The following is a 72,089-nucleotide window of genomic DNA, read 5'->3' on the forward strand; positions in this document are numbered from 1 at the left end:
CTTACATATATGGTGGTTAATGGCTTAATGCAACGGTTTCATGATTTGTTTATCATTCTTTGTGTTTTCTATTTAATGTAGGGACTAAAAGCGATAAGATTGAAAGTGTGACTAAAGATAACTCTACACGAATACATGTATAATTATTATTTTTGCCTAATTAACTGTGAGAAATAGAATGTTATTGTATATATCGATCAAACATTACATCGGTATTTATACTAGATTACAATAATATGGAAACTAGAATCCTATATGATATACAAGGCTTGGAGGTTAAGTTAATGATAATTCTAAGAATATACATTAGGAATATAATAGACAATAATATAAAATCTATGTACTATCCTTAATACGCCCCTGCAAGATGGACGATCCAAAGGAGAGACCAATCTTGAGTAGTAAGGAGTAGAAACGCGGTCTAGGGAGCGGTTTAGTGAGCAAGTCAGCTAGTTGGTCGGAACCAGAAATATGAGTAACACGAAGTAACCCTTTGGCAACTTGTTCCTTGACAAAATGAAAGGCAAGAGCGACATGCTTCATACGTGAATGAAAGACCGGATTAACCGAGTAATGCGTAGCTCCGAGATTATCACAATAAATAACAGGAGTGGAAAGTGAAGTAACACCCAACTCACGGAGTAAGGACTGGACCCAAAGGAGTTCGACAGAGGCATCAGATATTTCCCGAAACTCCGCTTCAGTAGTAGAACGAGCTAGAGTTCTTTGTTTGCGAGATACCCAGGAGATCGGATTTTTGCCAAAATAAACAATGTACCCGGAAGTAGACACATAGTTAGTTGTATCACGAGCAAAGTCCGCATCACAGTAAGAGTGGAGAACAAGAGGAGAGTCACGAAATAAACGAAGACCAACATGTAAGGTTCCCTTGAGGTAACGAAGGACACGCTTGAGAGCTTGCCAGTGAGCTGTGCATGGAGCCTGCATAAATTGAGCAAGTTTGTTGACTGAGAATGCAATATCAGGGCGGGTAAGGGATAATGATGTGTGGGAATTGGCGTTTGAAATCATTACACTTCTCGAGAAAGTGTCCCTGGTGGTGACCCCATTGACACTTTCCTTTGAAGGGCGTTTGGGGGGATGTATTTGTGGTGTTAGATTGGTGAGAGGGGGGGGGGGGGGTAGGCAGTATGCCAGCCGAGGTGTTGGGTTTGGGGGAGGAACGGTTGTAGGGTTTGTAAGAGGCAGTGAGGGCAGTGGTGGGTAGAGGGGACGCAGCTGGGTTGGTGGGAGGATTAAGGAGGTCGTGTTGTAAGAGTTTTTCGTGCAAAGCTTCAAAGGTGATAAGGGTATCACGAGCACGCACAACTTCAATGACATGTTGATAAGTAGCGAAGTCGAGACCGTCAAGGACTTGAGCAATGATATCTTCATTATCCATGGGTTTCCCCATATGTGCAAGTTCATCAGTAGCAGCTTTGATGGACTGCATATAATCCGTGATATCTTGGGTCGTCTTAGTAATGCTTTTAAGACGATTCTTGACTTGTAAGTAGTGGCCACGAGAAGGATTGACATATGTGGAGGCTAGGGATGCCCAGATTTCTCTAGAGGAGGTGGCTTGGAGGAGAAGAGGGGTGATACTTTTCGAGATGGTGCCACGAAGTGCACCACTGATAAACTTGTCTTGACGGAACCATGTAGAATAGGCTGGATTCACTACAACGAAAACGCGGGAAACTGACGGAAAAATTAAGGCCATACTGACGGCATTTCCGTCAGTATTTCATTTTCCTGACGGAAATTCCGTCGGAATCGTGGTCGATTCATTTCGTCGAAAATACATCATCGATCGACGGAATTTCCGTCAGCTTTCCAAAATACTGACGGATCTTTGACGGAAAATCCGTCTTTATTTTTAGGTCAAAAGTGACAGAAAATCCGTCAGTTTTTTTAATTACTGACGGAAAATCCGTCAGTGTTGTCTGACACGTGGCATTCCACGTAATTTTCTGAAATCACATTAAAAGAGGGTAGTGACGGAATTTCCGTCAGGATTTTCTTTTTACTGACGGAAATTCCGTCAGTTGCTAGACACGTGGCACGTTTCTGTTAATTCTGGGAAAATGATGGGGAAAAACAGTGACGGAAATTCCGTCAATTTTTCGAAATTAATGACGGAATTTCCTTCAGATGTATTAAAAAACAGGAAAGGATACAGCAGCCTGCTGCCCAGCCACGATGCGTTTTTTGCATCGTTTCAAATACAGCCTGCTGCCCAGCCACGATGCGTATTTGCATCGTTTCCAATATAAACAAAACCTGCAAAACACATCCAATCGTCGACCGCCAAGCGGGAATCCATTTTCACGTCGACCGCTAATGCGGGAATCAATAGACAACAAAAGAGAAGGGGACGCAAATTGTTTTACATAAAAACACAGTCAAATTTGTACATTGTCTTACAAATTAAACACGAAAGAGAATTATCTTACCATGTCTTTCATACTCCCTACTAGACGACAATACTAACTAAACTAAAGTTCTAACCTAAAGGCTCTAACTTAAAGGCTCTAAGTTATTATAGGCTCAATAAAACTACCACCAGTACCTCCAAACCCGTCATCACCACCCCCAAAGTCATCCCGTCTATGTGGAGTAAATTGTGAACACGTGTTTGGGGGTTGAGATGCTTGCATATCAGCCCAAGCCTTTCTCATTACCGCCATTTCTTCAGCCTGTTCACGAACCTGTCTTTCAAGAGAAACTCGAGCGGCTCGCTCATCATTCATTTGGGTGGAAAGCTGTGAAATCATGCTAGGAGCATAAGAGAAAGACCGTCGGCCAGCTTTGTTAGGAGGAAGATCATACCATATTTGGGCCCCTGTATCTCCGGTCCCAAACATCCGGTTCTTCTCGTCAAAGCCTCCTACAGCCTTGTAGTAGGCCTGAATCTCGTCGGGAGACTGTCCAGGTGGCAATGGCTGACTCATCTCCGCTTGGAAATCACGCTGAAAAAATAGAAAGTCGTCAGAAATGATATATATATACCTATCTTTATAAGAAAGAGATTATCGTTCTTTGTAATAAAAATAAATATTAAATTAAATACAAGAATTTACCTCAATATCAGCCGCTCGAGGGTTAACCCACTCGCCCTTCTTATTTTTCTTCGTCTTCATGAACATCTTGTGGGGGGTGGCCTCTTGACCCTGAAATTATTATGGAAACAAGTAAAATCAAGTATATATTTGTCAATCATATATATTAACCACTTTTTAAAAGCAATATAAACAATACTTACCAATTCCTTGAAAGCATCGGAGCAACTCTTCCGACCAAGAGTGTGGGTGCCTAATGCTTTCCCATCTTTCCCACCCGACTTCCTATTTGCCGTGTTGATTTTCGAATGTTGGCAAAAGTAGGATCATTTGGCCTATTCCTAAGGTTCTCCAACCAACTAGCAGGCACCCACTTTGGCGGTTTCTTGTTATATTTTAGTCCATTAATAAGAGTGGTAATCCGCCTCGTTACCCTCGCCTGCCACTCAGGAATAGGATCATACCCAGGATCGATGGATCTTACATGAGTCTGTTTCAAAAACAAGTGTGAAATTAGTTATATAAAACTTTGGAAAATTCTTATAAACTTAAGAAAATTATTATAAACTTAAGAAAATTATTATTGAAAAACATAATTACCGCAAAGTAATTCCACATCTTCTGACGCTGTGCGTTACTCGCTTCACCCCACCTAGTGAAGTACTCATCTCCTGTGTTACAGATGAACGACCAAGTAACATATTTCTTGATTGGTTCGTCATCCCACCTGAAAAACACATAAATATTTGAAATTAAAACTGTAAATGTTAAGTTTTTTAAAAATTAAAAAATTAACATAAACTTACCAAAAATTATCTGGCCGAGCACGGGCCGCTGAGAGAGTCACCTGCATGTTCTCTTGTCTTTGTGATGGAGGTTCAGGATCTTCCTCATTCTCAACCTCGCCGTCCTCCCGATTCTGTTGAGATGCATTTGCCTTACTAGTGCTCCCAATCATACGGCGAAAAATGTTCGGCATAATCACTGCATGTAAACAATTCAAATTGTTAGTTCAAAAAAAAAATCGTTAGTTCAAAACAACCATTTCTGCAGGGTATATATAAACAATTGAAAAAAACACTATGGAAAACTGTGAACTAATTACCACTTGCCTCTTCCTTAATGCATTTTATTGGGTGAATTGAGAGGTTTCTTATAACCAAACCTTGGAAATTAAAATACACTATTGATGTTAAGCTCAAACGACATGTATAAAACAAAAAACCAAATAGCCTAGAACGACAAGTAATAAAAAACGGAGGGCAAATTTTATTGAATGTTTAATAATTGTACAATTACAACTAGTCCTCCTCACTATCACTATCACTACAAATCAAAACAGGTTCATCTTCTGAAAAAAGCACTCCTACTTCTTCCTCTGATTCCTCATTTTCGTATCTAATAAGTTCTTCAACTTCATCTTCATCCCCTTGTTCTTCGACGTCTCTGTCATATTCCCCTTAACCTCTTTCCACTGTCACTTCGTATACATCTTCATCCTCTATATCTTCCAACAAAATCGGTGAAATTGAGTGATCATTCACAACCACATCTTCTTGAAAGACACTTTCTTCAATAGGAGCATCAACTTGTGATCTTGCCTTGGTTTTAAAAACCGCGGACCACTGAATACCTTGATTACCTTTCTTAATGGTTGGATAAGGAGCATAACAAACTTGATCGACTTGAAAAGCTGCCACAAATGGGTTATGTCCACGAAGTTTCTTTTTCTCGTTTACATCTACAAGTCTATAAACCTTATGGATACTAAGTCCTTGTGGGGAATTATCAAGCCAATCACATTTAAACAATATAACCCTATAAGCCCTTTGCTCGGCATAATAAGAAAGCTCAATTACTTCATTTAGGGTTCCATAGTAGTCCAACCCTTCTGTTGAATTCACAGAAACCCCATTGCTTAACGTAGACTTCGAAACATCAACTCCCTCCTTATAAGCTCGAAACTTATAGCCGTTGATGGAATACCATCTCCAAGACTTCACCATGTTACTAGGACCCAATGCTAAAGCTATTATTTGACGATCCTTCAATCTATGAACCTATGAATAAAAAAATGTTAATTAAGTTGTTATATTTTTTTCAATATCTAATAAGAAATCTAAATGTATAGTTCAATTTCAAAGAAAATGTATCATCACTTACTTGGTTTTGGAACCATTTCGGAAAACTTTTCTCATGTGATGCCCAAACATCATCAGAGGATGTGACATCAGGAAAATTGATTTTGATATGTGCCTCAAATTCCCTATAAGTAGGGAAAGCATGTTTTAGTTATGTATTAATTACCTATAAATTCGATCTAATTTGATAATTAAAAAACAATTGAGTAATGATGAAGTATTAACTTACTTTTCATAAGTATCTAAAAAATCTCCACAGTTCCTTAGCACATAAAAATGAGCTTCTTCATACTCTTTCTCGCTTAAGTACCTCTCAGTATACATTTTCCGGTTGTAGTTCCCATGTCATCATTGAATAACTCAGGTAACTTAGATTTCAACTGGTCATCGGAATTTACACCAACATCTAAGTCTTTTGCTTTTGTGTCAATGTGATCTTCGAAATAAAAAGAACAGAAATTTGAAATTTCCTCTAACAAAAAAGCGTTGCATATTGAACCCTCCACCCGAGCTTTGTTGCCAATCTTTTTTTTTATATGATTAAGAAATCTCTCAAATGGATACATCCATCGATATTGAACAGGTCCTCCAACTTTCGCTTCATAAGGTAGGTGAAGAGGCAAATGCTCAATGGAATTGAAAAAAGACGGGGGAAATATCTTCTCTAACTTGCATATTATCTCCGCAATGTTTGACTCTAGACGTTCCATAGAATGAACTCTAATCGTAAAAGTACACAGGTCTCTAAAAAATTGGCTTATCTCAGTTATTGCATTCCAAGGACCTGTCGGGAGCAACTCTTTCAAGGCAACGGGGAGTAGTCGTTCCATAAAGACATGACAATCATGACTTTTCATGGAATGTAACACCATCTTTTTATGGTCAACACACCGACTCAAATCTGAAGCATAACCATCCGAGAATTTTAAGTTAGCAACCCAGTCACATAGAGCCTTTTTCTCCGCGGTTGATAAAACAAACCTAGATGATGTGGGCCGTTTATAGCAACGTTCATTAAAGTCTTCTTTACCCTTAGTGTCAAATTTAGTTTTACCTGGTACATCCATGATGGTGTTGATAAGTTGTTCAAAAAATTTTTTCTCAATGTGCATAACATCCAAGTTGTGTCGAATCAGCAACGTTTTCCAGTAGGAAAGTTCCCAGAATATGCTTTGTTTCAACCAACCTTCATTCTGATCTTTCAATCTTTTCAATTCTTTATCAGAAGCATCAACTATTTTAGGCAAGTCTTTTACGGATTCCCACACTTCATCACCCGTTAGTTTCGATGCGGCTATGCGATTCTCAGTTTTTCTGTTTTAAGAAAATGCTTACAATTGTCGCGGAAAGGATGATCAGGTGTTAAGAACTCACGGTGACAATCAAACCAACAAACCTTTTTGCTATTTTTAAGCCAAAAAGATCTATAATCATTTTCTGGACAATAAGGACAGGCACGATATCCACTTGTGGACCAATCAGAAAGCATGCCATATGCCGGGAAATCGTTGATCGTCCACATTAATGCAGCCTTTAATTGAAAATTTTGTTTCTTAGAGACATCATAGGTGTCCACGCCGGTTTCCCAAAGTTGTTTCAACTCTTTGATCAACGGTTGGAGGAAAACATCTAAATTTGACTTGATTCTTAGGACCGGAACTAGTACAGATAAGAACATAAATTGTCTCTTCATGCATAACCAAGGAGGTAAGTTGTACGGAGTCACAATCACGGGCCAACAAGAGTATTTCGTCCCAAACTGCCCAAAAGGTTGAAATTCATCCGTACACAAACCTAGCCTAACATTCCGGGGTTCACTTGCAAAATCTGGATGCTCTCTATCGAAATGCTTCCACGCTTCTCCATCACTTGGATGTGCCATTGTCCCCCTTTCTCTTAATCGAGAGTTTTTGTAGTGCCAACTCATCTCACCTGCTACGTGCTTGGTTGCATATAGTCGTTGTAACCTTGGCGCAAGCGGGAAATAAGTTATTGGTTTACATGGAATTCGCCTCCCACTTGAATTCTTTTTACCTTTATACCGAGATGCACGACACTTTGTACATTCTTCAAGATTAGAATTTTCCTCCCAGAAAAGCATGCATCCATTGATACATGCATCAATCTTTTCATGGGGAAGTTGGAGTCCCTTCAGAACTTTTTTAATCTCATTAAAATTGCGCGCCATTTGATTTTCCTTTGGAATTATGTCACCAACGAACGACACAAAACCATTAGCGCATCTAAGAGATATGTTGTTCTCCCATTTGAGTGATAACAACCTAGCAAACTTTGCAACAAAACTCATATCACTTCCCTCAAACACCGGTTGTTCAACTTGCTCTAACATTTTAAAGAACGAAGAAACTTGGGGGTTCGGGGTTTCATAACGCACTTCTTCATCGTCAAGGTCATCAGGATTAAGTCGATCCTCCAAAATTTGGTCAACAGTATCACGCAATGCATTTTCCACGAACTCACGATAAGGATTCTCACTAGCATTTGTACTAGGTAGTTTCTCACTGTGATACGTCCATACATAATAATTATCGGCGAAACCATACGACCAAAGATGAATTTGAACATCTGCTTTCCTTTTAAAACCTAGGTTTTTGCATTTCTTACACGGACACCTCATTTCACCTAAATTCTTGTACTCACTACTTCCTTCCGCGAATTTAATAAACTCTTTCACCCCCTCTGCATATGCTTTCTTGGGTTTCTTTTTTCGTCTAATCTTTCATACATCCATTGCCGTTCTAATCTTTTCATGTTATTATATATCTACACATTTATATATGTCATTAAAAAAGATAATAACCTAACAACAATCAAAATCAAGCATAATAAACAATAATTTAACATTTTAACAAATATAAATATTGTATTTCTTTGAATTGGGTCCTTATCACTCCAACCTAAACCCATCAATGTACGTTTTAAGTCACTAGCAAACATGTACTTGTGATTTATTAATGAGAAAAAAAATTCGGCAGCAATTCCCATCCGTTCTCCAAATACACAATATAGAATAAATAATTACTCTACATATGCATTTAGAGAACATTAAAGGAATTGTCACCAAACTCTTTTCTCATTAACAAATCACAAGCACATGTTTACTACCTAAGTGACTTAAAACGTACAAAGACAGTCCCAAAACGGGGACTATTCAAAAATTACTCCTAGTGAGTAATTTTTGAACGGGTACTAGGTCAATATGAACAATAATTTTAACAATATTAAAAACAAAACATACAACAATGACTACTTTTTCAATTAACATAAACTAACATGATTTACTTTTCATTTCACATATCTAGTCTAATTATCATTTTAAAAACTAACATCAATAATTTTTCAATTTACATATCTAGTCCAATTATCATTTTAAAAACATTAACATTTAACAAAATTTAACAATAATCTAATTAACAAAAAAATTAGATGCATACAATAAAACCGTCACAACATACATTTAAACAAAATTGGCTTCTATCCTAAGTCAACATGCATCAACATCAACAATAATTCAACAGTAATTAAAACAATAACTAATATTCTAATTCAATTAAGATAATTAAACAAAAAAAAAATTAAAAGAGAAAATACCTAATTAGTTCAACAAAGAAAAAAATGAAAAAGAAGGATGAGAAAGAGGGAAGCGGCGGTAGGGGCTGGCGGCAGGGGCTGGTGGCAGGGGGCGGCGGCAGGAGGCGGCGGCAAGGGCGGCAGTAGTGGCGGTGGGAGGCTATGGAGAAAAAAAAAATTAAAAACAATTAAAGAATAAGGAAAAAGAGAAAGGAGAAAGGAGAAAGGAGAAAAGAAGAAAAACAAATAAAATTACCTTATAGTGATGGCGACGGCGTGGTGGTGTTGTTGGTGGTGGTGGCGGCGCCGGAAGTGGAGGAGGGTGGTGGTGGTATCGGGTTTTAAGGTGGTGGAGGAGGGTTTGGCGATTTTTAATTTGGGGGAAAAATTGGTAAAGTGATACGGGATGCTCCCGTGGTTGAGATAAAAGGACCCACTGACGGATTATCCGTCAGTATATTAAAAAACCTGACGGAATATCCGTCAGTATATTAAAAACACTGACGGAATATCCGTCACTGGCACATTTATCAGGACAATAATGCAGAAACTTTACACGTCACAATTATTGGCCCCACTGACGGATATTCCGTCAGTTTCTACAAAATCCTGACGGAATTTCCGTCAGTGGTGCCAATAATTGTGACAGCCTGTCATCAACACAAAGATTCAAATATCTCGCCCACCCGCGACGGATATTCCGTCGAGATTTTGTAAAACCGACGGATATTCCGTTAGTGGGCTAAAATGATTTCCGGTATTTGTACTCCAATTTAACGTGTGAAGCCCACGACGGATATTCCGTCGGGATTAAGGTATTATTCGACGGAATTTCCGTCACGACTTTTTTTTGGCGCCTTTGACTTGGTCAACGCGCCAATAGATACGACGGGATATCCGTCGGAAACGTCTATCGACGGAATTTCCGTCACACATCCGTCAGTAACCCGTGTTTTCTGACGGCCTCTTTTTTCCGTCGGTAGGGCCATCAGTAACCCGCGTTTTTCTCGTAGTGGTTAGCCGTCTCCTTCATGTCCGTGACAATCGTTTTGGGAGGTGGAGGGTGACTGCCATCGACAAATTTTAGCAAGTCATAACCAATGAGCATATCGTGAACTTGAGTAGACCAAGCTCGATAAATATGGGGGGTAAGTTCAAGACATTGAGAGAGATTGACGATGATGAAAGGTGAATTGGTGTCCGCAGAATTGGGGATGATGACACTGCTAGACGACATTATGAGAGGAGGGTGAAGAAGAGAAAAAAAAATTGAGGGATGTGAGGATCGTTTAATAGCTCGATACCATGTGAGAAATAGAATGTTATTGTATATATCGATCAAACATTACATCGGTATTTATACTAGAATACATTGCTAGGGTTTACAATAATATGGAAACTAGAATCCTAGATGATATACAATGCTTGAAGGTTAAGTTAATGATAATTCTAAGAATATACTTTAGGAATATAATAGACAATAATATAAAATCTATGTACTATCCTTAATATTAATCACCTTGAAAGCGATAAGATTGAAAGTGTGACTAAAGATAACTCTACACGAATACATGTATAATTATTATTTTTGCCTAATTAACCACCTTGAATTTCTATTTACAGGAGTTCCTAAACAGTATGAGTATGTACTTTTTTTTTTTATTCTATTTTGTTACGTTCATCATCCTATTCAAGAACTATTGACCAAAAAAACGATGACTGACTTAGAGGGATTCCATTATAAAAAAGATGAGTAAGTTTATTTATTAATTACTCCATATTCAAATATCTAGAGAATAAGGAACCACCAATTACTAGCATAAATTTCATTGTCATTCCTTATTTTCTACATGTATGATGGCAAAGACAACTGATTATTTTCATACGCATGTGTTTATGTTTTTGCGTTCTTTTCATCATGCTTTGTGTTTTTTCTTTGACAGGGTTTTGAAGAAATAAGATGGAAAGCGAGAGTACTAGACATTTTAACCTTTCTTACCCTATTATTAACCTTTGATTCTTACCTCCATTTTCTTCCTAAAACTTAATCATATTGTTTAACGACTTCGGCCTTAGATCTTAGTTCACTAATTGATTACTTTATTTGTTTTTGTCTATTATTAGTTAAATTATAATTTGTTAATTAAATTTGTGATATTAGACTTTACGGATTGGGTGGTGGTTGTTGGGTCATAAGGGAGGTGGGAGGGTGGTGTGAGGCAGTGGGTTATGAGGGAGGGCGCGAGAGAGTGGTGATGGGTGCGTGGGGGGCGAAGGGCACATGGGCGATGTGGTGGTGCAAGGGGGGAAAGGGACATGGCGGTGGTGGGCTGGGTCGAGTAGAATAGGAGGTTGACGAGAAAGTAAGGTGCAATAAGGACATGGGGTGACATGGATTGAAGAGGACGCGAACGAAATAGTGGGATGAAAAATTACAAAGGTAGTGTTGGAAAATAAAATTGTATATGAAAAATCAATGACCATTTTTATATTAAAGAGATTAATTCAATAAAATGACATTCGATTAAATGCACACTAATGAGTTTTGTAATATAATAAATTATGGCAATTAAAATTACGTTATCATATATACAAATATATATAAATATTATTTATAATGCAATTTCGAAGATCGCCCGTGCTGACACGGGTTCAAAAGCTAGTATGATATATTCAAGTGATGTTTATAATTTTTATTTATATTATGGTAAAAAATTGTTATCATTAGAGTCTAAGTTTCTTTGCACACATATTTTAATTATGCTAAAAAGAAAAGAAAAGAAATGTACGAATACTAATAAATAGTATAGTATTTGCTTATTAGTAAGCCATGTTTGATGTCGAAGTAGGTGCGAAAAATACGGTGTACTTCTAAGTATATTATTGTCCCATATTGAAAAATTATGCAATTGTGATGAATATACAACATCTAAATAGTTAAATTGTCCCCCATCAAAAGATTATTATAAGGTGGGATGATCTCATGATTATAAATAAGAGTATCATTGAATTTAAGCATCAATCCAAAATATTTTGAATCTTCCAATTATTGTACCAGTTGCAACGCACAAGTTTTACATTATAATTAAGTTAATTACCCCGTTGCACTGCACGAGTGTAAAACTAGTAAATATATTATATATGTTATGTAAAAAAGGGAGACTACTAGATAGAAAAATAAAAGATAATATCATGAATTTAAGAGTAAATAAAAAGATACAAAAAAAATCTCGAAAAAAGAGATTGAAATATAATAATTTATACAATTATTTAAAAATAAGTCACTAAGATCCGTTTTGACCCTAACCCGACCCGAAACCCGTATAAACCCGACCGCCTGAGCCCGTATTTTACAAACCCGAAATTGACCCTAACCCGACCCGTATAAACCTGTATTTTACAAACCCGAAGCTGACCCGACCCGTATTTTACCTGAACCTGTAACCCGTCCGTCCGACCCGTTTGACAGGTTTACAAACAATAGATAAACATAGAGAAAAGAGAGACGAGTTTCATACTCGAGTTCACAAGTAACGCATCGAATGTCCCTTACCATCTGGGGCCGAAGATCGATCAGTAGTGTGGTCAGGATGTATTGTAGATCGTCAGCAAAGCAAACAAGAGTTTCATACTCGAGTTCAGATGGATATTCCGAGGTTACATTCAGGGCTACGGTGTTCCTAATGTACCGCGAGTAGCACACACAACTTTTTATCAACGTTGGCGAATCGTGGCATAAAGATGCGCATAGCTCTTAGGGGAAAATCTTTCATACCCAAAACATATCATGTGTCAGTGGCCTAATTTCATCCCAATTTTCAAAGTCGCAATTTGCCATCGACTTGTGATATTTATTCTGGAACAGACTTCACTATGGTTATCTCGGGAGGACCCACTGATTCAAGCAACTTTCCGAAACAAATACGGAGTTCCGTTCTTTGACCCGGTAAGCTCTTACAACAAATCGGACACTGTCACGTCATGAACCAAAACTCTTTTTTAAACCAAATACATTATGGGTTCTGACTTCAAATTCTTCAAGGTGATATATGCTTCAAATGTATATTGCGATAAAACAATGGTCGAAGTTTACAATACAAAAACATAATTTAATCTGAAAACAAGTTGAAAATCTGTTGACATGAATCACTCATGTGAAAGTAAAACGCTGAGTCATACAATAAGGGAAAAAATGACAGACGCTACCAATGGAAAACTTACAACAATATATAATACTCGTAAACCAGAATCGCACCAAGTTCCTGCTCGGAATCCTTCAACTCATCAGCTTGATTGTAATGTTTGTTTCTTTAATGTTACTCTGATTCCTTCGGAAAACGGGGTACCAGGGAGTTATCTACTCACTGAGCTCTTCATCATCGCTAAGGTCGAGCACAGTGGGATATATTGTGGCCTCGAACTTCCTGTTTCCATCATCAATCTGCTTCCTCTTGATCTTGAGAACCGACTTCACCAGCGAGGTATCACACCAGTGTGCTTCAATTCCCATAAGATATTCTAGGTTTCCGACTTCTTCCGGAATTTTATCAAGCGACCTGCATCTACGCACAACTAATCGCTCTAGCATAGGAAAGTTATCATCTGATGCTACCCATTCTCTAATATTAAGCCCCTCCATTCTCAAGTATTTCAGGTTTTTGAAGGTCGCGGTTGTGCTCCATTGTTCCCCTTCAAAGGCTCTGAACAGTAACTTGAGGATCTCAAGCCGAGGCAACATAACAGCAATCTTTTCCATGTCCAACCAGGGTAACTGAAATCTAGAAAGTGTCAGTTTGTAAAGGTTCGAGGGAAAGCTAAGCTTGCCACAAAATGGATCCAAGCTTTGATAGAACACTTTCAAAGATTCAAGGTGACAAAGGCGATCAAGAATAGATAAGTCAAATGACTTTTCCAATATTATGCATCTTAGCTTTCGAAGAATTGGCAACCTTGCAATTATCTGATCAGCAGCGCTCCCTGAAAGAACTGGGGTAGAGAAGGTTTGGAGACTACTTAAAGAGTTGTCGTTACTCGGATGCACATCAACTCTTGCACGTTTATCCACCAGGAGTTCTCTTAATTTGCTCAGGCTGAAAATTGTGTGAGGAACCTCAACTTCACCGCGGGTTCCTCTCACAATGAGCGTTTCAAGGTTCAAGAGACGACTTATTGAGGATGGGATACTTGTCATCCAACCCCTCATGGACAAGTATCTCAACAATGTCAGTTCTCCTATATTTGCAGAAAAGTTATCATCCATTTCATGTTTTTCCAAATCCAGCAAAGTAAGTGATTTGAAATTCTCAAACTCAAACGTGAAGGTTTCCCATGGGCTATACTTGTAATGAAACCCCAAAGAGCAAATCAAGGAACGCGGTTTTAGCTGTGTTGCTCCAAGCAGACAGTCAAATGAGCAAAAGCATAGGCGACCACGATGTTGCCGACTCTCAGGATCATCCGACCTGGAATGTAAAACACATAAGCAATGCAAAGACTATCTATATCTCTATCTATCTATCTATCCCTAATCTCTGAGTTCGGCATAAATAAAATTTCTAAATTGGACTTTTTAGGAAACATAATTATTTCGGAAATTTCCCATGGTACCCTCAGAACTTTGGCAGATTACACATGGTACCCCTCATTTTAAGTTTCTACATATGGTACCCCTATATTTACGTTTTTCTTTCCTAAAATACCCTTGGCAGACTTCCGTCATAACACCGTTACTATTATTGATTTATGTCTCGTTTTTTTTGTTGTCTAAAATTCTAAATCCTTATTTAATCTAACAAAACACACCTCAAGCAGCCTAAATGCCTAATCTCACTCATCCCCTCTACCACTACCACCACACCACCACCAACACTAGATTCCGACGACCACCACCCCCCACCCTTATTCCTGCCCTAGTTCAAACCCATTCTAGCCTTATACCTCACCCTAATCAGCCCCATACACAGCCACCAAACACCCTATATACCCTGAACCCGCCAACTTCAAAGCCCGAAAAAGGGTGAAAAATGTGGGGTTATTTTAGGCGTGTGGTAAGGGGTGTTTAAGGCTGGTTGTGGGCAGATGGTGAGGCAGATCTAGTGGTTGTATGAGAGCAGAAAGGGAGGCGGTTGTGCCGGTGGTTTGAAGGGTTGTATGAGGCGTGTTGAAGGGGGCCAATGCGGGTTTGGAACACGGTGGTTTTGCGGCTGAAATGTGTGTGTGAAGGCTCTTTTTTGGGCTTTGAAGTTGGTGGGTTCAGGACATATTTATGGTGTTTGGTGGCTGTGTATGGGGTTGATTTGGGCGAGGTATATGGCTGGAATGGGGTTGAACTAGGGCGGAAATAAGGGTGGGGGAGTGGTGGTCGTCAGAGTTTGGTGGTGATGGTGTGGTGGTAGTGGTAGGGGTGGTGGTGGTAGAGGGGATAAGTGAGATTAGGCTTGAGATGTGTTTGTTAGATAAAAATAAGGATTTAAATTACAAAAAAAGGAGTCATAAGTCAATAATAGTAACGGCATGATGACGGAATTCTGTCAAGGGTATTTCGGGAAAGAAAAATGTAAATACAGGGGTACCATATGTAGAAACTTAAAATGACGGGTACCATGTGTAATCTGCCAAAATTCGAGGGCACCATGGGAAATTTCTGTAATTATTTCATTTCAGCAAATATGGGTGAGATTGCATGGAGAATCCACTACCTACTAAAAATCTAAAATAATAGGTGAATTCATGAATTTCCCTCCAAAAAAGCATCTTTTTAAATAAGGAAGCTATTTATTTAATTGTTTTTACTAAATAAAGAAATTAATAATTATAATGCATTTCATTAAAATTAATCTTTTTATCAAATTATGTAATCTTCGTTAAACACTAAACTATAATATTTTAATTAAAATATAAATAATATAAATAATACAAAACTATAAAATATTAAATCTTTTATTGATGCTACTTCATGCATTCAACTCCACTCTACCAATTTCATTTTTGTACACTATTCACAAGTGAGTATTCAATTTCAATTTTCTCTCGATACATGACTATATTTTGTCTTATAGATTAAGAATAATATCAAAGATTTCCTACGACCATGAATAGTGGCAAAACGGTCAATGTTACCATTGGTCTGGTATGGAGAGAGTAGTTTTTAGCTGCAAAATTTTATCATAAAAAGTCAATGAATTTTAACAAATATTTACTAATACCATATTTTTTACCCGCAACTTCTTATAATAAAAAAGTCAATAAATTTTTATCAATAAGTTCATTAAAAAAAAAGTCCTTATCCTCAAAAGATCGGAGATAAATTTGTACAAAATGTGAAATATTAAATGTTATAAATATATAAATACAAAAGATTATGTCCAATTATAACTTATCATGTCCACACCTATAGTACATGCTAAAAATATCAAACACTTTTCTAGGAAATATGTTTTAGGCGGGAAAAGTTGAGTTTCGCTTATTCATTTAGTAAATAGGGGATTTCTTATACATGCCCGTGCACTTTTGCCTAAACTAGTGAACAATATATTTGAAGATAAACTATAATTCATGTTGGTACATTTCAGATAGAACCGGCTTTGTTATTGTTAGAGGGAAATTTGTGTAATTTTGTAAAGTAATGAAAACATACCTGTCTAATGCGTACAGAAACTTCTCTGTTTCTGCTTTTTGTATGCAAAAATCTAGCAGCAAATCATGAACCCTGCACGCCTGAATCCGATGATCAGAACCTCTTTTTGCAACCATTAGCAAATTTCTGTCCACTAGGTCACACAAGTACTTCTCTGCAACGCATTCCAAGCTTTCCTGCTCATACGAAGTCTCTACGAATCTTTCTGCAAGCCATAGTAGTATCAGTTTCGACCTAGGGATTTCTGTACCTTTAGAGAATGCTGCGCAATATAGAAAACATTGCTTCATGCGAACTGGTAGATGTCTGTAACTTAGTTCTAGGGTACTAGAACCAGCATTTAAGAGGTGATCGTCCAGGCTCCGTTCAATTTCCTTCCATCCATCTTCCGTCTCACTTTTATTTTTAAGAACTCCAGCTATCACAACAATTGAAAGCGGCAGCCCTCCACATTTGTCTGCGATTCCTTGCCCAATTTCACATAATTTTTTAGGACAACTCCTCGTGCCAAATATTTTCTTCTTCAACAGATGCCAACTTTTGTCGGGAGTTAAGAGGTTGAGTTTTATAACATTTATATCACCACAAATTTTCTCTCCGACGATGTTGGACCTGCTTGTTATTAGTATTTTACCTCCATTGCCGCTGGTTGGAAAACATCTCCAAAGAGCATCCCAAGCATCAACCTCCCATACATCATCCAAGACTATGAGATAGTTCCTTTTTTGAAGAAGGCACTGCTTCAAGAGTTTAGCTAAATCTTCGTCCTTCATGGCATTGATTTCACTGCTAGGTCGCTCACTAATCTGGCCTATGATATTTTGGAGCAGCTCTTTCCGTCGAAACTCTTGCCCAACATAACACCAAGCAAGAGCATGGAAAGACTTGGCACAATTTTTATATAGACTCATGGCTAAGGTTGTCTTTCCTAAACCAGGCATACCAATTATCGATATTTTCTCCAAACTCGACCCTGTGGTAAGTTGCACCCTTAGTCTATCTTCCTCCTCAAAACGGACTTCATCTTTGAAATGCTCTGTCGCGTGGCCTTTTCCCATTTGGTTTTCAGCATATATACCCGAGCCCTCGCCTTCAGTCGTGGATAACCCCCTGCTGGAAATTTTCGACAAATCTTCTTTGACAAGCTTAACCTCTTCTGAGACATAAAAAACTCGTAATTTGTTATACCATGGAGGAAACTCCTCAAATGTGTCTATCATATTGTCCACTTTGCGACCGAGTTTCATAATTTGAGTCCATAGCTGTTTGACTTCCTCCGGTTTTTCGTGCCTCATCGTATAAGGTTGAAGAAAAGAAAAGCAAGTAGATAAATCATCATGGAGTACTCCAATATGATCTGAATTACAAGTATCATTTTCCTTGCACTCTGTCAGATTCAGTAGCATATCAAAGAACTCTAACTCAGACATGGACAGCTCCATGCTTGGCAAATTGACATATTCATCATAAGCGTGTCTGAGAGATGCGTTGAAGCCCTCGACTCCTTCCTTCAAACCAGAGCGAGCATCATTTTTAAATTCCCTGAAAAATAAGATATAATTGTGTGCTGCTTCAATGACCCCAACCTCAACATCTTCAACCACATCGTCTACTCCCGCTGTCGTGAGAGTTTTCATTAGATTTTTCTCAAGGGAGTAAACTAACTTTACAAATAGGTTGTTAGCTTCCGCTGTGACAAGAGATCCGCGAAGATCATGCAAAAGCTCATTAGCTCTAGGCATTTGGACTAAATATACGATCAAGTCTGGTAATAGATCACCCTGTTGCAGCATGTTTGCCGGGATATCGTTGAAGATGTCAAGAGATAGAGTAAGAAATTCCTTTCTACTCTTTGCTTCACTTAAGCAGAGTGACCAGAGTTGATGCCAAGCGGTATAGATGATTAGTCGAATTTCGCGACACTTATCCCAGAGTTCTATACGTTTGTGCAACAAATTTTCGGGGTCCTTGATAAATGTGTGGAGTACGCTGAGCTCCGTTACATAACTGGTAGCTGGAGTATTATTTAACACGACTTCCTCCAATATCAGCCTCGCACATCTGAAGAAATCGTCGATTAAACTGTTAGGCTCAGTGTATTCCATGTATATATTCTCGGCAACATCTTTAATGTGAGCAATCTTCTGTTGATTATGAAGTACACTATCATTTGTGATGAGATTCGAAATTACATGACTCGCCATTTTCGCCGAACTATATATATCTCTTGCAATGAATTTGGATATGCCACTCTCCACAAATATTTTCATCCATGTAGGACTAATTGCACACTGAATAGCGTCCAATTCATCTACAATGCGTCTAATGTCCGATACCCTCTGGGAAGGAAGATTCTCCAGTAGTGTGTTCAGAAGGTATTGCAGATCATCAGTGAGGCAAACAAGAATCTCATACTCGGGTTCACATTGGTCTTCCAAGGTTATATTGAGGGGTTTGCAGTTCCTAATGTTCCGCCAGTAACTTACATAATTTGATATCAACTCCGCCAATCTAGAAATGTAGCTCTTTGCATCTACATTGGTCAATGGCAGTAGCTTAAAGATTTGCATAGCTCTCTCAGCATAATGTTTCATATGCTTTGACAAATCATGTGTCTGTGGCCTAATTTTTTCGCACTTTTCTAAGTTCCAATTCGCCACCGACTTGTGAAAACATAGCAAGAGTCCAAGTCCTTGTTTAATGGTTCTAAACTCATCTGACATTGAAAGAGTTACTTCCTCAACATGCTCAACAGATTCCAGTACTCCCTCTACGAATTTCACCCAATCATTTTCCCCATTCTCAGGGTAGCTAGATGAGTAAAAGTAATCGGCTGTGTGCCAGAGACTCACACCTCTTTCACAGGAGGACTCGGAGCTACAGTCCACTTTTCGCAACCAATAATCAATGAATTCATTCCCATCCTTAAAATCGTCTAGTTGTCTAAGAGAGTATGTCTCCCCTAGACGTGAATCCCAATATGGTATGATGTACATCAACCCACGCCTGAGTGACTCGATTCTACTTTCGAGTTCTTGGGTTGAAGATCCACAAAATCTCTCGACATCTGTTTCTATTAAGTCTAAGTCCTGCAATATTCTTCTGTATAAGCTCATTTTATCTTAACGCATTATGTCAGACAGCACCAACTACTACATCCCCGGCTATCACCTGCATATGGATAAGAAAACATAGTTACCTCCAGCAAATATGGAATATTATCTATCTTACGGATAAATGTGTAAAGTTTTGACACGTTTAATTTGTCGAAATATATAGTTTCGTATTTTATTTGTACAAAACTGTTGTTTTAAGTGTAAATTATGGATAAATATTGGTTAAAAGATGAAGTTATCAACAAACCAAGTTACGTTGAGTCAATACAAGTATGTAAGTACTTTGTATGATGAAGGGAGAGACAGGGTTATGTGGTGTGGTTCCGGAAGATATTGTTGATGCTAATCTCAGGTCAAGGAATTTGTATATAACACACTATTGTATATTAAGTTAAGGGTTTATCTACGTGGTAGTTGGTACCCCTGTCGTTTTCCGAATTCTATGTGGTACCCCTGCATTTTTTAAAACATCCGTGTTACCCTTAATCTTAGTAAAATGTTCCTCAAATACCCAAACCACTAAAAGTTACGTTTTTAATCAGTTAAATTTTCTAATGAAACCAGGTTTACGTTAATGGCATGACAAATTATCGAAAAATCAATCAAAAATGTATAAACTAAACATTTAAAAGAGGGGAATTAGAGAAGTTTGGGTTTTTAAGATGTTTTCATTAAGTTTATGGTACCCCAGATATTTTTTAAAAGGGATGAGTACCACATAATTCCAAGAAATACAAAGGCAACACGTAGAAAAACCCTATAATAAGTTAGTAAGGATAAATTCAATATTGCAATGATATACTCCGCACAAAGTATTAGATTTACCGGTTGTTGCAGGGATGTGAAAAAAGTGACTATATTATTATATATGATTGATTGAAGGGCTCAGGAAGCCAGCAGCTAGGGTCCAACACACCTGGTGGGAAAGAGGTTGACACAGGAGTGAAGTGCATTCAGAGTTTCACCGGAGTCCAATGGCATTGAGGTTTTACTAATTGCTGCTGACATGATGGTTACTAATGCTGAGACTGAACCTCCTGATAAGGACCCCATTACCACATGAAAATCTCTACATGGAATATTAGGGGATTTAATGATTCCCTAAAGCACCAGGAGGTGAGGAGCCTCTTGGGTAGATATAAGCTTGACATTTTTGGCCTATTGGAAACTCATGTTAAAGAGCATAATGCTCATCCTATTTTCAAAAAAAATTCCAATTATAAAATCATAACTAATTATAAGAATCATAACTAACTATGGTTAGTAGTGATACTCATTCTCAGGTTATTCACTGTGGTATCCTCCACAATGCTACCAACCAAAGACTAGATGTTTCGTTTATTTATGGGTGCAACACTGCTCAAGGTAGAGAGTCCCTATGGAATGAGCTTCTTAGGATCTCTACTCTTAGCAGCAACTGGATGCTTTCTGGAGACTTTAATATAGTTAGGAATGCTTCTGAGAGAACTGGGCCCAATCCTCCCAAATTCTCTGAGGTAATGACTTTTAATGATTGCTTAAGGAATTGTCAATTGGATGATCTTTCTTCCACTGGGTGTGAATTCTCTTGGACCAATAAGCGCCATGATGGTACTAGAGTCTGGTCCAGATTGGACAGAGCTCTGGTCAATGCTCAATGGCTTCAGACTTTCCCCAGTTCTAATGCTGTTGTCTTACTTCCTGGACTTTCTAATCATTCTCCTATACTTGTCAATGTATTTGAGGACCAGAAATTTAGGAAGCAATTCAGTTTCTTAGACTGTTGGATAGAGCATCCTCAATATCAAACATGTGTTACTACTGGATGGGCTGCTCAGTGTAAAGGCTCCCCTATTTACCAGTTCTTTAAGAAATTGGCTGCTGTGAGGGAGCACCTTACCCTCCTTCACAAACACGATTATAATGGTCTATCTCAAAGAGTTATAGCTGCTGCACAACATTTAGCATCCTGCCAGCAGGCTCTAAGTACTGATCCCACCAATAGTGCACTTCAAGCTGATAAGGCTCATCTCATTCAGGTGTATGCTTCTTTGCAAAAAGCTGAATTGAGAATGCTGCATCAGCGTGCTAAGATCCATGGGATAAAAATGAATGATTGTTCCTCAAAATTTTTCTTTGCTAAGATTGCAAAAAGGAAGCAACAGAGTATAGTGGGGCAGATATGCAATCAGAATGGGCTCATTGTTCATGGAGTGGATAGGGTTAACTCTGCTTTTGTGGATTATTATCAGGATCTCTTGGGGGCTCAGCACCCTATTCTGAATCTTGACCAAGATTTTGTGGCCAAAGGAGCTTGTCTGGATCCTGCTGATCGGGCTCCCCTTTGCTTACGAGTTACTGTTTTAGAAATTAAGAATGCTCTCTTTTCCATTGGGAATCAGAAAAGTCCTGGGTATGATGGCTTCTCTGCTGGGTTCTATAAGTCTGCCTGGTCTGTGGTGGGTGATGATTTTATCAAAGCTGTTCAATCCTTTTTCAAGACTGGCAAGTTGGCTAAGCAGGCTAATGTGACTGTACTAACACTCATCCCTAAAAAAGATGTAGTTACTTCAGTTAAAGACTTTAGGCCTATTGCGTGTTGCACTGTCTTATATAAAACTATAAGTAAGATCCTGGTTGCTAGGCTGAAACCCATCCTAAAGAAGCTCATTGGCCCTGAACAAGGAGCTTTTATTGATAAGAGGAGCATTTTTGAGAATATCATGCTCTCTCAGGCTCTAATCAAAGGTTACAATCATAGCACTTGCTCCCCTCGCACTCTGGTCAAAGTTGACATTAAAAAAGCATTTGATTCTGTTCAATGGCAGTTTGTGGAAAGCATGCTTAAGAGCTTGAACTTCCCTGATCAATTTGTTAAATGGATTATGGGATGCATCAGTAGTACCTGGTTTACTCTAAAGATTAATGGCAGTAATGTGGGTTTCTTTAAAGGAGCTGGTGGCTTAAGACAGGGAGACCCCATGTCTCCTTACTTGTTTGTCCTTGGAATGGAAATACTCTCTCGATACCTAAGACAAATTTGCTCTCTCCCACATGTTACTTATCATCCAAAATGTGCAAAGATCAAGCTTAATCATCTTATCTTTGCTGATGACCTCATGATATTTGTGAGAGGAGATGTCCCATCTGTACAAGCAGTTGCACAAACCCTTGGCTTGTTTGGCTCTGTCTCTGGGTTGGTGGGTTGGTGGCTAATCCTGATAAAACTGAGATTTATTTTGGTGGGGTTAACACTGATGTTAAAGCTCTGATTCAGAAGGCTACTGGATATTCTGAAGGCACCTTCCCTTTCAGGTATGTAGGACTGCCCTTAAATGACAGTAAACTCAGCATGTCTATGTATAATGCTCTACTTGAAAAAGTTCAACATGCTGTTAATCACTAGACTACTCATTTGCTTTCTTATACTGGACGATTACAACTCCTCAGCTCTATCTTATTTGGTCTTGAGAACTATTGGTGCAATATCTTAATAATTCCCAAAGCACTCATTAAGATTATTAACAAGTTATGTAGGAATTATCTGTGGCAATCTACTACGGGCAAGCAGAAACTTTTTATGAAGAGCTGGCAGTCTTGCTGTTGCCCTTGGGATGATGATGGTTTCCATATTAAGGAGATCCTTTCTTGGAATAGTGCAAATATTTGTAAGTGGATATGGAAAATGCAAACACACTCTGAGTCTCTATGGGTTCAATGGAATAATGCTTATAATGTGAAGAGTGGTACCATATGGAACACTGCTCTAAAACCTTGCCACTCTGAAAGTTGGAGAAGTATCCTGCACAACAGGGACCTCCTCCTGCAACTCTATGGTAAAGTTGCTTCTGCTGAAAATGCTCTTCAAACTTGTGTTTCTGCTAAGGGGCAATTCATGGTCAGTAAAGCATATGAACTTATAAGACCTCACTACCCTAAGATTAGATGGGCTAAGGCTGTTTGGAATCCTAATGTAATCCCTAAACATAGCTTTATTACTGCACTAGCTGCTCAAGGGAAGCTCCCAACTGTGGACAACTTATGCAGAAGGGGGCTCTACTTGGTTAATTGGTGTGTGCTATGTAAGGGGGCAGCTCAAACCCACTCCCATTTATTCTTTGCCTGTCTTTTTGCTGGAGGAATGTACTGTGTTGGATGCGTGTTTATGGAAGGACTGCCAATCTGAGACAGGAGCTGTTTTGGTGTAGGCACAGAAACAGTCGTAAGCATTGGAAAACTGGCTGGCAGCGTCTTACTGCTTGTGTCTATACGATTTAGCAGGAACGCAATACTCGGATTTTTTCTGGCAAGGAATCTGGCATTCATGGCTTGCTTAGGCAGGTGCAATTCCATGTTAGTGTCAAGATCCTTGCTAGGAATGTTAAACATAGTAACATGGTTATTGATCATTTAAACTCTATTTATGCTTAGATAATTTGGATGCTCCTTTGTAAGAAAACCATTCCTATTTTCTACCCTTTATGGAAGAATAAGAATAGGATGTACCCTTTCTTGCAAAAAAGATAAATCATTTGATTAATCCCCTATTTACTAAATGAATAGGCTAATCTCCGTTTTTTCCCGCCTAAAATATTATCTTCTAATTGGGTTTTTAATATTTGCATTCTACTATGGGCAAGTCTAATGTAAAAAATGATTCCAAAAAAAATATGTATAACGTCCTTCTATTCTACTATGTGCTAAATCTTGATCATATCAATGATCTCGCCCAAAAATAACGTAAAAATTGATTGCCAAAAAATAAGTATAAAATCCTCAATCATTGCCCTAAAAAAAAAAAAATATACCGTCAATCATTGCTATATTGCTACAAGTAAAAAAATCCTCAATCATTGCCAAAAATTTGTGTTCATATATTACAAAACTCGAAATATATCTTTCACTAATCAAAATATAGAAAATCATTGCCAAAAAAAATATATCATCAATCATTGCTATATTGCACGTCAGATAATATATCTTCGAATTACCAGATCTCATAAGACATCTTTTTAATAAAGTTAACTATTGATACTTTAATTATATTCACTAAATAAGAAAATTAATTATTATAATGTATATTTCATTATATAATTATTTTCATTAAAATTAATCTTTTTATCAAACCATATAATTATTAAATTACTAAATCTTTTGTTGATGCTATTATTTGAAAATGACTTGACTCATACTATGTATAAACAAAACTATAAATTATTTTGATTACTTTCATAACAAAAAAAAACTGAGAGAATTTCTAAATTGGAATCATTGGCTTTGTGGTATAAAAAATACTTTTTATAAAAAGATATTTCAGCATATTACACAATTCTCTTGGATTAATTTTCAATTTTAGATTTTTTTCTCGAAACAAAATACAATAATGATAAAAACGAGCATTTAATGAGATACCACTGTTATTTTACAGCTTAATTTATTCAGTTGAATAACTTTATATTTCAATTTTTTTTTCACATATCATAATATAATGACGTGAAATATGAAAAATTAATGAGTTGTTAATTTAGCATGATTAGTAATACAAAAATAAAAATTCTATAAATACCGCACATTTATTACGCGGGATCTAAACTAGTTATTTATTATTTATTTGGCAAAATCGTGCTTTAAAACATATACAATCACGCATTCATGCTTATATCAAAATTTTGAAAATTTAGATTATTTTATATCGTTTGTAAGTTTTCTTTGCTTTGAATACAATTTTTCAAGTTTCAACAAATTTACCCATTTGCGGGTCGGGTTATGGGTTAGGCGGATCTTGACCCGTGCGAATCATTATTAGGGAGGGAGTTTTCGGGTTTGGGTAATTTTTCGGATGATTTTCGGATGGGTTCTGCCGATTTTCAGGGTTGGGCAATAAATAAGCTTGCTTTTGACAAGTCTAAACTCATCTTATAGTGTATCGCTTAGTTTTCCGGCTAACATACCCCGCCTAAGTAACAAGATAAAGTAGCATCGTCTTTTTCGGAATTTATTTTGGCAGTACATATTTTTACTCATCTGAGTACATATTGCACCAAACTTTCCACTTCTCTACCCTTAACTAAAAAATATCAACTTAATTCTCTCTACCTTCTCTGTATTGTTACATCCGCGACTTTCTTCAACCTTCATCAAATTATTCAATAATCCATTATTAATAATTAAATTAGACCTGGCAAAACCCGACCCGACTCGATAAAACCGATCCGACTCGCCCGATATCGAACCCGTCTGACACCCGAAAATACTACAGAATTATAACACATGAAACCGACCCGGTCCGATCCAACATAACCCGATTCTTAATAACATCCGATAACCGATATAACCCAAACACGATAACACCAAAGCCGATAAAATCCGACAAAGAAAAGAACCCGACTTGGGTAAAACTCGATTAATTGATACATACCTGAATAAGACTATGTCTATAAGACTAGAATTAACGTTAAGTTTACAAATTAAGAATTTTTGTATACTTTTTTTTTTCTTTATAGTTTTCCATGTAAATGTTGTCTAAATATACGAGTCCGGAAGTGCTAATACTTTGGTCTATAAGTTTGGACAAAAAGTTTATCGTTCAATTTAATTATGTGTATATTGTATATAGTTAACTTATAAACCTAATACACGAAGTTTTGATTGTGCATAACAAACTCTAAAATTGGTATTAATGTTAAACATGTGTTTGTGGGCAAAACCATAACCACTATGAAAGGAATAGAAATGGAAAACGTGGTCTACTTAACATTATATTGGACTACTTCCCACGTTTTTTAGTAAAAAAATAGGTAATTGGAATAAAAACTACAAATATTCCTGTATTTTTACAAAAAAAAAAAAAGTATTTTAAAACGAATTCTTTTAATATATACTTTATCTAATATGGTTATATATGGATCCGTTTTGCATTATAATTGTGTAAAACCGTCTTACACAAGACTAGATAAGAAATTAATACACTTTTTATTTTTTAGCTTTATTTGGCAACACATTTCAGCTACTTTATTTGATTAGGTCTTAATCTTTCAGCTCAAAGGAGCTAAACTAAAATTAATGGAACTCAGAGCTCAGCAAAACTGAACTAGATGAAAATGAAGTAAGAGTTAATTTGAGTATAGCTAAGCTGAATTGAGTTGAGCTGAACCTGGCAAAAGGCATTAGACCGAAATAGACATGAGCTAAACTGAATTGAATTGTTGAGCTAAACTGAACTAGTTAACTGAATTGAACTAACTGAATTGAACTAACTCTAGCTAAAGTGAATTGAATTGAACTCAATTAAGCTAAATTGATTTGAACTTAACTTAATTAAGTTTTTTTTTGACAGCAACTTAATTAAGTTAAATAGAGCTAAATGGATCTAAACTGAATTCAATTGAAGTTATGTGAGCTAAGTCGAGCTGAACTTAGGTAAATTAAAAATTGCATCAACTTAACTAAATTTAAGTTAACTTTGCTTAATTAACTTAGGGTGATTAAGCTTAAATTAACTTAAATTAACTAAAATTTAACTTCAATAAACTTAACTAGCTTTATGGCTACATTTTCTTGTTAAACCTACCGTTTAGCTAGTTTTAAAAAATAACACTATTGTCCCCTTCTTCATCTTAATTTATCACTAATTAAATGTCCACGTTCTAAATGTAGTAAGGAAATTGAATGAGCTTCCCAAGTAAATTTTTGTTTAAATCAATTCAAGTTCGGTCAATGATAGTTAAGAGTAATTCGAATTTGGGTGAATTTAACTTCTAGTTATTTCACAATCTAGTCAAAATATATTTCTCACACATCCTTTTATTATCTAGCTATCTTCGATTTTCAACATTTTGGTTTAAATTTTATCTTAAGTCTTATGTCCAAATAGCTGGTAGTACAAAATTATATAAATATTTATTTCTTTGTTATTTCACATTCAATATTATATAACTGAGATTTTTTTTTTCATAAATTCATAATCAATGGTTATTACTCTTAATTTGAAAATTTTAAATACAATATCATTATATATATTTTTCAGCAACTAGCTATATATCTATAGATGCATAACGCCGTAAAATAATACAGAATGACCTAAAAAAGGGATAAGTTGTGACCTGTTATAACCCGATAAGATCTAGTACTAAAACCTTTTAACACGATATGAACGGTTCAGGATTGTTAGTCTAATTAACCCTACCAAAATGTCTAACTAACCCTACCGATAACAACCGTCTGTAACACCCCCGCACACCAGAACGCCTTACCAAGGACCATTCCAGTGTATGACGGTGTCACCATCTCGGTTTCCCGAGGAAGTAGATCAAATTAGACAATACAAGGACAATATTACATTAATAGAATATCTGTCACAATACCATTTTATTCAAGTCTCTAAAATAAAGTTCAATTACAATACTTGTGATTCTACAACTCTAGACCAGTAGCGTGATGACTCGATCCCTCCAATCCCAAAGAAGAATCAACAATACCTGCTAAACCAACTGCTCACCATCCCCGAATGGATCACCGCAGATACCACAAAACAACACGGGGTCAGTACTGACTAATCAAATATAAGATAAGACAATAAAGTAAATAGCTGATCATCCACTATCCTAAACTCACCACCTCGTACAAACACCGACTACACACGAAGTGTGTAGCCCTGCCAGATTACCCATCGCAACAGGTAATCCTCGCCACGATGGGTGACCGCAGCCCATCCCCACCTAGTCCGGCTCCTCAACGAGCGACTAACGATCCCCCGTCCCTTAATGTGCACATCCCCTCCCGTGGCGGGTTCCACGGAGGGCGAACTAGGGTGTGAAGCCACTCCCGCAAGTGACTCCACCACAAACCCAATCACAGCATCGCAGCCGTCACATGACAACGCCATCATTACCACAACCACTATACTCCGATGATCAGCGGATAACCATGAATCACAAAACAATCATAATCTCAAATCAATTAACAGTAGACTGAGTAGGAAATCCTACCTCATAACAAAGCATGAAAGACTTCTATTTATAGCCACGCACGACTCCATTAAGCACCCTAACAATGATAACCATATCCTATTACACAACTATACTCAAAGAATCATTCAAAAGGACACAAGGCGACACTTACCTAACCTTGCACATCGGTGACGACATAGACAACCACCACCCACGTCCTCCTTGCTCCGCGAATCCCGACATTCCCATGGTAGGGGTTTAGGCTAATTTCTTTAAGGTATGAAGCTATGGAGTGATAGAGGAGGAAGATAGTCTAGGGTTAGAGAAAGAGAAACTGTCGAGGAATAAGAGAAAATGAAATGAATCTCGCGAACTTGCATTTATAATAACGTGTCGACGGCAGCCATACTCGGTCGAGTATACTAATACTCGGCCGAGTAGTCTCCACTCGGTCGAGTATTGGCGATACTCGGCCGAGTGGCCTCGACTAGGTCGAGTAACTAAACCTATAAGTCTCCTGTTACAAGTCTGATCCCTCACTCACTCATCTCTAAGGTCTACTTGGCCAACAAGATCGGTCAACAATGTTCCTTAAGATCCTGGGTGTTACAATCTTCCCCCCTTAAAAAGAACTTCGTCCCCGAAGTTCAGTCCGCACGACACACCCCGCAAGTTTACGTACCATGACATTAACCACCTTCACTAAGGTGCACAAATTCACACTATCCAAACATACCATCAGCCACCTCACTCAACAACAATCATTTATCACAGCTAACACGGCTCCACTACTATTGACCTTAAAACACGTATGCACCCATTCTCAAAACAGTACTCAACCATTTACTTACGCAAGTATGCAATTGCAACACTTTACACAATTGTACGAACACCATTTTACACAAACAGTACATAAGTACACGATCACCACCTTCTGAACACGTATACCCATTATCATTCTGAACACGTATAAGAAAACCATTTTACACAAACAGTACATAAGTACACGATCACCACCTTCTGAACACGTATACCCATTATCATTCTTTGAATCGAATCTTCATTTTACTTGACACCCGTGCACAATATAATTTTCAATTAGTTGAATAATTGAATACAACATAGATACAACTTAAAGGAAACATAATTGTAATTCCAAATGCAAACATATACTCCCTCCATTCAACTCAACATTGCATATATCACTTTTGCACAAATATTAAGAAAAGTATATTATAGTAATAAAAGTACAACAATTGGATGGAAAGTGTTAGTATTGTGTTGAAAAAGTGGGCCTTAATAGTGACATTATAGTATTATAGTATTAAAAGTACAACAAAATAAGGAAAGGTGTAATGTGGAGTTGAATGGACCAAAAAGGAATATGTGTAATGTGGAGTTGAATGGAGGGAGTAATAACATAGGTATGATTAAATACCCAAAATGGAATACATACTTCATAACATAAAACATTTAAACATGATGAATTAAGTAATTCCGCGACATTACTCTTCCCCTCTTTATGGAACTTCGTCCCCGAAGTTCAGCAATAATCACTTCCCAATGTCAACGCTAAAACGTACTTTATGACGGCAACATTACTCATAAACTCTTTTAGCCCAACTTGCTTTACGACCTTACACATTTGTGACTTATAAAGACCAATGATTTCAGCGACCAACATGTACATTCTTGTAGCGTGACAATTAATATATATAGAATAAATAAGAAAGAACAGCTCTATGCGTAATCTCATTGGAGCAATTATCATTGTAACCACACATATACATACGTATAAGACTCTTACAGTTACCACGTTGTATGAGTAAAGTGTTACCTTTCATATAATTTAATGTCTAGGGTATTCCACCCCTAAACAATTTAAGATCCTGGTAACCAACCTATGTTATACAACGAAACACTCCTAAATTCATAGCTTATACTAACAATCACAATCCCATGATACAATTATGATCTATCTGTGGGACGTCATTTAGTATGACATAGTAAAATAAGAAACTAACATGCTTTGTCATACAATTATCACGTAACTATGAAGTTCTCATAAAAAAAAAAAATTCCAATAACCTCCGAATCAGCAGTAATCGGCCGAGTATGAAAGACTACTCGGTCGAGTATGCTCTACTCGGTCGAGTATAGGAATACTCGGCCGAGTAAGCTCTACTCGGTCGAGTAGTAATCTATACTCGGTCGAGTGATGCCCGCCAGAGAGCGTTTTGTCGATATCACTTAGCTATCACTAACAACCTGCAACAATTCTTCACAATGGTTTAATACATAACTAATTTCTACCTGAAGTGACATGAAACACGACTCCATACGTTAACCAAGTAACGGCCTTATGGCCAAATACAATCATCCAACAGAAGATACCAAATACCGAAAGCAACATCTAAAGAAGAGCAATAAATCCGACACAACAAAACAAGTCCATCACCACTAAATAAGTCTAACATGCAAGAAATCAACTAAATAAGTCTAACATCCAAGATCAGCAGCGAGGACCCTCCTCCATGTCATCACCACCACCTGCGCCAGAAGTACCTGCACCTGAACTCCCTGCACCTGGAAAACCTGCTGCTGCTGAGTAGTCCCCTCCCAGCTGACTGCCGGAGTTGGCTCCCCACGGTCCTGCGAGGTAGCCAAACTCAGTCTCCTCCGGAGGTCTCCAGGAACTCGGATCCACCCCATAACTGTGGAACACTCCTGTATCCACTCCCGGTCCTCTCCACCATACAGGCTGTGCCAAATCAGTCCCGATGCCCTGACTAAGGGTCATCTCGTGTAGGTTGCGGAGCACCAAAGTAGAGGAGATCCGCTCAGCCAGCTCACCAGCTCATGAGGCTGCATCCTAGGGTCATGCACCGTGGGGTACGGCGAGTACTGATAAGGGTGGTAAAGGTAGGAGTCGGGGGCATAGTAAGAGGGCTAAGACACAACCGGGTCTACCCTAGGCTGCCTAACTCCACGACGCTCCCTAGGTGGGGGAGGTGCCTGCTGCTGTCCCTCATGTACGGTGACAGGCTCAGGTAAGTCCAGAAGGATCCGTGGGTCAATCAAGTAAGACTGGGGCTCCGATCTAGGAATGCCACAAGGCTCCCACTCGGCCAAATGATCAACAACAGGGAGATGAGCTGGGTCCGGAAGCACCATCCACATAGTACCCCTCACCCTCCAAGCATACGACCCATCATCCATCTTCCTCAACCATCGGTTCTAACGCCAGTACTGGGCGTCCATGGTGGGTACAACCTCAACATACTCATTCCCCTCAGGAGGTGGGGCCTCAAAGTCGGTCAGTCGCTGAGCTAGGCGGGTCACTATGGCCCCGCAGGCAATGAATCGGGTCTCGGACTGTGCCATGCGCTCCAGACTAGAGCATACTATACCAGGAGCACTGTAGTAAAACGGTTTCCGGCGGTGGAGGTTAAGGTAAGACATAAGGAGCATGACTTCGTGAGAATTGAGCTTACTCACGTCATCTCTCGAGTAAAGCAGACAGGTCAGCATCCTTAGAAACATACGAAGGGAAACGTGCTGGATATCATTAATCAACATGGCACCGACGGTAGGGCGGGTCTGCCGGTCAAATAAGGAAGGTACTGAGGTGCGCCACTGTTCTTGGCCACGTCACTAAGGTAGTCATCCTCCTCGGCCTCTAAACCTAAATGGTCAGCCAACTCATCCAGGGTAAGCTCATGATCCTCATTCAAGAGACGAAAAGAGACGGTCTTTCCCTTCTTATCATACACAAAAGAACTCAAAAACTCTAGGGTCAAGTGGGGGTAGGATTTCTTTCTCAGGTGATACAACCCCTCCATGCCCAAAATCTTGAAAATGTGAACTATGTCCTCCTTAATCCCCAAAGTCTCAAGGATACTAGGGTTGACACAACGGGTGGGGCGAAAAGGACGACGCATAAGAGCCACGAAAGCCTTACGATGATCGAAGTTAGCAAAAATTACCGATGGGTGTGCCTCCACCGGCGGTACAACCGGTCCACTGCTACATTGCCCGACCTCGAGTTGGATATTCGCGCGAGGTCTCTTGTTGGGTAAACCTCTAGTTTTCACCATACTGCAAGAAAATCATTTTTAACAAAGGATTGACACTTGAAAGTTCTTAACACAAAGGACGGACTGTTTTACTTGTATATCAAGTTTGGAATAAGCTTTGTAAGATAAACTATCAGAAATCACCATGTATTTTACAATTCACATAGTTCCAAGTTTTCAAATCGCTTCAAATCAGGAAATACTCATCAACAATAAGAAGAATTTCGTTTTTGCTAACCCTAGAATTCAGAAATTGAATTTTTCCCCATGAAATTAATTAACCAAAATATACACAAGTTCTATATGTGATTGAATTCGAAAATCAATAAGTTTAAGACTAAATTTTGGTCGTTTTGAACAAGCAATCGAAGTATAGCATGCTAATACACAATGTCTTTGAAAACAAATAAGAGATTGAGTTTAAATCTTACCTTAAACTGATTTAGGACAAGCAAGAATAAGTGTGACACCAAGATGTTACCCAAAAGCTTGAGAAAGGAAGAGTATGGAGTTTTAGAGAGAAGGAAAGATGAAGATGGGAGGCGGAAATAAGAAAGAAAGGCACGGTATTAGGGTTTTTGTATAACCCGCAAATGGCCTGCTACAGCAACACTCGGTCGAGTGTTGGGAATACTCGGCCGAATGTTCACTACTCGGTCGAGTATTTAGGATACTCGGCCGAGTGTGCATTACTCGGTCGAGTACCATTCTTACTCGGTCGAGTTTTAAAGACCAGAATCGATTATTATTCTAACAAAATGGGTACTCGGTTATGTAACTTGATACTCGGCCGAGTTTGGTCTACTCGGTCGAGTACTCGCATCTACTCGATAGAATTTTTTTCGAAATAAAGAAGGAGTCGTAACTTTTCACTGTTCCTGCAAAATCAATAACATCGTTCAGAGTTCCGGGATTCCGGCTCGTCACAATTAAAACTGATTCCTACCACGTAAACACATAACAACACGTATATCCGTACATTCACCTCCAAACAATCATCACTTCTACCTTCATCCCTCACTATGCCAAGAACTATTTTACTGTACCCATATGGCATATGTCACAATCTAATTACGGCACCTACCAGGTTTAGCTCTATATTACATCATTTCTACTTCTGCTAATCACCAGACATACACCTTATTCACATTTGTAACACAATAATTTCACACCTAACACATTCATCATAAAACAAATTGATTAGTTTGTCACTGATCACACATTGCAACAATTCCATATTCACTTCCACTTTTCCACACATCTACCTAACACATACCACTCTAGTAATAGATACGCACACAATAGATGCACACAGCACACAACACTTAGCAATCCACGACTCACACTAGCTACCCTTTTCCCGTGTCTGGCTTAAGTCCGATGGGGCCATGATTTTGAAATGAGGGCGCCTACTCACTCAAAATCTAGCATCGGCTGGGGCCCCCAACGTACATACACCAGGTTCATTTTAATTGACACCCTATGTTCATTAATTTCGTTAGTTCAGGTTCCAAAATCGTCGGCTCTGATACCACTTTGTAACACCCCCGCACACCAGAACGCCTTACCAAGGACCATTCCAGTGTATGACGGTGTCACCATCTCGGTTTCCCGAGGAAGTAGATCAAATTAGACAATACAAGGACAATATTACATTAATAGAATATCTGTCACAATACCATTTTATTCAAGTCTCTAAAATAAAGTTCAATTACAATACTTGTGATTCTACAACTCTAGACCGATGGCGTGATGACTCGATCCCTCCAATCCCAAAGAAAGAATAATCAACAATACCGCTAAACCAACTCGCTCACCATCCCCGAATGGATCACCGCAGATACCACAAAACAACACGGGGTCAGTACTGACTAATCAAATATAAGATAAGACAATAAAGTAAATAGCTGATCATCCACTATCCCAAACTCACCACCTCGTACAAACACCGACTACACACGAAGTGTGTAGCCCTGCCAGATTACTCATCGCAACAGGTAATCCTCGCCGCCATGGGGTGACCGCACCCATCCCCACCTAGTCCAGCTCCTCAACGAGCGACTAACAGTCCCTGTCCCTTAATGTGCACATCCCCTCCCGTTGCGGGTTCCACGGAGGGCGAACTAGGGTGTGAAGCCACTCCCGCAAGTGACTCCACCACAAACCCAATCACAGCATCGCAGCCGTCACATGACAACGCCATCATTACCACAACCACTATACTCCGATGATCAGCGGATAACCATGAATCACAAAACAATCATAATCTCAAATCAATTAACAGTAGACTGAGTAGGAAATCCTACCTCATAACAAAGCATGAAAGACTTCCATTTATAGCCACGCACGACTCCATTAAGCACCCTAACAATGATAACCATATCCTATTACACAACTATACTCAAAGAATCATTCAAAAGGACACAAGGCAGCAACTTACCTAACCTTGCACATCGGTGACGACATAGACAACCACCACCCACGTCCTCCTTGCTCCGCGAATCCCGACATTCCCATGGTAGGGGTTTAGGCTAATTTCTTTAAGGTATGAAGCTATGGAGTGATAGAGGAGGAAGATAGTCTAGGGTTAGAGAAAGAGAAACTGTCGAGGAATAAGAGAAAATGAAATGAATCTCGCGAACTTGCATTTATAATAACGTGTCGACGGCAGCCATACTCGGTCGAGTATACTAATACTCGGCCGAGTAGTCTCCACTCGGTCGAGTATTGGTGATACTCGGCCGAGTGGCCTCGACTAGGTCGAGTAACTAAACCTATAAGTCTCCTGTTACAAGTCTGATCCCTCACTCACTCATCTCTAAGGTCTACTTGGCCAACAAGATCGGTCAACAATGTTCCTTAAGATCCTGGGTGTTACACCGTCACCCGACCAAAGGTTCCCCATGCCGACCCGATACCCGAAGTAAGTCATAACCTGAAATAATCCAACCGGAACCGATCCGACATGCAATTTCATATGACTCGAATAAATCCGACATCACGATAACCCGCACCCGAAACAACTCGACTCGAATCCGACTCGACCCACCCGATTGCCACCTCTAAATTAAATTGACACATTGACTCTTTATTATAGTTTTGTATTTTTTAAATTAGGGTTTATGTTCAAATTAATTATTGTGAATTGGTTTGGGATGACGGGGATATTGGTGTATTCGAATATCAGCGGCGATAAGGACTACCGGTGGACGGTGGTCGCCGGATTCCTTTCATCAGGCAGACATATGTAGTACATATATAAAAAAAAAGGGTCAAAGTAGTAAAGAAATAATGTACAGGGCGGCAATCACATATAGTGCATTTGTGCAAGTAGTATGCAGTACAGTGGAATACATAAATTAAACAAATTACAAAAATCCGTTCGAGTTGGCTTAAGTAGTGCATACGTAGTAAATTGGTAATGTAGACAATATGTAGTACACATTGTTACTCCGCCGTCTATCTAGTCGGTCGGGAATCCTTTACCCAATGTCCACAACAACCATTTGAATAGTGGGTTTGTAAAACTAGACGAAAATGAAGGTTTGAAGTTAGAGGAAGGTTTGAAATTAGAGAGAATATATTAGAGAGAAGCTAGAGAGGGAAAATGAAAGGAGAAATGAAAGGGGTATATTTGTTTTTTTTTTTGTTTAAATCATCCGGTAATCCGAACCACATTGGGCCGACTAATCCGGATTTCGGGGCATGTCCAAGGATTACGGTATTTAAACCCCTCCCAATCGCAGTTGTGGGAGATCGATCTGCAGACCTTCCTACCAAGCGCAGCCCCATGCTACCACTGCGCCAACCAACGATTGGTTGAAAGGGGTATAATTGTGAGATGAGTAAAATGTGTACTGCAAAAATCAGGACCCGTCTTTTTTAAGCGACCAAGTAACAAGATGAATAATATATTAAATAATCCCTCCTAGTCGCTTATTTCTTTTCCACAAAACACTCTACCCCACACGCAATCAATTTTGGACCACAAAAAACATTCCAAAAAAGGAAAAAGAGAAGAAAATACAACTAGACGGAGTATGATTTTTCCATAACTTAATCAATATGTTCATTTTTTTATATATAATAACAAATTCTAAAAGAGCAAATCCGTGCAAAATTGCACGAGTATAAGACTAGTGCTCCTAAGAACTCAGATAATGTAAAAAAAAAAAAAAAGTGCAGAAAATATAGGATGGATGCGGCTAACCTGAGAGAGACATGGAACCTTGAGCGGATCAAGAGCTTGGTAACGAAATTGAATGCAGAGTATAAGTCCTACACATTAAAAAGAGAACAAAATATGATAGTATAATGTATGTATCATGTATTCATGTTTGTAAAAGTGAAATACAATACTCCGTATGAAATACCAGATGACTACTAACCTTGAGGAATGAGGATCCAAGAGATGTAAGCCGCTGCCTGTAATAATGGTTGGCATTTCTCAAGTGTGTAAATAATGGAGCAATACAAGAAACTATGGAGTATTATAGTCATCCAACTTTTTCTTTGCTGTGGATGGATTAATAAGACTTTTCCAGATAGAGTTGTGGAGGTAGGGCTGACACCAATTAATTAATCACAAATTCTCACTTGTGACGGACACTATCTGTCACAAGTGAGTGACGGTCATTTCCCTCTCACACAAATGCAAGTGGGAGGGCAAGTGGGGTGAAAATGGAGCGCCCCACTTGCCTCCCACTTGCATTTGTGTGAGAGGAAGGTGACCTGTCACTCACTTGTGACGGATAGTGTCCGTCACAAGTGAGACTAGCTGTTAATTAATAGCCTATGCGGTAGTTGTATGTAGACCTGGCAAAACGGGTCAACGGGTCGGGTTCGGGTCGGGCCAATTCGGGTCGGGTCAATTCGGGTCTCTCGTTGAGTTCGGGTTAATTCGGGTCGGGACGGGTCTTTTCGGGTTTCGAGTCTATTTCGGGTTTGTTGTCGGGTCTGTTTCGGGTCAAGCGGGTCGGGTTGTTTTGGGTCGGGTCATTTTCGGGTCAATGAATAATAGAGAAATAGTCATTTCATGTCTTTTCGGTTCAATTAGAGTTATATTTTGTCGGGTCATTTTCGGGTTTAGTGGTTTCGGATCGGGTCATTTTCGGGTCGGGCCAGTACGGGTCATGAAAGCTCGGGTCATGTTCGGGTCGGGTCGGGTCAATTCGGGTTTTCGGGTCACATTCGGGTGATGTAGTTCGGGTCACTTCGGGTCTCGGGTCAGCTTTTTCGGGTCGGGTCAATCGGGTCGGGTTGCTTTTGCCAGGTCTAGTTGTATGGATTAGATTTGGCACAAATTATTATTTCAGACCGCTATATCGTCTGAAATGGTCAGACGGATCTCATTTCCTCTCACAAAAACCTTATTTAGGGTGTGAGTGGGAAAGCACATGGGGGTATCCCACCACCCATGTGCTTCTCATTTGTGAGAGGTCTTAATGCGGTCTGAAATAAGGCGGTCTTAAGCAAGACGGACTGGTTAGAGTAAAGTTTATATAAGTCTATATTTTGAGTCCCTAAGTCATCACTACATCTCTTGGATCTTCCAATATTGATGGTTGAGATTTAAGCAAGAAACACACTTAACACTAATTAGTTTCCTATACACTAATTAATTCTACTTTCTCTCTCTAGCTTTAATTATACATTCATTAATTGATTATTCTACCCAATTAACACTATCTTTTGCCTTCTTATATTTTCAAGTTTTTACAAACAATTTTTTTGAGAAAAAGTTTATACAAATTTTATGACATTTTTACTGTTTTAAAAGTGTAATTCTAACAAAAAAAAGGTGTAATTTTAACAAAAAAAAACGGTTTTGACGGATATTATTTTGAAATTTCAAATTTTGAAGCAAGTTTATGACACATTTTGCGTTTTACGACAAATTTGAAATTTTGAAGCAGTTTACGTCAAATTTTGAGAAATATTATTTTTTTTTTTCAAATTTTAACACAACTCATTGTAAATTGAGTGATTTATAAGTGTAACTTTAGTTTTTTAGAAGTGTAACTTTAGTCCACTAAAGTGTAATTTTAGTCCATTAAAGTGTAATTTTAGTCCAGAAGTATAACTTTAGTCCATTAAATTGTAATTTTAGTCCAAAAGTGTAACTTTAGTCCATTAAAGTGTAATTTTAGTCCATTAAATTATAATTTTAGTCCATTGAGAGTGTATCTCTAGTCCATATTCAAAGTGTAACTTTAATCCATTGAGAGTGTAACTTTAGTCCTTTGAGTGTAACTTTAGTCCATTGAGAACTTTAGTCCTTGAGAGGGTACCCTTAATAGAGATAAGTGTAACTTTAATGGAGATAAATGTAATTTTAATAGATAAAAATGTCATTTTAATGAAAAAGTGTAACTTTAATAATAGAGAAAAATATAACTTTAACAAAAAAAAATGTAACTTTAATAGATAAAAGTGAAATTTTAATAGAGAAAAGTGTAATATTAATAATAGAGAAAAATTATAACTTTAATAGAAAAAAGTGTAATTTTAATAGATAAAAGTGTAATTTTAATAAGGGTTTTGTCAAACACAACCTTTAAAAACACCACATTTAAAAAAAAAAGTTTGTGAAACACAACCTTTAATAATTTTTTTTTGTTAAACACGACATTTTGGCTAGAGCTTGAACACTTGCAATGGGGTGACTTTCAGTCGATGTTTGGGATAGCAAACGAGGTCGGTTTGAGGTGTTTTTAAACTCGTTGAAAAGGTGGGAGTATAAGCTTTTTAGGCGTTATCAATACGACGGTGATAAGTGACCTTATGTGGGACCTATTGGTGTATAAAGTAAGGCCGATTAAGAAGTGAATTGGTGTTTTTCTTATTTGTTTTTACCTCCAATTCACTCCTTGACCAACCTTACTTTACACACCAATAAATCCCACATAAAGCCACCTATCACTACCGTATTGGTAACCCCTAGAAAGATTGTACTACCAACTTTCCAAAAAGTTTAAGAACACCTCAAATCGACCTCGTTTGCTACCTCAAATATCAACTTAAAGTCACCATATTTCAAGTGGTTAAACTCTTGCCAAAATGTCGTGTTTTACCAAAAAAAATTATTAAAGGTTGTGTTTTACAAACTCTTTTTTAAAGGTGGTGTTTGGAAAAAAAAATTTAAAAGGTTGTGTTTGACAAAAAAACCCTTTTAATAATAGAGAAAAAATGTAACTTTAACAGAAAAAAATGTAACTTTAATAGAAAAAAGTGTAATTTTAATAGATAAAAGTGTAATTTTAATGGAGAAAAGTGTAACTTTAACAGAAAAAATGTAACTTTAATAGAAAAAAAATGTAACTTTAATAGAAAAACGTGTAATTTTAATGGAAAAAAGTGTAACTTTACTAGGTGTAACTTTAATAGAGAAAAATGTAATTTTAATAGAGAAAACTGTAATTTTAATAGTGAAAAAATGTAGCTTTAATAGAGAAAAAGATAATTTTAATAGTGAAAAATGTAACTTTAATAGTGATAAAAATAAGTGTAATATTAACTTTACTAGAATATAAAAATCAACAAATAAAGAGAAAATCTGAAAAAAATAGATCTAGGTTTAACTTTTCAAAAATAGATCTAACTTTTTCAATTGTTTTTTTAAAAACAAATTCAAATTTCCACTATTAAAACTCAAAAAAAAAAAAGGCAACCCCCACCAACCACAACACAAAACAAATATTTATAATAAGAAAAGATTTAAATAAACTAATCTTAACAAAAAAAGAAAAAAAAAATCCACAACATCTACTACGCACAACATACACGCATCATTTCAAACAAAAGAAAAAAAAACCTAATTAAACAGATCTTGAAACCAAGAAAACAAAATGAGAAGATCTCTTTTTTTTTGGTTGGTGTCGGGTTTTAATGTAGTCGTGTGGTGGTGGAGTTGTTGTTGGAAGCCGAGTGGATTTTGCTCCGTGGTGGTGGTGTTGTTGTCGGGATCCGGTGGTGGTGGAGTTGTTGTTGTTGTTGTTGTTGCTGTCGTGGGTGTCGGCTGGTGGGTGCGGGGTGGTGGCTTGTTGTCGGGTAAATCCGTGGTGGTGGAGTTGTTGATGTTGTTGTCGTGGGTGTCGACTGGTGGGTGTGGGCAGGTGGGTCAGAAGAAAAGGGAGGCTGAAGGCGACAGTCGACAGGCGGCAGGCAGAAGAAGGGGGTGGCGGCAGGCGTGGTTGCAGATCTGGACAAAAGGAGGAAGGTGGTGGCGTGGGTCAAAGGTGGGAGGACGTGGTGGCGAGGAGAGGTGGTCGTGGGTGGGGTGGTCGTGGGTGTCGGTGTGAGGGTGAGGGTGAGGTGGTTTCGGTGTGGTGGGGTGAGGGTGAGAGTGTCGCGGTGAGCGTGAGGGTGGTGGTGTGTCGGGTTGTGAGGTTGGTATTGTTGTGGTGTGGTGGCCGTGTGGCCGGTGGTGGGTGGGACGGTGGTGGGGGAGGTTTGTTTTAGGGTTTGATTTGTTTTTTTTTTTTTTGAAAGTGGGGAAGAGTGGTTTTTGGTTTTTTAGGATTTTGATTTATTTGGAATTTTAGAGAGGGGAGAGGATGATATTATGAGGGATGAGTGAGAAGTGTGTTTGAGAAAAAATGTTATATAGTGGATTAATATTTAATTAATGTGGATTAGTAAAGTAGAGAGGGAGAGTGTTTAATTAGGCATTAAACCCCTTATTTTTGCTTTCAATCTCAGCCCTTCAACTCCTTCATCCAAAGGCTCACAATGAGACTTATGGACTCACAAGTAGAAGGTGGACTTAGATGAACCCAATACATCTAAGTTATATGTAAAGTTTCTGAACACAAACATTTAAGAGTAGGTCTCCTGAGAGACGGTCTCTTAATAAGTTTTATTGAGAGACTATTGTACAATTTTAAGAAAAAGTGGTACTAAAGGTAGTAAAATAGGTACAAATCATGATAAATGATAAAATTGGTATATTTATTATGTAAATAGGTACGAAATTACTATGTCACGATCAACAATAAAAAGGGTATGAAATACAAATAAAAGGATACAAAAAATTGGTCTCTCAATAACTTAGTGAGAGACCGTCTCTCCCAAGTTTTAGTGAACATTTAAACATAAAATAAAAATAAATTTTTAATAAGCTCGGAAAAATTATAGATAAATATACACCAATTTTTTAATAAGGCGGTCTTATACTATAAGACGGCCGTTTAACTAAAAGCCCAACAGTTTAAAAACTTCTTAATTATCTACCCATTTAGACCATCCCCAAGCAAAGGTCGCTAATTAGGTCACGACCCGATTTTACTCTTAATCACCCCTTATTTATCTTGACCTACTTTTACCCTCCCAAGCAGAAGGTCACGACCTAAGTCACCAATCCAATCATTTTCCATTTTCCAATCATTTCTCACATTCTCTACCCCACCAAAACTATTCTCTTACTTTTTCTATTATTATTTACTAACAAATTAATTAATAACTACTCCAATATGATAAATATTTTAATTATATTTCGTACACGAGGGAAAAAATATTTTTAAATAAAATCGTTAAAAATTAAAAAAAGTGATACAACATTTAAAAATAGCGCATACATAAGATAAAAAAAATATAAAAATAAATATTATAAGTATTTTCCATCACCTTATCTCTTTCATTGTAAAATCCCTTATATAATAAAATCTGAAAAAAAAAGTTATCTCTAATTACTACCTGTAATAAAATTTGGTCAGATTTCTAGTATCTTCTATTTCCTCATCTCTTCCCTATTCTTATCTTTTCTTCCACTGTATCTCATTTTTTCATCCCAAATTTTGTGCTTTGTTCATCATTATCATCGACATCTTTCATCTAAAAAATCTCATCATCTCGGATCTCAAAAATCTCATCATCCCGGATTATGGCTGCATGCTTCTTTCCCACCTGACCTTTTTCGCCATGGACTGTCACCGTTCATCATTACTACGCATTCTCATCTTCCCCAAATTAAGTTCCTTCCCCTTCAATCTTCTTCATCTTGGACCATCATCATCGCACACCAGGTAACTCGAGTATGTTTGATAAGGAAGTCGATTTTATATGTACTTAAATTTCAATTTAGACAGCTTAGATGGGAAATTAAGCAATTAAGGAAGATTATAAAAAAAAAATAGCACAAAATATATCAAAATTGATTTTATTTTATTATAGACAATTGATAAATTAACTCGTTTTTTTAATGCTCATATTTTTTTGTATTTTGATTTAGTATATAACTTTCATTTTGATTTTTTATTAATTACTACTTTTCTTTTCTCACATTTGACAGAAGCTACTGCCGATCAATTCAAGCATCAGTGGAATTATTGCTTTCTCTTGTCCTTTTTTTTACTCCAACCAACCAAGAGGTGACACCAAAGAGGTCACCAACTAGGTCAATATGGGGATGAAGAGGTCACAAATTGACCTCTTTGGCAAAGAGGTCACAAGGAGGTCACACTAATTTGCTCCTTAATCATGATTAAGGTGACCCAAGCAAGGTCATGACCTTGCAATTGACCTTGTTTGGGGATGGTCTTATATCTCGATTTATTTCATACTCTCATCAACATTTTCACCCCTTTCTCCATTTCTGCTTTTACCTCATCTTCTACAATGAAACAACCAATTTATCCACACCTCTCCAATCTCTTTCCCTCCACATCTCCCATTTTAAACCCTTGAAACTCCATCTTTAAGTGAATAATCTAATATCTCATTATCTTTTTAAACAAGGTATGTTTTTATCCGAAATTAATTTCTTTATTGTATGCTAAGTTTGGAAGAAGAACTGTATCATTTTGATAGTTCACAATAATTTCAATGTCATCTTTTTATACAGTTGAATGAAATGATTGATGTATTTTGTTGTTGTAAGGGTTTTTTGATTTTTCTAGTGGTATGTACCGAGTAGATGGATTGCCATCAAAACTTTCTCTCTAACATTTACGAAGTATTATTTTTAAGTCGACAAAATAAACTACTCCGTATAAGGTTTGCGATTTTAGTTTGAAAACTCATAGTTTTAACTTCAAAAGATCATCAATAATTTACTTTGATATCTCAATCTAAACTTTACAATCTAATTGTTAAACCAGGATTTTAACTTAAAATCTCGGTTTTTTAAGTTCAAAACTTGTTTTGGGAAAAAAAAATATAACAAATTGAAAGGTCTATAATTTATACATTTTGTCGTCAAAAGCTAATTAGCTCAAATGGAAGAGCATGTGCACTGCATAAGGTATGGGTTCGAGCCCATATTAGCTAATAAAATCTCATAACAAATTTATAAAATCGAATGATTTGAAGCCTTGAAGGGGTGAAATAAACAGTGATTGTTGTTGATATCGCCATTAAGTACCTAAAATTGAAATACCGGGTCTTAAGTGAAATACTTTGTTTTAAGCTTAGTTACATTGTTTTAGAGTAGAAAAGGTTGGGTCCTAAATTATTGGCTAGCATGATAATTTTAAGTAGATTTAAATTGAACTCTCAATAAACTTAGAATTTAGTTTAAAAACTTTAGAATTTATGCTAAAAGTTTTTGATCTTAAGTGAAAAACTTATGATTTCAATTTGAGGAGTAAACTATGTAATTTTGATGTTTTGGGTTTTAAGTTGAAAACTTAAGATTTTAATCACAAAACTTCAAGTTGATTTTAATTTGCATGGTCAAGATTTTAAGTTGGAAACACACTATTTTGAATTGAGAACTCTACTTTTAAGTTGATAACACAAGATTAAGGAAATGTTTAATTATAAAAGAATCGAGATATAATCAAAAGCTCATGTTTTTAAATTAAACAGAATTATTTTAATTGGTAACTATAAATTAAATTATAAATTAATGGATTAATAGTATAATTAGTATTATAATTATAATTTATAAATAAACTTATGAATTTAGTCGAACAAAAAAATTGGTAGCTCAATATGCGATTGTCTAGAAGTCTCTGTGCTGGCCTCCTCTTTGTTTTCAATTTTTAACTACTAACTCTCCTTATCCCCCCCCCCCCACTTAATCTCTCCACCGACAATCCCATTCTCGCCGGCGGCCTTCTCATAAACCATCAGGTCGTCGGCGGGAGCCTCTTGCTTCCCTAAATCGCCTTTATATCATCCTATCTTTTATTTCCTTCAGTTTGGAAGTTTTTCGGTGGTTGTTTGATTACGTTTTGCTGGGTTTTTGTCGGCATTTGCTGTATTTTCCGACTCCGTCTGACTTTTCGGATTCGGTTTATGCACTTAGGGAGCATTCGGGCAAGATATGTCGCCACACGAGGGATCACTTCAAGGGTCGAGATCAACTGGTCAGGGCTGGTAGTAAGTTGAAGACCAAATTTTTGGTTTTTGTCGAGCATTTAAATGTTGTTTGTAGGTACACTAAGAGGACGTCTACAGATAAGAAGACTAAAAGAAAGGATGCCAATTTGATCCTTTTCGACAACCATTATCATCCACCTTTCAAGAAACGTCGGCTTTGTCCTTCAATTCCGTCTATTTCTAAGATTAGCCAGGATCGTTGGATTTCAAGTAGTTTTGGGGTCTCTAGTACGCCCCTGTTTGTATGGTAGCTAGTTTTTGGTGTGTAATCGTATACTATGTAATCTCTTTTTAAGTTCTATAAAATAGTACACGTTTGTCTAATAAAAAAAAAAAAAATCCTTATTCCTTGTTTTTTCCTCTTCATGCAAACCGCCAAGATAATGGGTGGGGACAGTGGAGCTATGCTTGATTTAAATTGACTCTGTATGATACTTCTTTTCTTTTTATTTCAAAAATTGGCTCACCCTTACCTATTGGGCCCGTCCTATGATATAGGATGATCCTATAGGAGAGTTGCTGTAAATATATAATGGTTGTACAAAGACCTATTATACAATTGGGGTATGATAGTACTTCCTCCATTCAACTCCACCCGATCACTTTTATTTTTACACCTTATTCACAAGTAATCATTCAATTTCAATTTTCTCTCGATACATAAGTGGAAATATATTCATGTAAGATCTGTTTGATTCGTCTTTACGAATACATAAAAATTAAATATCTAATTTTTATAATTTTTGCAAATAATTGGCTAACAATATTTAGCGCGAAAACACGCGTTGCCAAATGTCTTGATCCAGACCTATTATACAATTGGGGTATGATTCGTCTTGATCCAGATAAACAAATCCAAATGCTAAGGGATACAAGTTACGGCAACATTAATGCCTCCCACATGTTGCAAGGCAAGTGGTCAGATGTATACAACCTTAACTCAATGCATTCTCACATGTTACTACAAATGAAAATGAGTTAACCATTCTCTCTTTTTCCCCATCGTCTCCGCAAATTACTACCGTGTAGAATTGTAGAAAGGTACACTCGTAAATCACCATGAATTCCTTAGTATATTTTTCTTCTTGTTAATCTGCTAATCTGAGGTTTCAAGTTCAGGGATTGTGTTCTTAAACACTTCTTGGTATTCATTATGGAGAAGATTTCACTATGGTATGTTGGTAATTTAAGTGTAATTACCGGTTCATTTTAGCGTGTTCGGTTTTGGTTCGTAGATGGGCAAGTTCGCTATAATATAATGTAAATTCGGGTAGTACGGAGTGTACACTTGCATAATTATTTACGAATTTACGGAATATTTTTCATTTGAACAACTTTGATAGAGAGGATTCGGGGCAATACCCGGGAAACTTTGACGGGTTTTAATTCCCACAATAGACATTCAATATGTCGGGATTTGTGAAAAGTGACAACTCTTCACAAATACATTCCCCTGTAACTTTCATATGTATATAAATAGACATGGATTGAAGATGTTTGATATATAGAAAAATAATCTCATCTTCTGCATCATAGAACGATCTAACAATCTACACACAATACTTCTGAATTACTTCTTTGATTTTTGGTTTGTGCCCAAAATCAAAGGAACACCGTCTTATCTCAATAGGAAATTCGGTTTAACCCGGGCACAAATAAGGGTCGAATTATTCTATTAGGAAAGCGAAGTCGATTCGGTGTGATTAATTATTATCAATCCTTATTCGTGCATACTTAATTATCTAACATGGTATGTATAATATTAATAATAAAATCATGGGAGGACGCAATGATTCGAGCAACTTTCCGAAACAAAAACGGAGTACCCATATTTGATCCGGTAGGCTCTTGCAACAAATTGTGGATTAAGTTTCGGCATTAAGTCGATTGCATTTTTCTCTCTCTTTTTTTTTTTTTTTCTTTTTTTATCTGAAATCGATAACTGCATTAACCAATACCATGGCCACATCATATACCATAACTCTTTGTTAACCAAATACATTATGAGTTCAAGACTAACAATCAGTGCCTCAAATTCTTCCTCTGTTTCCGTAAACTGGGAAAGACTATAGTATATTGTCATAAAACAATGGTCAAAGTTTACAATGCAAAAATATAGATTAAATTCGAAAATAATTTGAAATATGTCGTTCTCGCATACCGTAAACCCCAACGCACAAAGTTCCTGTTCAGAATCCGTCGACTCATCAGTTTGTTTCTTTAATGTTACTGATTCCTTCAGAAAACAGGGTAACATGGAGTTACTTACTCGCTGAGCTCTTCTGTGAGAATTATGAGAAAGGTTTGAATATCATTAGAATTGCATACATTACATTGACATACAATATATCTATTTATATGAATTACAAGGTGAGTATCTATGTAAACCCTAGCTACATAATATGAATAAGAAGGAAACAAATCATAACTAGCCTATTTACGAGAGATTTGCTAATTACAAGATAAGCAAAGATATTATACAATATAATAATAAAGATATTATTCTAGAGTATTCTTATCATGCCCCCGCAAGATGGACGTCGGTACGGAAAGTCCAATCTTGGAGAGAAGACGGTAGTGATCTTGGAGAGAAGACAGTAGTGTACCGGTAGAAACGAGAAGGAGTGCTAGAAATGGTGGTTCATGGTGTTAGAGAAAGCGCTTTGACATTTTCGTCTGTTTTGAGCATTTGTAGTAATAATGGGTTTTATTTTGTGGGTGTTCAAGTTCATTGTAGAGTGATTTTATGTGGGTTAGATGAGAATTTGTATATTTGTAGTTCACTTGTGGACCTTTATATGAAAATGGGGTACGTTGATGATGGGTTGAGTGTGTTGAATCAAATGCCTGAAAGAAATGCTGCTGTTTGGAATTTGGTTATCAGAGGATTTTGTGATTTGGGTCTGTGGAATGAGGTTGTAGGAGCGTTTTCGCGAGTGAAATCTGATGGGGTTTTGCTGCAATTCCGGGTGTTGGTGAGGCCAAGGAAAAACAAATTTGAACGGTGGGTTTGATGCAACAGGTAAAGCTTCACATTTTTTTTTTTAATGGTACGTAGGGTAAAACAGGTGACTTAGTAGTTTTAAGAATGGTTTAAGCAATTGGTTTTGATTTTAGAGATGCATGTAGGGTTTTCATAAGAAGTGATCATTGAGAGGTTGTCTCTAGAAGAGTGAAGGAGCGGAAGAGCAGGTCAAACTTTGAGATTTACCAATACCGAAATCAGGGATGGGTTTGTCCTTTTACGTGAACAATATTGTGGGTTTGAATAAGTAAAGCTTGAGACGGCAATGTACCGTATTTATGGTTGTGATGACGGTTGTACCAAGCAGGAACTGGTCAGGAGGGTTTTGGCTATAATTTTGGGCGTGGGTTGGATGCAATTCTGAGTTGGTGGCAGCGGAAAGGGGTATAGGTGTAGGCCAAGCGAAATTCGGTTTTGGGTGGGTGGTTTTGGCCTAAGGATCTACTCCGAGGTGTTACCCTCAATCTAGAGCACGAGGCTCTGATACCATGTGAGAATTATGAGAAAGGTTTGAATATCATTAGAATTGCATACATTACATTGACATACAATATATCTATTTATATGAATTACAAGGTGAGTATCTATGTAAACCCTAGCTACATAATATGAATAAGAAGGAAACAAATCATAACTAGCCTATTTACGAGAGATTTGCTAATTACAAGATAAGCAAAGATATTATACAATATAATAATAAAGATATTATTCTAGAGTATTCTTATCATCTTCATCATCGCCAAGGTCTAGCACAGTGGGATATATTATGGCCTCAAACTTCATGTTCCCTCCATCAATCTGCTCCCTCTTGATCTTGAGAACCGACTTCCCGAGAGAGGCCTCACACCAGTGCGCTTCAATTCCCATTAACTCTCCCATGTTTCCGAATTCTTCCGGAATTTTATCAAGCGACTTGTATCGACGCACAACTAATCGCTCTAGCTTAGGAAAGTTATCATCTGATGCTTCCCATGATTTGATATTAAGCCCCTCCATTCTCAAGTATTTTAGGTTTTTGAAGGTCCCGGTTGTGCTCCATTTTTCCCCTTCAAAGGCTCTCGACAGTAACTTGAGGATCTCAAGCCGAGGCAGCATAACAGCAATCTTTTCTATTTCCAACCAGGGTAACTTAAATCCAGAAAGTGTCAATTTGTACAGGTTCGAGGGAAATCTAAACTTGCCACAAAATGGATCCCAGCTTTGATAGAACACTCTCAAACATTCAAGATGATAACACTACTACAGATACAACCTATAACAACGGGTAAAAACCGTTGTAAAATAAAAAAGCGGACGTTGTTAATGCGGCCGTTGTAGAAGGTATTTACAACGGTTTGCTTATTTAGTGAAACCGTTGTCTAAAGTATTCACCACGGTTAAAAGCCGTTGTTGTTGGGTGTTCTCCGTTGTTGAAAGTGTTTCAAAATTTTGGAGGGAATAATATAACAACGGTTGTCGTATGTATAACCGTTGTTGTAACTTTCCCTCCAAAATTATGAAGTCTTTTGACAACGGGTTTATGTTACATACCCGTTGTTGAAATTGTTAGTAACAACGGTTCTTTGTTTAATACCCGTTGTTGTAATTTTACCTCCAAAATTGTGAATACTTTTAACAACGGTTCTTTGATTAAAACCTGTTGTTGAATATTATGCGCGGGTATTTGTAAATGTCATTCACAACGGTTTTTTTTTAGTAACCGTTTTTATTACGTACACCTAATGTTCTGAAAAATTAAATTTGTTTCATGCCATTCAAAAACCTGCATATATCAAGAAAGACCATATACCAAAGACCAAAGATAAATCATAGTGGGTTCATCGAACTCAATAGATTCAATTCAACCACATACAACAAAGACATCATATATATATATATATACATAATTACAAGGAGTTGAATTTACATGAACTAATTAATCATTCCCTAACTTCAACAAAAAAATTATACTAATAAGCTGATCTAAACTGTGAGTATAGTATCATGCATTTCTATCTATATATATTCTAAGACGTAGTTGCCCCACATGTCTCTTACCTCGTCTATATCTATACTTGAGTATTGCTCAATCTGTTGTGGACCGGTTGATTACATACTCATGGAAAAAACAAAGAGAATACATTATGGTATATATAGCGAAAAAGCAAGACAACATTAGCAACATCATGGTATATATAGCAACAATTGCAAGACAACATTAGCTCTAATTTAAAAAAAAGTAATAAACACATGTTTAAATTATTACTAACCCTTTCTAGAATAACGAGATATCTTCGCCTAATAATCTCCAACATGAACCGACAAGCGTAGTATCCACATTGTATGCTATCCGGCTGGCGAGGGCCTATTATTACATAAAAAAACAGACGAGAGAAAGGCTCACATCGAATCTTGAACTTTAGGTATTGTATTAGTATTAAACACAGATTTTGCACTTAATGTTATTGTATTTGAGCACGTACCCGTTATCGTAAAAAAATCGGGGCCAACATCGAATCGTTCGTGGGTTGATCCTCCTCGTTTGCTCTTTTCTTCTTAAAGGCCCTTTTTTTTAAAAAATAAAAAAGGAGGCATAAACTAATTTTTTTAGGGGCAAAAATATGAACGAGCTTTTTTCTATAAATAAAAATTGAAAATGTTATTATAAATAAATCAAAGATTATAAACTTACATTTTAATCAAGTGCTTAAAAGTCTCGCTTGGTTGATGATGTAAAGAGTCCAACCGAAAACTTTTTCTTTGTCGGCATGATGGTCAAAGTAGCACCCAATGAGTCCTACATCAAGAGACATCATCATTATTAACAAGTACATATATTAGTTATGAAAATGCAATTGTAGGGGGAAACGTAATATTAATTTGTTTATTACCCTTTTTCATTATAAACGCCAAAAATCAGCTTCTTGGTTGTCGCCAATTGTTGAGCAATATAATCTACCCGTTGTTCGAACGTGAAATCCGGAATAAATAAAGATAAAACAAAGGGGCACATGAATCCGTATTGATCGGATGGAATATTCTTCTCGGGGATCACTCGGTTTGCAATATCCTACATTATTACGGTATTAATTCCGTATTTAAAACACTATCTACCTAGTAGTCGAATATTAGACTATGAAATTATTTATTAAGAAACTTACTTCATCCAAACAAATATGTGTTGGACATCAATCTGGTCTAGTCCAAATTTATACGGCTAGCGAGATCCCATGATATGGATGCATGGCGCTCACCCCTAGAATATCCTCCTCGAGCGGAATAATTATCGCTTGCTCGGAGGCTATGCGATGGCCAGCCTCCTCATACAGTCTCATAATCGTCCCCGTTCTTACTTTTTGCATGTAATCCTTCCCTTTATATTTTGTGGAGTTTATACTCCTAACTTTCACTACGGGAAATAATGAGTCTTTGATGTGGTGCTACTACCAAAGACCTACACACATGTAGTATAGATAATTAAAATAATAAAAAATCCAAAGGTAACATATCCTAGTTGGAGTAATAAAAATAAAAGCGTACTTAATTAAATACCTCGTCAACCTGCTCTTTCAATGATGAGGTAGTAGTAGCAGTAAGACTGGGACTTAGGCTTATCGGTCTTTTTTGTCCCCTACACAAAATTACCATGCTTTTTATAAATACAGACAAAATATAAATAAAGGGGCGAGGTTAATTTTTTAAAAAATGGAGAAGTTAATTAAATACATACCTCATCAAGTTGTTGTGAAGTCGAGGTTGTTGGCATGTCTGTGGACTTAGGCTTATCCGCCAAAGCCGCCTTTTTTGTTCCCTACAAAAAAAAAATAACATATAAATTTAACATATAAAAACATTCAACAATTAAAAATGTAACACATATATATATATAAAGGTATTTCTTCTAACCCCAACTCGCTTTCCGCTGCTCGGGGAGGCGGCGAGAGATATCTTCGCCAAGTAGATGTGAGTATCGTGCCATTGGATGAAACTTCCAAGCGCATCTCCCGAATGGTAATGTCGTCACGAATCGGGACAGCGGGGAAATTTTTCATAGCCTGGATTGACTTTGTAGTTATCTCTACTATTCTATGATTCGGCAAAAGTTTTTCGCCATGAACTACGCTCACGCTGCAGTTTTGTTTTCTACGAGACCCCGCCAACACGCACAGTGGCTTTTCGATTCTATTAGGGTCAAGAAGAATAATCGGCCTATTGTTTACGGCCTAAAGAATATACACATACATATACATTATTATATATATCTTTGCAAAAACGCTTCAAAATTCAAAAGATTTTGCAAAAACGCTTTGTCTCAGGCCGATTTTTGCACAAACTTCAGTATTCATATAAATTTAACTAATTAAACACTTCATGCATACCTTATCGAAAACAGGAACCGACTTGAAGGGGATGTATGTTGTTTTCCATCACCGTCTTCTCATCAAGTTGCATCTCCTTTTCAGACCCATTATTTACCTAATAAAATTAACCAATTCAATGGCACCATGTCGAAGTTGGCAAAGTGAACACACCCCCTGATCTTACCCAAAAAAAAAAAAGAAAAATAAGGAAGTATATTAGGTACCTGATCGGCTTTAGTTGTTACAACTTCAGAAGCATTATTACCCCCTTTAGAAATGACATCCTCCATCATCTTCACTTCTTCTTCGGAAAGCTTACCTCCAAAGATTCACTTTAGTAGTACGGATGCCATTAATCAAGCCGCTTGCCAAGAATGTAATGTGTCCGCAATTTTTATCCCAACAATAACATGTGAATTGAACTTAAATGAAAATAATAGAATAAATGTTACCATGTCAGCGTTCTCGGACTTAGTCTTCCTTTTCTTCTTTATCCGGCGTTTTCCCATAATATTTCGTTACTCCAACCTGTAACGGACGCCCCTCAAACGACCTGGATGTTCGGGTCGGCCGATCGCTCTAGGAAGAACGTCATTACGACCACTGGGAGTGAATTTCCCTTCTTCTACCTCTTTCACTACTTTATCCTATAATATATTAAATAAACTTCAAATTATATTTGTGACTAAAATAATAAAGTTAGTAATGAACTCGTCTGAATAAAATAATGCTTACTATGTTGGCCAAAACTTCCCGATCATATTTGTCGCGACGACGGATCCTTTAGGCGTGTGCCCTTGTTTATAAGTTACATGCCGATCCACCTCTTTCACTCCCTTTGCCACCTACACATTAACATGGTAACATTTATACACGTAAATGTGTATCAATGCAAGTCCAAGTGTGATTAAAAAATAAAGTCTCACAGGGCAATAATGCATGCTACTTACGAGGTCCTCTTCTATCTTTCTCAGAATCGCCTCGAGAACCATAGAATTTCCCCTTCTTGCATGAAATGTTAGCACGATTTCTTTTGCTAACGGCCTTCAAATAATTATATAAAAGCGCAAGTAGATGAGATAATAAAAAGATTATATAAAGGACTCATTAATTAAAAAATGATAGGTAAATCGTTAAAAGGAGAGGATATTTAACCCGAAACTTCTCGCAGTTCTCATCTTTTGAAAAGATCCCATTCTTCCTGCTTGATGGTGGGACACTTGTTTTCCGGTGGGCTCTTACGCATCTCCCCGTTGCCTTGTCCACATACAACCAATCCCTAGCAACGCCACACTTCCACCGCTGTGGACATCACCGCCTTATGCATTAAATACTCATCATGACTTTCATCGGGTATAATAAAGCCTTCCTTTATACGAGCCAAGTATAACTCCGCCAATTTTGGATTCAAACTTTTAACATCCTCTAAATAGATAGGCACAAACTGTCTTGTGCAAGCACCAATCCAACCGGAGAAAAGACCCGCATTTGGACCAAAGAGGGAAACCCTTCTCACTCCATGTTATTTCGAACTACTGCTTAGCGGCTATAGCTGCAAGGACTTTCTTGCACTTCGTAGCACCCCTCTCACCAGGCTTATTATCACCAGGCTCATTATTCTTTTGACTTCTTTTACGTTTTTCACCCATGATAATCCTAAAAACCAAATATGAATGATATAGGAAATGAACAACTTAACAACGTACATGCACAGTATTATCTAAAACCCTAAACCCTAATAGGAATGAAAATTTAAAACAACAGATTGAGCTTCTAAAATCCTAAACCCCGATAAGAGGAGTAAAGTAGATGATGCGGGATGATAAAGATAACAAAGAAGACGAAAAACAAACAAATGCATGAAAAAAGAAACAAGATGATCGTCTTAAAACCCTAATGACGAAACACAAAATTAAAGTGAACATACCTGTTGATGATGATGATAAAGAGAACGAGCAGGATGATAAGGGAAGGCAACGGAATTTGGGTTTTAAATCAAGGGCGACGAGAATGTAAAAAGCGAGGAAGAGAGAAGGATTAACACAGGATACCAACGGTTGGAGTAATAATGTTGTGTGTGTTAGTTTGTATATGGCATGCTGGATGGGTTTCTATATTAGTTTTTTATTAAGACAAACTATTAACAACGGGTGCTCAAAGAAGAACCGTTGTTATATGTTAATAACAACGGGTCAATAAAAGTCAACCGTTGTCAAAAGTTTATTACAACGGGTAACATATACCCGTTGTAATATATTTTCACCAAATTTGCGCCAAAATGAAATATGTCAAAAAATAATTGACAACGGGTAGAGGTACTACACCCGTTGTTGAAAGTATTAACAACGGGTAATTTAAATATAACCGTTGTTATTGTTGAACCTCTTTTTTTTAAAAAATTATCAGAATTCCATTACACCAAACTGTAACAATACATTATTCAAAGAATTTCAACACCAAAGATCCACATCTAATAATAAGATCAAGAAAATAAGACAACTTACACCAAAGATGCATGCATATATCTTGTATGTGTCCCGATGAACTATCTCGGGATCGGGGACGTTTCTTGGATGTCATAGTTTCTTCGTTAACCCAAATACCTTCACCATGGTCATCACGCATATAGATGCTTTCAGTGTCCTCATGATCGTGTCAACATCGTCGAAATAAGATACAAGGTGGTAGACTCCATCCATTCCCTCAAAAACGACATCCCGATCATCATCATCATTATCGGATGGACTACTCCTTCTTTTCCTTATAGACAAGACAATGCACCACTTCTTATCCATAGGATCGGTGACATAGAACACTTGTTTAGCTTGGGATGCCATTATGAAAGGATCATCCTTATTATTGCCAACCTTACCCCGATTGACCAACGTAAATCCCATCTTATCCTTTCGGACACAATGGATGTTGTTATCAACCCAATTACATCGAAACAAAGGCATTGTGAAATCAATGTAATCTAGTACCAATATTTCTTGAATAACACCATAATAAAGGCATTTTCCCCAAATAGGCTTTTTATCTTTTGAAGTAGCAAAGTGCATTGCCTCAAATTCAGAACTCACACCACTATTTTGCATTGTGCTCAACTCATCTTGCTCGCCGGTGTAAAAAGTATATCCATTAATGGCAAAACTGTTGTAAAAGGTGACCCTGGCATTTGGACCTAAACCAAGACGTAGTAACCTAGGAGAGATGTCATCACCAGTTTGATCAAGACACTCGTAAGACAATATTCCTAAACCACTCGGGAAACGTCTTCGTATGCTCGTTCGCAATCCACTTCTCGGTCTTGTTTTGGTGATCGTATTTGAGCTCATCTTTGTGTTGTTGAATATAAGGTTGCACCTCATCTTCGTTGTTTAGCACATACATGTGTGCTAAATGCAACATTTCACGTGTCACAATTTTTTCAACCCGGCCCCTAATACCTTTTCCTAGGTCATCCAAATCACTATGACGATTCTTAGGAACGCCAATCAACTCCTTCGGGGAGAGATGAGCGTAACAATATGAAAGAGCTTCGTCTAAAATAGCGCGTTCAAAGAATACAACCTTCCTGGACGATACCGATTAGATGTATAGTCCTTGTAGACTTTCATCAATCTTTCGAAAGGATACTGGTATCTCAAGTACACGGGCCCAAGGTACAAAATCTCCCTAACCAAGTGAATGGTCAGATGAATCATGATAGTGAAGAAAGAGGGTGGAAAATACATTTCCAACTCGACAAAGAGAGGTTACAACGAGGTCCCGCAATGAATCCGCGTCATCGGGATCGATGACTTTCTCGCATATGGACTGGAAGAAGAGACAGAATCTAGTTATGGCATATCTTACCTTTTCAGGTAAAATGGAACGAATAGCCACAGGTAGTAATTGTTGCATCAAAGTGTGACAATCATGTGACTTTAACCCGGTGAGTTTTAGGTCTTGCATCGACACTAGGCTTTTGATGTTCAACGAATAACCATGTGGCACTTTAATTCCATTCAAGCATGCACATAACTCTTTTCTCTCATTCCGTGAAAGGGTAAAATCTGCTGGCGGTAAAAATGTACGATTACCTCTCTTCTGTGGTGCCAACTCTAGCCTAATACCCATCATTTTCATATCTTCCCTAGTCTGCGGCGTTATCCTTTGTTTTACCAGAACATTCGAAGGGTATTGATAATATTATCACGTACATTTTTCTCAATGTGCATGAAATCGAGGCAATGCCGACCTCCAGTCGTGCCAATATGGAAGTTTATCAAAAAATATGGATCTTTTCTTATACCCACGAGTAGACAATTTAGAGCCGCTCTTCTTCCCATAATCTATCTCAATATGCTTTACTTTCCGATAAACTTCATGCCCACTCAAAATTCTAGGAGGTTGACGAAGTTCTTGTCTTCCATTGAATGCTTTCTGCATCTTGCGATAACAATGGTCATGAGACAAGAACCTCCTATTTCCCATATACACATACTTACGAGAAGACTTCAAGTATTCCGACTCGATATCCTCCCCACACAATGGACAAGCCTCTTTCCCATGAACTGTGTGCCCGTAAAGGTCGCCATAAGCCGGATAGTCGGTTATTGTACACAATAACATCGCTCTCAAATTGAAAGTTTCGTTCTTATATGCATCAAATACTTCTATCCCACTATCCCACAACAATCGCAAATCATCTAGAAGAGGTTCCAAATATACATCTATATCATTTCCAGGTTGTTTAGGGCCATAAATTAACAACGACAACATCAAATACTTTCTTTTCATGCACACATATGGAGGTAAGTTATAAATAGCCAACACTACTGGCCAAGTACTATGTTGGCTACTCATGTTTCCGTGTGGGTTCATTCCATCCGTGGACAGCGCTAGACGTAAGTTTCTAGGTTCATTGCCGAACTCGGGATACTTAGCGTCGAACGATTTCCATTGCTTACCATCTCACCGGTGTCTTAGCTTTCCATCATTTATTCTTCCTGTTTCATGCCAAGTTAACATTTTTGCATCATCGGGATTCGCATAAATCCTTATGACTCTTGGTATCAATGGAAAATACCACAACACCTTAGCCGGGATCCCTTCCTTATCCTTATAACGCCACTCCAAACATTTAGGGCAATTGGTTAAGTTTTGATATAATTTCCGATACAATATGCAATCATTTGGACATGCATGTATTTTCTCATATTTCATACCCACTCCTCTTATTAGTTTTTTCGCCTCATATGTCTTAACAGGTAGAACATTACCATCTGGAAGCAACTCCTTTATCAAGGCTAAAAACTAGTGAAACACGTGTCACTCACCCCATTTGCCCCCTTGATATTATACAACTTCACCACAAATTTACATTTTTGTGAACTTACAACCAGGATAAAGAGGTGCTTCAGACTCACACAACTTCTCATACATGTTGTTAAGGTCATCCCAATTACTAGTGTCATCACCTACATCTTCAAAAGCAATGGACTCATCATCATTCTCTTCATTATCTATAGACCCAACATTCAACTTCTCTACTTCCAACTCTTCCAACTCAAAAACTCGCAAACTCAGGATCATCAGTTAGCCTTTCGTGTACCTCAACATCATCTTCTTCCGAGTTATTCTCTTCCTCTAATGATTCCCCATGAAAAATCCAAAGTGTATAGGATCGACTAAATCTCCACTTTTCTAGGTGTATTTTAACGTCCGGAAAAGCCATATAGCTAATATTACCACATCTTTCACAAGGACATGCAATACTAGAAGAACCATTCAAATTGTTCGAAACGAATTCATAAAATTCAGCTAAACCATCCTTGTAGGTGCGGTCACTCATATTTGCATCAATCATCCAAGTTCGAGTCATTATTCTACATTCGTAATAATAGGCAACTAATTCAGAAAATACAATAATAGGCAAACAAATAAACGAAATTCAGGAAAGCAATTAAGCTAAATTATCAACAAATTAGATAATAACCCAAAAAATCCTATATCTAGTTATAATAAGCGTTGCTAAGAAACATATATATACCTGATTGATAAACACGCGCGATGAGGGAGAGAAGACGTGACAACAAAGTGACGGAGATGAAGACAGAGAGACGATCGAGGAGGAAATGGAGGATGATATAGTAGCAGGATTAGCTTGTGTTTGTGTTTGTAGCGTATAGCAGAATAAAGCAATATGTTGTTCTTAAGATTTTCATAATATTAATAACAACGGTTATTGAGATTACAACCGTTGTTAAAAAGTATTAAAAACGGGTTCTTATATAACCGTTGTGATTACTTTTCACTGATTTGGCGCCAAACCATTAACAACGGTTAAAATTTAACCGTTGTTATTAGTTTTTTCATTAACAACGGTTGTTTAAGTATGACCCGTTGTTAAAACAAATAACAACGGCTAACAACACATAACCGTTGTAATTAAGTTTGGTAAAATTCGCGGAATAAATTCTACAACGTGTTTTGATGATTTTCGTGAATAAGCGTTGTTAAAGGGCCGTTGTGGTTGCCTGTATTTGTAGTAGTGTAAAGACAACCAAGAATAGACCAGTCGAATGGCTCCAATATTATGCATCTTAGTTTTCGAAGATTTGGTAACCTTCCAAGTATCTGATCAGCAATGCTCCCTGAAAGAACTGGGGTAGAGAAGTTTTGAAGACAAAATAAAGAGTTGTCATTACTCGGAGGCACACAAATTCTTGCACGTTTATTCACCAGGAGATCTCTTAATTTGCTCAGACTAAAAATTGTGTGCGGAACCTCAACTTCACCGCGCATTCCTCTCACAATGAGCGTTTCAAGGTTCAAGAGACCACCAATTGATGATGGGATGCTTTTCATACAACCCCTTACGGACAAGTACCTCAACAATGTCAGTTCTCCTACATCTCCAAAAAAGATTTCATGTTTTTCCAAATCGAGCAACCTAAGCGATTTGAAATTCTTAAACACAAACTCGTAAATTTTCCCTGGCTCATAAGACACCGAAGAGCAAATCACGGAACGCGGTTTTAGCACTGTTAAGCCATCAAATTTAAATTCCACAACCAGGTGGCTAGTTGAGTGAAAGAATACGCGACCATGCTGGTGACAACTCGCACGGTCATCCCACCTGGAATGTAAAACGCATAAGCAATGAAAGACTATGAACAATATAAAGTACATGTATGAGAGGGTAACAGTCGAGTATGTTTTTCATAAAAAGTCTACTCTGGTTCCAATGACATTCTGAGTGTGGGTGTTTAAGTGATTCGGGGGAGACAGTCGAGTATACCTGTCCATTGTAATCATAAACTTCTCCGCTTTTGCTTTTTGTATGCAAAAATCAAGCAGCAAATCGTGGATCCTGCAGGTCTGAATTCGATGATTAGAACCTCTTTTTGCAACCATTAGCAAACTTCTGTCTACTAAGTCGTGCAAGTACTTCTCTGCAGCACTTTCCAAGCTTTCCTGCCCATACGAAGTCTTTACGAATCTTTCTGCAAGCCATAGTCGTATCAATTTCGACCTAGGGATTTCTGTACCTTTAGAAAATGCTGCGCAATATAGGAAGCATTGCTTCAAGCCAACTGATAGATGTCTGTAGCTTAATTCGAGCGTACTAGAACCCGCATTTAAGAGGTGACCATCCAAGCTCCGTTCAATTTCCTTCCAACCATCTTCCGTCTCATTTTTATTTTTAAGAACTCCAGCTATCATAACAATTGAAAGTGGCAGCCCTCCACATTTCTCTGCGATTCCTTTCCCAATTCCACATAATATTTTTGGATAACTCCTCGTGCCAAATACTTTCTTCTGCAACAGATGCCAACTTTTGACTGCAGTTAAGAGATTGAGTTTTAGAACATTTCTATCACCACAAATTTTCTCTCCGACGATGTTGTACCTGCTTGTTATTAGTATTCTACTTCCATTGGAGCTAGGTGGAAAACATATCCGAAGAGCATCCCAAGCATTAACATCCCATACATCATCTAAGACTACGAGATAGTTCCTTTTTTGACGTAGACACTGCTTCAAGAGTGTAGCTAAATCTTCCACCTTCATGGTATTGATTTCACAGCTAGGTCGCTCACTAATCTGACCAATGATGTAAAGGAGAAGCTCTTTCCTTCGAAACTCTTGCCCAACATAACACCAAGCATGAGCATGGAAAGACTTGGCACAATCTTTATATAGCCTCATGGCTAAGGTTGTCTTGCCTAAACCAGGCATACCAACTATTGATATTTTCTCCAAACTCCGTGACCCTGTGGTAAGTTGTGTCCTCAGTCTATCTTCCTCCTCAAAACTGACTTCATCTTTGGAATGCTCTGTCATGTGGCCTTTTTCCATTTGGTTTTCAGCATGTGTACCTGAGCCCTCAACTTCAGTCTTGGACGTGTCCCTGCTAAAAATTTTCGACAAATGTTCTTTCATAAGCTTAACCTCTTCTAAGACATAAGAAACTCGTAATTTGTTATACCATATAGGAAACTCCTCAAATGTGTCTATCATATTGCTCACTTTACGGCCCAGTTTCGTAAACTGAGTCCATAGCAGATTAACTTCCTCTGGTTTGTCATGCCTCATAATATAAGGTTGAAGAAAAGAAAAGCAAATAGATAAATCATCATGGACTACTCCAATTTGATCTGGATTATAAATATCACTTTTCTTAAACTCTGTCAGATTCACTAGCATATCAAAGAACTCTAATTCAAGCATGGGCAGCTCCATGCAGGGAAACTTGATATATTCGTCATAAGCGTGTCTGAGCGATGCGTTGAAGCCTTCAGCTCCTTCCTTCAGACCAGAACAACCATCACTTTTAAATTCTCTGAAAAATAAGATATAATTGTGTGCTGCTTCAGTAACCTCAACATCTTCAACATCTTCTACAGCATCAACTGTTGGATTTGGACTTCCATTAGTCGGTTTTCTTATTTATGAAAACGGGTTGAATGTGACCGGTAAAGCCCACTAAAGTTATATGATCCATTGGGCCTAGGTCTGTCTCAGTCAGTACGGTTAAGTACATAGTGTGATGGTACTGATAAGTGTAGGGCCTGTTTATTATACAGTGGGCAGCCTGATGGGGAGGCCCAAATACAGTTCTATTATGGCTAGGTCTCTCTTCCTGTCTAGAATACCTCTAACCTATATAAATAGGTTATTGGGTTGACATGCCCCATTGATTGTCAACATAAGGAAACCTAGAAGAGGGAGGAGAAGATCCTAGTATACTAATCATCTTATTACTTATTATTATTATACGCTCCAGACGATCTGACTGTTGCTTCCGCTGAAGGTATGTACCCTATACAATGATCCTTATGATTTATCTTACATGTGGTATCAGAGCTAGATTGTATTAGGGTTTATGACCATATTTATCCGCTGTATTTTCGTTTTGCTAGATCAACGAAAATTAATATTAATATTATTGTTAATCTGATATAATGTTATGGTTTTGACAATTAATACGCATTCATGATGAAATTCCTTTAGTTCGTAAAATCCATCATGTCACGAAGTATGTCAAGCATGTGGTTCATGATCTGCACTAATTACAATAGTATTCCAATGTGATTAGTGATGCACTTAAGCGCTTTTCCTTCTTTGTTTTGTACTCTAGTGAAATCTTGATCAAGTTTTTTCTATAATGATGCTTTGATTGTTGAACTTTTACACACATACATATGTGCCCCTCGTTTGTTTCAATTGTGGACTATCAATTGTGAAATTTTGTACACTGCTCTTATATCAGACTAAAGGAATACCGTAAATTGTTGACTATTGATAATTAGTTTGGTTCTTTAAACGTAGAACTAACGTTGTGACATGTTGATATAAACTGTTCGTATAAACTGTCAGATAATTATAAGATATTTTGTACAAATTAAGAGTGTAATTTTATTGTCCAAATCTTAAGACCGCCCTTTGCTTGATTTGCATGCTTAAACTATTTTTCGTACGACACATGATAAGAAACAGAAAATAGCATGTATGTAAATATACGGGTATTGTTTCGGTGATTTATTTTAATTGCGGTGGGTAGCTTGGCCAAAGCGGGCTATCTATTAATATTTAAAATAAATTATAAGGATTCCGGAATGTATGTTTGTGCTTCTTAAATTAGTTTGTATAATTTCCTGCCCAAAGGGGGAAGTTGTATAAGTTAATTTGAGTAAGTGGTTGAGTAAATACAAGTGTGATAATTTGATTTCTTGGAAATTTATCTGCCCAAAGGTGATTTATTTTTGAGAAATTTCCTTGTCTATTTACTTGGAGGTAATTATTATGTCTTGTGCATTCTGCCCAAAGGGGAATGTATAAGGTATAATATGATTCCTGTTGGAGGTAGTTATTGTGTTTTGTGTATTCTGCCCAAAGGTGAATGCATAAAATATAATATGAATTCCTGTGAGAATATTGCGACTCCCCTAGCATATTCTTGTATAAAGTTATAAAGAAAGTATACCTATATCATGCTAATATTGGCCCTGATCTGTTATTTCAGTCAACAAATTTTCTTTAAGCAATGAAATTTGTGCTATTAAGAGTATAAATGAGAATACTTTTGTTAAGTGGAAAGTGATGTTAAGTTGGTCATTGGTTTATTTGATTAATATATGTATATATCGACTTAATTGGGCACAAACCTCTTGCACTTGTACATGAGAGGGGTCAGGCTTAATATGTATATCACCTTCATAGGTGGGAAATGGTACACAAATTGTGTATGTTGATATTGAAGAATTCGATGTCTGGGAATTTAAAAGAATTAATGGACTGCCTTATTAATTTAAATCATGTATGATGTGATTGGTAGTATTGAAGTGCATATCATCTTACTAAAGACAAAGTATCCGTTGTTGAGTTTATTCCTTGTCGGTTAAATTCTTAATTCCCTTCCCGGAAAGGAGTCACTTCAAAATAGCTTACTGCCCCAAACTGAGACATGGACCGACAAGGACTTATTTTATATGGGTGAGTATTGAAAAGGAAATAGGGGAATGAGATAAAGGAAAAAGTAGTGAGCTTATTCATTAAACAACTTTTTTCGAAGGGGAAGTCAGGTAACATTTATACAAGAATACTTGTAAAAGGTCTTGAGGTTAAGACTTAAGAGTAATAAAGAATCTAGTATTACTACTGGAGTTACTTGTTGGTTTTGCGACCAAACTGGCCATAAATTGATAAAAGTATTTAAAATACAAAGTTTAGTTAGCAAGGATAATGACATGTAATTTATTGGTCTAAGTTTGTTTTGAATCATGTTTAGCATATGTGTCACCTCATTCTTGATGGTTAGATAGTGGATCATTTGTTTATGTTTGTATTCTCCTTAAAGGGTTCCAAAATAAATAAACACCAAGTGAGGTTATAGACTTATAGTCACCGTGTCCGCAATGAATGACGGGAAACTTGATGTGGATTTCAACAGAAAAGTTGTCTTAAAGCTTAGTTCAGGTTTTTATTTGACTCTAGAAAATATTCTTTATGTGTCGTATATGAGATGAAATTTGATATTTGATTCTATTTCGCAATTTGACATTTGTGGATTTCGTTTGGTCATTTATAATTAAAAGGTTGAATTATTTTATAACTCTCATATGATTGGAAATGTTTTCCTTTGTGGTGATTTGTATTAATTGGATTGGATTTGATTTCCCATGATATTTTCTTGAATGTTGAGAGTGTTGGAATTAAAAGAAGATTGACCAAAGAATTTTTTATTTTCTTTTATTTTATGGCATAAGATTCTTAGCCATGTTTCTAAAGAGAAAATTCATGGACTTGTCAAATGTGAAATTAAACTTAATTTTAAGGAACTCTTAAAGGATATTCACACCAACATTAGTAAAACACTACTATTTGTGGAAAGACGTCATATATCATGTTCATTGATGGTGATTCTAGACGTGGTTATGTTTACCTTATAAGTAGTAACTCTAAGGCTCTTGTTAAATTTAAAGTATTTAATGTTAAGGTTTAGAGCTTGTTGTGTATGGCCATTATTAAGACTGAAAGATGATACCGAGTTGAAAAGTTATTGTGTCAAATTAAAAATGGTGATTCGTGGTTGTATATGAGTTTTTTTGTTTATACTTATTGTTGGACAATATATGATGCCTACTCTTCTTGAACAAAACGGTGTGACTGAGCGTTGTAATTGTACTTATAAAGATAGGGTGAGGAGTTTGATTCGAGATACAAATTAACATATTTTATCTAAGGTAAAGCTTTTAAATCTGGCTTATATATCTTGGACCCAGTATCTGGAAACTTTGTTTTTTTTTTAAAGTGTCTTATGAACTATGGATGGATGAAAGCCAAGTTTGAACTTTTTTTTTTAGGGTGTGGGGCTGACAGTTAAGTTGGGAATTTATATTTATAATATTTCTGGAAAATTTTGATCCCAAAACCACTCCTAAATTCTTTGTTACTTATCCTGTAGTTTTTTAAATTTTAAAATTTATAGAGTATATAGCAGTTAAATTTCTAGAGAATGGCTTGGAAACTTGTTGTTGTAACAGAAGGCCTGTTTGCCTCATCATGAGTTTGTTAGTCTTTTATATGCATTAGAAAAATATTTATTCTTCTTTTTCTAATGGGGGAAGTATGATGACCAATAACGCTATTTCACTTATCCCGTATGTTGTTGCATATTTTAAAGTGTTTTCAAAAAGGCATTAAGCATTTAACTATGTTGATTTTGTTGCCTATATCGGGGAAGTTGATTATGACTTGAGTGACATTAATATTTAAGATTATAACATATAAACAAGGTATTTATTTTGTGCAAGCAGATAAATGAAAAGAGGTTATATATGTATGATGAGATGCAATCGATAACACATAATAAAGGTTAGGAGTTAATTGTTACTCCAATGAGTTTTGTTTTTTTTAATCCAGTCGGGTGTAAAGTGAATTGCTAAAATAAAGTTGGTTTTTTAAAGGTGGTGTTAAGAAACCTAAGGAGAGATTTTGTGACAAAGGGTTTACTAAAAGAGAAGGTGTGAATTTCAATGAAACAGTTTCACCTATTACTTCAAAGGATTCTTAGGTCTTTCACTGTTCATGATTTAAAGTTATACTAAAATGGATATTCTCATTGTTCTGTTTTGAATGATTTTGTTGAGAAAGTTAAAGAACATATGGTATGTAAATTGAAGGAATCAATTTATGAATTGAAACAAGGTTTTTGTCAGTGGTATATGAAGTTTTATAAGTTTGTGAAGTTTAATGGACTTGTTGAAATGTTAATGATAATTGCACATATATTACAAGATCAGTGGGAGGATATTGAATTGATATTCCTCATTCTTTATGTTGATGCTATTTTACTTGGTTGTAATGATCTTGGTTTGTTGCTTGACACAAAAGCAAATCTTTTCATTGTCTTCGACATGAACGATTTGGGGGAAGAATGTTTTGTGCTTGGTATTAAGATTGTGTGTGACATGTCTAACAGAATGTTAGCTAGGATTATCTTAAAGGGAGAAATAATGTTGAATAACCTGGTGTAACTCTCATATCTAAAAGTGACAATTTAAGTAAGAATGAATGTTGTCCTTAAAGTATACTTGATGAGAACACTATGTAGGAGATTCCTTATGATAGTGTTGTTTATAATTTGATGTATACTGAAGTGTGTATTAGACCTTCGAGGCTGTGTTTGATGATATGAAATCCGGTATAGGATTTGTTTTTATGTTAGCTGGTGGTATTATCTCTTGAAAGAATATGTCCAGTTGTCAACCTCTGTTATGGAGGAAAAGATTACAGCCTGTTATACATCCACTCATCATGTCAAGAAATTGAGAGATTACATTTATACCTTTATGGTCATTCTTCATATCACACAAGCTATCACTATTAGTTGTGATAATAGGAATTTAGTCTTATGCACTAAGAAAAATGTAAAATCTGGCAAATCTAAGTGGTTTTATTTGAAGATTCATAAAGTCGTAAATTGGGTCAAAGAGATGATTGCAGACTCGTTGGCTAAAAGACTCAGGTCTATTGAGTTATTAAAAGCATGTTGAAAATATGAATCTTGTGATTTCTTTTGATGCACTGAATTAGTGGGAGTTGTAGTTAAGATATTTTGGTACTTAAGGTACTGTATGATTCCGGTAATAAGGTTGATGTTTTAATTCTCACTAAATGTATGCATGTTAAATATAAGCTTAATGCATCTATGATTATTTTTATGGTTCAATTTTTGTCTCGTGAAGAGATGTTCTGCATTAAAGCTTTTGCCCTTTAGTGGGTGGATTTATCCTTTAATGGATGTTGGCGGTTTAGCCATTGCCTGTTTTGGTGTATTTACCCTTTACTGGGTGGTTTAATATCTAATATATCTTAAGTGGTATTTACCTTTTGAGGTAAATAAGGGGAATACTTCTTCAGAAGTGGGTCTTGTTTGAGACTGTGACCGAATGTGGTTAAGCATGCTCATCTTAAAGTTTGGATCTATTATGCTAAAACCACACTACACTTTGTCACACTTGGGACTCATGTCGGTAAGCTTTTGGTGTTGTGATCATGGAAGGTCTTGTATGACTTAATTGTACTATGTCCGCTATGATTCACATTAAATTGCTTATTGGACCGAGTTCTGTTAACTGAGATGTTTATATGGCCATGTTGTTCAACCCGAGAGTCGTTTTACAAAATAAAAGTTTTCGAAATGTTTTCTTGAAACAAAATATTTTAATAAAACCAACAATGTCGCCCAAGTGGGAGAATGTTGGATTTGGACTTCCATTAGTCGGTTTTCTTATTTATGAAAACGGGTTGAATGTGACCGGTAAAGCCCACTAAAGTTATATGATCCATTGGGCCTAGGTCTGTCTCAGTCAGTACGGTTAAGTACATAGTGTGATGGTACTGATAAGTGTAGGGCCTGTTTATTATACAGTGGGCAGCCTGATGGGGAGGCCCAAATACAGTTCTATTATGGCTAGGTCTCTCTTCCTGTCTAGAATACCTCTAACCTATATAAATAGGTTATTGGGTTGACATGCCCCATTGATTGTCAACATAAGGAAACCTAGAAGAGGGAGGAGAAGATCCTAGTATACTAATCATCTTATTACTTATTATTATTATACGCTCCAGACGATCTGACTGTTGCTTCCGCTGAAGGTATGTACCCTATACAATGATCCTTATGATTTATCTTACATCAACAACTTCCTCCGTCTTGAAAGTTTTCACTAGATTTTTCTCAAGGGTGTAAACTAACTTTACAAACAGGTTGTCATGTTCCGGTGTGACAAGAGATTCGCAAAGCTCATTTGCTTTCGGCATCTGAACTAAATATTCAATCATGTCCAGTAATAGATCACTAGGGTGCGGTACCTTTTCTGTAACATCTTTGAAGATGTCAAGAGAAAGAGTAAGAAATTCCTTTTTAATCTCAACTTCGTTTAAGCAGACTGACCAGAGTTGCATCCAAGCGTCACAGAAGATTTGTTGAATTTGGTGATACTTATCCTGGAGCTTCATACTTACTTCCAACATATTTCCGGTGTCTTTGATAAATTTGTGGAGTAAGCTGAGATCCCTCAGATATGTAGCAGCTGGAGTATTACGTAACACACTGTCCTCCAAAATCAACCTCGCACATCTGAAGAAATCGTCAATACAACTGGGAGTTATATAGTATTTCATGTATATCTTCCGGGCAACATCTCTAATGTGAGCAATCTTCTGTTGGGTATGAAGTACACCATCGTCTGTGTTGAGATCCGAAATTATATGACTCGCCTCATCAGCCAAGGTATATATATCTCTTGCAATGGCATAAGATATGCCAATCTCCACAAATATTTTAGTCCATATAGGACTAAGTGCAAATCGAATATTGTCCACTTCTTCTGTAATGCGTCTAATGTCTGATTCCATCTGGGAAGGAAGATCAACCAGTAGTACGATCAGAAGGGTTCGCAGATCATCAGTAATGCATACAAGAGTTTCATACTCTGGTCCGCATGGGTCTTCCATGGTTAGATTCAGGGGTCTGCTGTACCTAATGGTCCACCAGTAACCTAAATAATTACTGATCTCCTCTGCCAATGTAGAAATGTCGCTCACTCCATCTACGTTGGTCAATGGCAGTAGCTTAAAGATCCGCATACCTCTCTGGGCATAATCTTTCATATGCTTTGACATATCATCTGTCAGTGACTCAAATTCTTCCCACTTTTCAATGTTCCAATTCGCCACCGACTTATGAAAACATAGCAAGAGTCCAAGATCTTGTTTAATTTTTCTAAACTCATTCGACATTGAAAGAGTTGCTTCCTCAACATGCTGAACAGATTCTAGACTTTCCAGGACTCCCTCTACGAATTTCACCCAATCATTTTCCCATTCTTGAAGGTAGCTAGATGAGTAAAAGTAATCAGCCGTGTGCCAAAGACACTCATCTCCTTCACAAGAAGACTCGGTGCTACACTCCACTTTCCGCAACCAATAATCAACGAATTCATTTCCATCCTTGAAATCGTCTAGTTGTCTAAGAGAGCATGTCCCCCCAAGACGCGAATCCCAATATGGTATGATGTACATCAACCCATGCCTGAGTGACTCGATTCTACTTTTGAGATTTTGCGTTGAAGATCCACAAAATCTCTCGACATCTGTTTCTATTATGTCTAAGTCCTGCAATATGCTTCTGTATAAGCTCATTTCTCCTATCTCTTATGTCAGGCAGTATCAGAGACTACATCTAGGCATATCACCTGCATATGGACAAGAAAACATAGTTACCTCCAGCAAATATGGAATATATCTATCGTACTACGGATAAATGTGTAAAGTTTTGTCACATACTCCTTATTTGTTAATAGCAAAAATAAAAGTAGTTTTAAATAAACAAGGCCCTTAATTAAGTTGATTGATGTAAGAGGGGTAATTTGGTTCTTTATTCGTGCGAAATTAGTAACTTATGGGTCACAAAATAAATTGTGTTACACTTCCTCTGTCCTGGCAATTGTTTACTTATTCCATTTTGGATTTTTTCATTCTATTCTATTATTTACCGATTAATTGTTTATCTTTCTATTTTAGGAATGTCTTTTATGGGTAACTTATACTCACACTTAATTTGGTTCATTTGTTGTCTAAACAAACGACAAGGAGTAATTATCACTAGAGATGGCAATGAAATCCAGATCCCGGATATGGATCACAATATTTTAGATCCCGTGGATAGGATAAGGATATGGATTGTATGGTCTAGTCGAGCCAACCTTTGCTCGACTTTACTCGTTAAGCTCCCGAGCCGATCTTGAGTAACTTACGAGCTGTCTCGTCTCATTAACATATCTAGAGCCTACAAATGATTCATGAAAGGAACACCTAGAAAAATAATTCCTAGAACAGTCACTAGAAACACAGTATCAGTAGTGTAACACTACTCACTAGCGGTGTTATCTCATTTTTTAAAACATTAAAAAAAGAGAACAAAATATGAGATGTATCATTCACAAGTTCCGTCTTAATTGCCATTCATTTGTTTACCTTAGATTAAAATACCTATCGATCAAAATGAATATAAAAGGTAAACAAATGATTACGCATGGAGTATGTTACTGGTGATATTGAAACTGAAACTTGTAAAAAATGAAATACCTCAGACTAATCTTGAGGATCCAAAAAATGTAAGCTGCTTGTAATAATGGAGCAATAGAAGAAACCATTGTTGGTGTACTATACTTCCAATTATAGTCGGATATTTTTCACCACACATTCAGTTGGCTACGTGGCACCAGATGATTGGGTCAATGAATTAGAGACGGATCGCATGCGTGGCACTAGAAATATCTAAAGAGTTTTTTTTTGTCAAAACTACCTTGTTATTTAGAGTCATTTGTGAAAAACTATCTTTTATTTTATTTTCGGTTTTCAACTACCTTTTATTTATTCATTTTCCAAAAGACTACCACAAAATCACTTCTGGCGAAAAAAAAAAGTCAATTTTCCGGCGTTGACTTAACATTTTATGTTGAATTTAACTCTTTGCTTCATAACCCGATCTTAGATTCTTAGGCCCAAAAATATGCCAAATCCGAGACACTCATCCAGAATCCGCAAGTCAACTAACAAAGGAGGATGAATTTTGAGTATGACTAGCAAAAATCAAGGAAACAAGTTTATCAATAATAAGAGAATATTGGATTAGCAGGAATTAAGGGAGCAATGAATCAGTAACAAAGAGCATATCAAGCCAAGAATTATTTGACGAGCCAAATCTCAGCCACGAAGATTGGAATAGAATAAAATAATTATGGATAGTTTTATAGTATAAAAGAACCGTAAAATATGAGAACAAGACATCACAAAAATCATATTGTATTCTTCTTCTTGTTTAACCTTATTAAATAATTCGGAGTTTGCAAGCACTCTAAGTCTCGCCTTCGTAACACCCTAATAATCGATGATGAAGATTGATTAAACCCAACATTAATCACCTCAATTTGTCTATCTCTTACCCGAATCAAAGTCTTAATCACCGAAACAAAATCATCATTGATATTAATCTTAACATGATAAATAATTCTTCAACAATAATGATCTATTATGGCCTTGTTGGCAAAATTAACTCCTAGTGTTAACTATTCGAAAATAATCATGGATTCACATTCGCTCTTAGGATCACTTGTGTACTACTATCTCATTAATTTTCTTATACCCACCATCTTACCATGAAGAGAGAAAGAAAGTACTTTAATATGACTTAGATGGATAGTAGGTTGATGAATCATGAGTAGTCTATAATGTTGTTGAAATGTAAGGGTCGTGAAGGTGAAAGTGGTAGTAAAGGTGACGACGGAGATGGAGATGGAGATTGAGATGGTTGATGCGTTGGTATTGCTTTGAACAAACTTTTGATAAGGTGTTGAACATGGGGATGAGCTTTTTCGGATTTTATTGGGTGAACAAAGGGAGAAATATGAGTTATATGTGTGAAAAAAGGGAGAAAAAAGCAAGACAAAGCCGGAAAGTTAACTTTTTTCACCGGAAGTGGATTTTTGGTAGTTTTTCGTAAAATGAAAAAATGAAAGGTAATTGAAAGCCAAAAATAAAATGAAATGTAGTTGTTTATAAATGACCCTAAATAAAAAGTAGTTTCTAACAAAAAAAACTCATATCTTAATCATAGAAGTACTAACGAAGTTAAGTAAAGGGATGAGTCAAAGCAACTAATTCCGCAAAACGGGGGTTGTTGAGCAAAGATAGGAGGGACGTTCAAGAGGAGCATGTTAAGAAGAAGCACTATAAATACAAAGGGATCCCAACGAAGGCATTCATTCAAATCTTCACTCCAAAAAAAAAAAAACGGAATTATTTTTTCACATACGAACTTTACTGTTTCACCTACACTTTTTCATAATTTTTCCATATCGTACCCTTTTTCCTAACTATAATCAATTTAACTCTTATATATACATTTTCTCTAAAATCCAATCTAATTAATCTAAAACTTGAACGATGGATTATAATTCTTCGATTAGTGATGTAATTTTCGTTTTTAGCAAGTACTAATACGTCTTATTGAAATTATTAGGTTTAATTTTTAATAAAATTAATATGCAAAGCAATTTATTAACTAGGGTTTATGGGTGGTGAAAGGCACGATGGTTAGGGATAGTTGACGGTTGTCCTGGGTGTGCTCGGTGGCTAGGGGTGGTGATGACGGTGGTGCGGGGATGATGGTGTGATGTGGGTGGTGCGTTGGTGAGGAAAGAGGATGCCTTGTATACGGGGTGCTGTGATTGGTTTAATTTGCGTCGGAGTCGGTTGTCGGTTGGCTGGAATGGGGTGGGTGGTGAAACCGACTGG

The 72,089-nt window shown here is 37.1% G+C and overlaps 2 protein-coding genes across 9 annotated transcripts; both read right to left on the minus strand.

Annotated features, from left to right (window-relative positions):
• Positions 1-12,821: 12,821 nt before the first annotated feature.
• On the minus strand, positions 12,822-37,168 carry LOC141611328 (putative late blight resistance protein homolog R1B-16). 8 transcript variants are annotated; one of them, XM_074429844.1, is made up of 4 exons: positions 36,938-37,168; positions 36,760-36,827; positions 16,431-19,601; positions 12,822-14,256 (listed from the first exon to the last, which is right to left on the minus strand). In XM_074429844.1, the coding sequence occupies exons 3-4, from the start codon at positions 19,544-19,546 to the stop codon at positions 13,152-13,154; spliced, it is 4,221 nt and encodes a 1,406-aa protein (XP_074285945.1). In that variant the 5' UTR covers positions 19,547-19,601; positions 36,760-36,827; positions 36,938-37,168; the 3' UTR covers positions 12,822-13,151. The 8 variants fall into 8 exon arrangements, 1 of the variants encoding a protein (XP_074285945.1); XR_012528588.1 differs by lacking the exons at positions 12,822-14,256; positions 16,431-19,601 and adding exons at positions 34,382-34,913; positions 34,990-35,102 and having other exon boundaries at positions 36,938-37,115; XR_012528589.1 differs by lacking the exons at positions 12,822-14,256; positions 16,431-19,601 and adding exons at positions 34,382-34,913; positions 34,995-35,102 and having other exon boundaries at positions 36,938-37,114.
• Positions 37,169-58,779: 21,611 nt separating this feature from the next.
• On the minus strand, positions 58,780-66,696 carry LOC141613064 (putative late blight resistance protein homolog R1B-13). The gene is made up of 4 exons (XM_074431799.1): positions 66,615-66,696; positions 60,133-61,135; positions 59,521-60,064; positions 58,780-59,358 (listed from the first exon to the last, which is right to left on the minus strand). Exons 1-3 carry the CDS (start codon positions 66,694-66,696, stop codon positions 59,926-59,928), a joined length of 1,224 nt encoding a protein of 407 aa, XP_074287900.1. The 3' UTR covers positions 58,780-59,358; positions 59,521-59,925.
• Between the last annotated feature and the right edge of the window lie 5,393 nt (positions 66,697-72,089).

The sequence above is a fragment of the Silene latifolia genome, chromosome 11 (assembly GCF_048544455.1).
Source record: "Silene latifolia isolate original U9 population chromosome 11, ASM4854445v1, whole genome shotgun sequence".
In the NCBI taxonomy this organism is placed as follows: Eukaryota; Viridiplantae; Streptophyta; class Magnoliopsida; order Caryophyllales; family Caryophyllaceae; genus Silene; species Silene latifolia.

Excerpts from the sequence above, each read along its gene's own strand:
- LOC141611328 (XM_074429844.1), bottom strand. The coding sequence starts at position 19,546 with ATGAGCTTATACAGAAGAATATTGCAGGACTTAGACTTAATAGAAACA. Across the intron at positions 14,257-16,430 it reads TTTCTGTACGCATTAGACAG|GTCGGATGATCCTGAGAGTC; the intron begins GTATGTTTTCAT and ends TTTACATTCCAG.
- LOC141613064 (XM_074431799.1), bottom strand. The coding sequence starts at position 66,696 with ATGAGCATGCTTAACCACATTCGGTCACAGTCTCAAACAAGACCCACT. Across the intron at positions 61,136-66,614 it reads CCCCTTATTTACCTCAAAAG|TTGATGCTGTAGAAGATGTT; the intron begins GTAAATACCACT and ends CAAATCCAACAG. Across the intron at positions 60,065-60,132 it reads AGAATACTAATAACAAGCAG|TCAAAAGTTGGCATCTGTTG; the intron begins GTACAACATCGT and ends TCTTAACTGCAG.